Source organism: Sesamum indicum, linkage group LG6, assembly GCF_000512975.1.
Source record: "Sesamum indicum cultivar Zhongzhi No. 13 linkage group LG6, S_indicum_v1.0, whole genome shotgun sequence".
Classification (NCBI taxonomy): domain Eukaryota; kingdom Viridiplantae; phylum Streptophyta; class Magnoliopsida; order Lamiales; family Pedaliaceae; genus Sesamum; species Sesamum indicum.
In genome coordinates this window covers 21051632-21121441 of record NC_026150.1, presented here as the reverse complement: position 1 = coordinate 21121441, position 69810 = coordinate 21051632, and the positions used below count along the sequence as shown (strand labels likewise).

The 69810-nt window shown below is 32.9% G+C and overlaps 4 protein-coding genes and 1 long non-coding RNA gene across 6 annotated transcripts; 1 reads left to right on the top strand and 4 right to left on the bottom strand.

The window, feature by feature from the left end:
- LOC105165313 lies at positions 3549-7735 on the top strand. Of its 2 annotated transcripts, XR_848081.2 has the most exons (4): positions 3549-4201; positions 4312-4382; positions 5328-6775; positions 7182-7735. It is a non-coding gene; the product is annotated as an uncharacterized LOC105165313 (long non-coding RNA). The 2 variants fall into 2 exon arrangements; XR_002287266.1 differs by having other exon boundaries at positions 4312-6775.
- Positions 9158-12574, bottom strand: LOC105165311 (protein indeterminate-domain 12). Its single transcript, XM_011084284.2, has 4 exons — positions 12176-12574; positions 11803-12021; positions 11302-11698; positions 9158-9982 (listed from the first exon to the last, which is right to left on the bottom strand). Exons 2-4 carry the CDS (start codon positions 11978-11980, stop codon positions 9292-9294), a joined length of 1266 nt encoding a protein of 421 aa, XP_011082586.1. The 5' UTR covers positions 11981-12021; positions 12176-12574; the 3' UTR covers positions 9158-9291.
- Positions 26029-28066, bottom strand: LOC105165310 (heat stress transcription factor A-7a-like). Its single transcript, XM_011084282.2, has 2 exons — positions 27481-28066; positions 26029-27131 (listed from the first exon to the last, which is right to left on the bottom strand). Exons 1-2 carry the CDS (start codon positions 27814-27816, stop codon positions 26361-26363), a joined length of 1107 nt encoding a protein of 368 aa, XP_011082584.2. The 5' UTR covers positions 27817-28066; the 3' UTR covers positions 26029-26360.
- LOC105165309 (sulfate transporter 3.1-like) lies at positions 35169-43576 on the bottom strand. The gene is made up of 12 exons (XM_011084281.2): positions 43109-43576; positions 42795-43002; positions 42362-42533; positions 40667-40732; positions 39631-39744; positions 38468-38584; positions 37029-37155; positions 36451-36737; positions 36138-36328; positions 35933-36018; positions 35771-35847; positions 35169-35650 (listed from the first exon to the last, which is right to left on the bottom strand). Exons 1-12 carry the CDS (start codon positions 43458-43460, stop codon positions 35456-35458), a joined length of 1992 nt encoding a protein of 663 aa, XP_011082583.1. The 5' UTR covers positions 43461-43576; the 3' UTR covers positions 35169-35455.
- Positions 63995-66422, bottom strand: LOC105165308 (BI1-like protein). Its single transcript, XM_011084280.2, has 4 exons — positions 66007-66422; positions 65754-65867; positions 64514-64671; positions 63995-64399 (listed from the first exon to the last, which is right to left on the bottom strand). The coding sequence occupies exons 1-4, from the start codon at positions 66254-66256 to the stop codon at positions 64193-64195; spliced, it is 729 nt and encodes a 242-aa protein (XP_011082582.1). The 5' UTR covers positions 66257-66422; the 3' UTR covers positions 63995-64192.

Sequence of the window (69810 nt, the reverse complement as noted above, 5' to 3'; positions counted from 1 at the left end):
TTTGTTTCCCTTAACGGTGTTAATATTTTTAGGTGTTTACCTGTTGGACCTTTGTTTTAATAGCCATTGGTCTTAGTGATCTAAAATAAAGAATCTAAATTATATTAATATATAAATATATTTTTTATTTATATATACATAATTATATATGTATGATATATACTGTATATATATACATTCCAAACAGTGACAAATAACCACCACTATAGTATGTCGCCGTAGCCCAATCGCAGAAAAAATGTGTCATCTTCACCATGTTCAGCGGGAGAACAGGGAAAAGGGAGAGTCTCTGCAAATTCGGGTATAGCCTGTCGAAGAATTCGATGGGTAACGTAATTATTTCATCTCATTGCTCCCGCGTCGCACTAATTCACCCACCCACCTGCATTTTTACTGTAAATGTAGATATATTTGTTTAATTGCAGAGTGTTTATGTTTTCATAATATCTTCCATTTGGAAGACGCTTAGCAGTTAGGATGCTTACGTGATTGCAAATAAATCACTTTCCAGATGGAATGGATCGAATCGCGACCTTCACTAGTAGTTGCTCTGGTCACTCCAAGTTTTGCTTCTGTTTTTGTTCATGTCTAGTAGGTGGAAATTGTAATTTTAGTCCGGTAACTCAGGGGATGTGGCATTTTTAGTCCTTTATAAATTGATTTTTGCAAATTTAGTTCTATAATTTATAATTTTGACAATTTTAATCATTTTTTGGTCAATTTGATTGAAAATTACAATTTACTTGCAATTTTAGTGAGTTAAATAAATTCATGAAGGACCAAAAATGCCAACTCTCTTAAGTCATAGGATTAAAAATGCCAACGTCTCACAACTTACAGGACTAAAAGATTGTAATTTAATTAGATCATGTGCAAGTCCATGCAATATTTCTGCCGAACTGACCGGATAATGATGAAAATTGAAAATTTTTAAAATTATAAGACTAAATTGCAAAAATTAATTTGTGTAGAACCAAAATTACCACCTCATAAATTATAGGACTAAAATTACATTGTTCTCTATCTATTAGCGTACGTACCTAGTGTCATAGGAATGAATACAAAGTAAAGAAATCACTAGGAGACCCTTTATACTTATTCGAAACTTAATCTACTTTAGTTAGTGTATAAGCTAACCCATTGACTAGGTGCATGATATCAATTAATTTCCAGAGCTATCCCTTCTTGGCACGTATAGCAGGTTAAGCGGTAACTTTCGGGACAAAGTCTTTTTTAAGTTTCATCTTCTCCAACTTTTCTGGCAGCATCAGAATCGGACATCAATTGTCACTCAATTGATGATGCTATTTTTTAAATTATGAAGTTCAATTGTGATTAGAATTGGACATCATTATCTGAGTTGGTAAACTGATTTTGGGTTAATTAGTTTTGAGGTTGATGGTTCTACTTCCCTGCTGAATGTTGGTTGCGTGATTCAGTTAGTTTGTTCTGCTTAAGATGAATTAACCATGAGATGTGGATAAATCTAGTGGGGAAAAAATTGAGGCATACTTAAGAGTAATATGTGGGGGGTGAATTGAGGTATCACGACAATCGGTTTTAGAATGCCCTGATTTGAGGATAGTGCGCCTGCTTTTGGGGAGTACAACATCTGCGGAGAAAATTTCATTTTTATGTACGTACTATATAGTAATTGCAAAACTGGTACTATTCCTTTTCGGAAGTAGCACCATTGGTACCATATAAATAGCCCCGTCTGTAACATTAGTGCTCTTGTCAACTTTTGGACAAAAAAACTGTTAAGGCTGTGCCTTTAGGCGCTAAAATGTAGTTGGCTGCTAATTTTGGAGAAAAAATTGAGCCACATAGCTCAATTGTAGTCATTTCCCACTACTTTTCACCATTTTGCAACCTTTTCTTTTTCTGCAATTGATTGGAGAAAGAAAACTTCATGTCTTCTTCAACAAATTCAAAACTCAATTGCTTTTGTGGGAAGGCTGTTCGTCTAAGAACTTTGTGGATCAAAGAAAATCCAGATAGAAGGTTCCATTGTTGTGAATGGACAATAAAAAATTTAGGTAGAAGGTTTAGTTGTCTTGAGTTCTCAAATGAGCAGTCTTCCTATAAAAGCAAGTGATGCTGATGAAGACATGGATTTTCCTTTCTCTAATAAATTGCAGAAAATGAAAAGTTGTAAAATGGCTAAAATGGAGGGGAAATGGCTGTATTAAGGTATGGGGCTAAATTTTGCCTAAAAAATTGGCAACTAGCTACATTTTTAGCACCAAAGACTCAACCTTAATGGCTGCATGCTCTGCACATGGATTTTTCGTCCAAAAGTTTACAGAAGTACTAACTTTATAAACAGGGCCGTTTATATTGTACCAATTGTGTTATTTCGGAAAAAATGGAACCAATTTTCCAACACCCGCTATAGCATGGTACAAAAGAAGAATTTTTCTCAGCATCTGTGTTATTGTTTGGGAGCTGCCTTGTTCTTGTCAGAGGTAGTGAATACTGATGCAGGTTGGCATATTAGCTTGAAGCATTAACTACTATGTAATTGGTTGTCAATTGATTGGGCACTATCCTAATATAGAAGCTGAAGGAAAGAACTGATAGTCTGATATCCAGTTCTTGAAGGAAAGAATGTGTTTTCACCTGCGAAGTAGAACTTAATTGTTTGAACCTCTGTTCCTTTTTGTTATAATCAGAAGGTTGTAATAAGAAAAATGAATCCAGTTCCTCTCATCAGAACAGTACCGAATGCGTGTATACCTTAAACTACTTTGGATAAAGAAGTAAGCAGTGCAAGTTGCAAATAGTGATGAGAATGCAGGTCACATTTAAACTCTTTTGACTTCTTTCAGTTTGATATTAATTTTTCTTTAGATTATACTTCACTTTTTGGGAAAATAACAATGTTAATCTATAATGGATGCATGTAATAATTTAAATTCTTTTTATTTCTTTCAGTTTGATAGTCATTTTTCCTATTATGATTCACTTTATAGGTAAATATTTTTGCCTTAGAATATAATGGGTTTTTACTCGGAACACAGTTCATGCACATGAGATTACCATAGCCAGGATTTGGATCCTAACTATCGGAGAGTCAGCATGAACTGGAACCATGCGTGCTTCAGTCTCTTCATGAACTTGTTTCATTTATCCATGGTTGTGTCAGTTGGGGTAACTAGTAGGCAAAAGTGCTGCAGCTTTTTCATCAGTGGAGAGGAAGGTGAAGTCGAGAAAACTATTACAAAAAAATTATTTTGACTTGGAAGAAGATCCAAATGCTATATCATTGGCGTTTCTGACACGTTCTCTCGAAGCATCTCATCGTTGCACTTTGTTCTTGCTCTCTTCCTAATTTTTCCGTTTCCATCATCTTTTCCACAAAGATCAAACAATGGAAGAAAAAGAAAAGAAATATCTTCTTCCCTCGACTTGCTTTACTTTGTTATATGGTCCTGCTCTCCTTTCTTTCCTCATTTCTTTCAACAACTAGCAATGTGGATGTTTTCCTCCACATGGAGACACATGTCTTAGTTATGCCTGAATATAAAATGTATGCCTTATTGAAATTTAGAAGAAAAGTATAGAGCTGAATTATCAGTTTGGTATCAGACCTTAATGCTTCTCAGGTAAAAGTTACTGTTAGACTAACTAACTCAAAATGGAGAAAGACCTGTATACCCTCAACTATTCTTTCCTCTGGGAAGTTCTGTTACTGGATGACTCCTGCATGCTGGTGATGATACGGATTAATAACAATAGGAGCAATAATCAGGTCTTTTGTCACAGACAGGATATCCGTTGGTAATAATATATAAAAATGAGACAATAAATCAGTTAAATGCTTCAGCTGCTGGAATGTTGACAGAACTGAAGGAGATTGCTCTTTTGTTTTCTTCTATTCTGTATTCATTAGCCTAACTTTTTGGCCCAGAACAGTTTTGTTTGCTTGCTCAACTCTCACTTTCTGTATGTATAAGATGGTTGTTAGGATAGGCCATCTTTCTCTATATAGAAGTGGCAGCGTATCGTATCCAAATTCTATCAATTTACGAAGATTAGAACTTTACCATCTCCATTATCAATTATTACCTCTACATTTTCCAGTACATCTTTAGGAGGAAATATCGAGGCTTATCATGTTCACGCACTCTCACCCCTGTGGGTAGAAAAGTCCTTACGAGGAAGTTTGAGGGGATGATCAAATGAGTGTGGGCAAAAGGTTGGTACATATTGATTTTATTTTATGATGGTTATTGTTTTCGATGAAAATTAAAATATCTACTTCACTCTTAATTTATTAATTTTTTGAATTCTTTTCTGGAGTCCCAGAAATTTTACTGCCTGTTTGATAACCTTGCCATGGATGCTCGTCTTGTGGGAAAGAGGCATTTGTGTGCCAGGTATCTTATCGTTCTTTTGTTTGTGCAATCATTGCCCCTGCAAACCCCTGTCCCCTTTAGGATGGCTGATGAAGTTTCTGACGTTTGTTCTTCTTCTCCTATATTCCATCTTTCTCTCACACTTAACCTAAGCTTTCCACACTAACCTGGGGATTGAGTTAAGGATATTTGGATCCTACAGTTGTACACAGTTAATGTGCTTGCATGAATTGTAAAGGGTTGGCAAACGCTGTGTTTGATGTCTATAGGGTCTCATGCTTTATTGTTACTAAATACTATCTATGAACTTAGAATGCTCACATGCACAGTGTACTATATTGCGGAAAATATGCTGTTGTCAAGGATACAAAAATAATTGTTTGGCTCAAATCCTGAACAGTTTCCGCCATTGATTTTAAGATAGTCGGTTTGTCGCTCAACCCCTTTATGCTAAAGGCAATGAGGTGATTTTTCTGGGTGGTCCTCTCCCATTTTGTAATAATGGAAGCTGAAATACCACAATGGAGAAATGGAGGTTTTTGTTTTTTAATTAAAAACGTAATCCTTTTGTTTTTCACCCATGTTTCCAGGGGGCAATTTTGTATAATGTTTTAACAAATGAATGTTCTTCATGATTTATCCTTGTCAACTTGTAACCTATATATGTGTACTTTACTGGGAATTAGATGACATATACTCACACCTCATCCTGGATACTTGTTCTTTTTGCTTCTTTTCTACTTCTCCTTTCTGTGCTTTATGCTGATGCAGGTTCGTTTAGGTCCCATCAAACTTCAGATTCATCTTTTATATAATTCTCAGTTTCATACATGAAGATCCTTGCGTTGGCGTCCTTATACATCGAATTAAAATTAATTTTTACTTTTAAAAAACATGTACATAGTCTGAATTTTTATGTTTTATGATATCAGAGGAACAGATTAATTCGGTTTCCCCTTGCTACAGGCATCCAATGATGTCCTTGTTCAGGTCTGAGGAGTTTAATCTTGATGGGACAAATATCAGTGGCATTGGAGATGAATTGATACTGATAATTTGCTGACAATGATGGTTCATACTCTTACTAGTGTCATTTTACGAATCGGTGCAAATTTGAGATGGAGGCTTTTTCTTGGTTCATCATAAATATATATAGCCTGTTCTTTGCTGCAACCTAGAAACAAGTCCTATTTATGTTTTTAAGTGATCTTGACTAATGTGCTACTTCAATTTCAGCACAGCCGAAGTGTATGCAGTGAAATACTTTATATTTGAATCAGCTAATTGCACGATATACAAGTAATTGACATGCCTTAGCTCTGTAAGAATTTCCACATATAAGCTTAAAGGTTCCAGCGTTACACTTTCTTGTGATCATCAAGACACCTCTGAAACCTTTTATTGCGTCTGAGACTTTCAATGGAGATGTAAAAATTGATTATATAGAGCTATTATTATGAATTCAAAGATAACATCAGGAAGACTTTAAAGCTTATTATTTGATGCAGATATACAGATGAGAGAGCTGAAAGTTTATCAATTATTAGGTCAATAATGTGTTCATGTAAGTGTTGATAAACAGTTGTACTGTATTCTGAAGTTTTTGTTGTCTGTGTTTGTATTTGCATTTTAAATCAAATAGTTTGGATATTAATGATATGACACAGCTGATCAACTCTTTAAGTAATCCATGTTATAACCTTTTAGAAAAACTGATTTTCATGTTCATTTAGTATTTTGAACTTGTATCATTCATTAATGTTGCTCCAATCTTTCAGCATGGTGTTTTATGTTTTTTTAGCTCATAACGTGTCCTCTTGATAAATTTCTTGTTTTCCATTGATTGCGTCAAGCTGCTGCATTGCACACAATGACTTCTTTTCATCTTTATTTTTTATTGACTATATTCTTCCTAGACGATTGCTTTGTAATTCTTATATATCATTATCAGCTTATTGATTCGAGAATCTGCTTTAGTCATTTGGCATTTTGAGAATTATGAAAAGCTATGGGAATATACCCGTGTCTTGAAGCAGTTCTTTTCTTGGAGTAGTGGAGCCAAAATTGATGATAACATCTTGTTGAAATTCACCATAGACCTCTTTATTCATTGCCGCCGTGACACTCAAGGGTTTTGTGGAAAGAAGGGAACTCTAACTTGCATGGGGATGTGCAGCAGAAGGGGAAAAGAGAAAAGCATAGGAAATGAAGGTTTGATAATCATGGCTTTTGGAAGAAAGAAGAAAGGGAATAAAGGGTACGCCTGTGGAGATGAGATTCCCTGATGAGATATGACATATGCAAGTGTTTTAGAGAGAAAGAAAGGAAGATTAAGAATAGAATAGAAGCTTTTGGTTTGTCTGGTTGTGCCCAGAGCAACATAGAAAGAAGGCGTCTTTTCTACTGTGCAAATGGTATGTATCGTACCTTAATCTGCAACTTACTCATGCTACTTTTCAAAAGCATGGATATACCGTGGCAGCCTAGTTTTTCTTTAATTTTGATTCTTTGGTCCATCTTAATTCCCATCTTTTCTTAATGGTTGAAAGCTGAATATACCTCAGTAAAGCTAGTGGGCTTGTTCATGCTCCGAATTTAACTTAATTCCTCGTCTTTTCTCAACTGTGGCATGCAGAATATACCATTTTAAAGCTCTTTACTCTGTTCTTGCTCCAAACATGATTCCGATAATTTCTTTAGACTAGTACTGATTACTATGATCATTGCATTGTCAAAGCTATAATTATCTAATCCACTTTAAACCGAGCATATATGTAGATACATCTTGCACTATGCATTACCAAATTTAATTTTGTGTAGACATGGACGTTCCAAGGGGCCGAGCCATGGGGACGTCCACAAAATTTGAGAAAGAGTCTAGCGGAAAAGAAGGCTGATCAGCAGAATGGTAATCCTCAACCCAGGCATCTTTTTGATAATTACCAGCGTTGACATTTTTCCACCATCTTTTATTTTCTTTTTGGGGTTCAAACTTTGTACCACCAATTCCCGGACCACCACTAACCCTTGCACAAAAACACATACAGCATCAACTTAAGTCACTTTTACACCCACGCTTACAGCAGGTTTTTACACCCTCTACTCTACTCCCTCTTTAGAAAAGGCTATACTGCTTTGAATGCACTGGTTCCTTTCAGTTTTCTTAGTAGTCCAGAACCAGAAATAAAGGAACCAAGGGGAAAATGCTTCAAAGGTTTAGGTTTTTGAAAACTGAGCAGCACGACAGCCGGGACGACATACCTTGATGGTTCCGTCTTGTGTTTTACTATTAGATTTTTGTTCCGATTTGAGGATTTATTTGCTGTACTATCTTGGATGACGAAAGAATTTAGAATAGCTTGAGAAATATACTTGTGGGGAATAATAAACATTAGGCAAAATTGCAAAATTATTCCTTTAAGTACAAGGGACGGCAAAATTAGTTCTGTAACTATTGAATTGGCAATTTTAGTCCCATACGTTTTAATCTAGTGACAATTTTGGTCTTTCTAGCCAAAATTACCCAAAAATTAGTCAGATAAATTGGGGCGTAGGGTTTTGACTGCAAATTGGTCTTAACTTATACGTGGCGTCTTGCGTGGCAAGGGGTAGGTAATTTTGGATTTGTTAATTTCCAGTCATTTTGATAGAAAGGACTAAAATTGCTAAAAGTTTAAAACATAAAAAACTAAAATTAGCAGTTCGGAGTTAGGGGACCAATTTTGCGAATCTCATATATTGAAGACCAATTGTTGATATCTGAGTGAGATGGAGATTCCAAAAGCGAAAGTATTGATGTTATGAGTCAGATTCAGAACAAGCAGCAATATTGAAGTGTACAAGTATGGTTTTAATTATCTGCAAAGAATCTTGTTCTTGTGATAGGTCAGAAGTAGTACTGAATGAAGGGTATATTCCGTACTTGTTAATTTACAACACTGCCCCGCCACCGACATTATGCTATCAACCAACCAACTTCCCCCATTCTCATCGCATTTAAGTTTACATACCAATATATTCCAATTAATCTAATTTCTCGCGCGTATATATGCACTGCAAGTACAATTTTACGTTATATCAATACCAGACCATCAAACCAAAAACGGAGAGGTCTAAATGGGGAAGATTTTATTTTGGAGCTTTTGTTCTTTCATTGGGGGTGAATAGTAATTTATTCCCCTGTGATATTGAAAATAGGTACATTACCCTCCTATGAAAAAATATAGCAATTTACTTTTCTGTATTTTTTAAAATAAAACAATTTATCCCCTTATACAGGGAGGTAAATTGCTTTATTTTGAAAAATCATAGGGGGATAAATTGTTGTATTTTAAAATATACAGGAAGGTAAATTGTTATTTATTTTTTTCATAAGGGGGTAATTTGCTCATTTGCAATATCACAAGGGGGTTGTTTGCATTTTTGCCCTTTCATTAGTCAGTTTAACGGATTGAGATTGAGATTGCAATAACAAATTGGTTTATGTTGGTAGAAATTGAATATTAATGGGAATAAAAGCTCCAAATTTAAAATATAAAAAAAAAGAACGTGTTGTATATATGCTTTCTTTCGATAATATTTACAAATTCAAGTGATTGAAGGATCAAAATTGCAAAAACATTACAAGTTGCAAGATTTATTTGCAATATAAAAAAGATAAAACAGTGAAATGCAAAAAGCACAGGTAGGAAATTACATTTAAGCCATAGTTTCACGAATGAATTAAGTCGAGGATAATTATTTGGAAAAGAAAAAAATAATAAAGAAATTCAGTCTCATAATTAGCCAAACCTAAATAATAAGCGTGCCAAAGAAGGACAAAAAGCGTTAATAGTAAAATGGTCTTGCAAACTCATACAAATAAAGAAAATCACGACTTCAGACTCCCGCATGCCTCCTCTAATTCAACAGTCCCGTTGCCGTTGTCCGTTCAGCAATTGCAATTGCCCCACGCGGTCTGCGTGCATGTCTCAGCATATCCAAAACCTTGATGCTTCAGCAACGATTGGTCATCATCATCATCATCATACGGAGTAAAATGCAGCAGCTCCCTCACATTCCCATTGCCGCCGCATTGTTCTCCCGCCAGCCCCAGGAAATCCCTGGTGAACCGGTCATTCTTCTGCCACCCGGCCGCCGCCGTCATCTGCATGTCCAACTGGGCCATGGTGGAGCTCACGTGGCCCACCGCAGCGGCCTTTTGGAGGAGCGCCGTGGCGGAGAGGGGCGGCAGCTGGGCGCCGCTGCTGACTTGGAGGGTGCCCAGTGCTGGCGAAGTCATGAGGCTCCTTTCTTGGTAGAGTGGTGGTGATGACGAGGAGAGGGGGATGTGGAGGGCCTCGTTCTTGATGTGTACTTGGTCTTGTGGATGGGAAGTAGGGTTAGGGCTTTGGGGTGGTGGTGGGTCCCAGGGGTTCGGAAAGTGGCGATTGTGGGAGGAGAAGGGAAGGAAAGATGGCGGCGGTGGTGGAGGAGGAGGGAGAGGGTATTGCGGGTTGAAGTGGAAGGAGTGGGGGTTGGCAATGTTATTGGCGAAGATTGAGTGTGTGGCTGCAGAGAGCCTGGCACTTTCTTCAGCTAGTGCATCACAAAATGCCCTGTGGGTGATGAAGCTGTCCTTCCTGTACATTTAACACACCATATATATAAACACATTAATTAATTTGTACCATTTCCAAAGCAATAATCTTGCTTGAATGTCATACACCTCAACAATATATATTATTTCATGACAAATTTTAACCAAATTGTGTTTGAGCAAATTTAAATCAATTATATAATAAGTACAATACATTTATCATACGAGTTATGTATGATTAAGATTAAACGATCAATAGCATCTCAAATTTGCTTGCCCGAGAAAACAAGAAATTAGAATAATGTTTTTGCATGTAAAAATGAGCAGAGAAACACAGACAGACACACAACTGCTTAAAAAGTTTCCCAATGACGAGAGCTTTTAGAAGATGGAGTGGAGCTCCCCACTATACACACAAAAACACACACAAAAGAGTGTTAGTGTGCATGTGCAACTCCCAAAATCTTATACTTACTGTTGTATACTTTTGGGTGAAGAGATAAAGAAAACAACCCAACACATATAGCAATGACTACTGTGCAGATTTATCAGTTTTGATGATGATTATAAGTTCAGAATTGAAGTACTGTGCTGTCAGACAACAATAATTAACTTCCACGAAAAATTTTCCATTTCTTTCTTTTAGGCGACGTACGGTAGACATATCCATCATTGTTTTCGGGACTCCTTTTATTCCCATAACCAAGTACTATAAAGAAAGAGGAAAAAGAAACAAGTGTAATTATGTATTATAAGTTGATTTTCAGTTCAAACTTAAAAATGTTGCTTAATTAATATGGGTAAACTATAATCTAACTACTTGTGTTATAATAAATAAACAAATAGTCTTTTTATAAAAAATAAAATAACAGTTTATTCTTTTATATTTTAAAAAATAAAACAATTTATCTTTTTAAGTAGTAATACATATACATACTGCAAATCCCTTCAACCCCATGTGCATATATATGTAGGAAATAGTAATTGAGATACTAGGACATCATCGGCGTTTTTAGGACAAATTAAATAGTTTTTGAAATATACGGTTGTCTGTGTGGTTTATATCCAAGAATTAATCTTGCTTATTGTTTTTGAATTAATGAATATTGGATGTTCAGATCTTTCGAATAGAGATCATTAAACAAATACTTGTGTGAATTATGTTGTATATATGATGTAAGAACAAAGGAAGCAGAAGAGAAAACAACGACTGATATGTAATATATATATATATATATATATATCGTAAGAGTGCATGAAATAGAGAAGAATAAACAAAGAGAAAACTGAGAGAGAGAGAGAGAAGAAGCAAGAAATGAATTAAAAAGAAAGAATGATATAAGAGAAAGAGAGATTGATTACCTTGAGAAAAGAGTTCCACAGTCACATCTGTATTCCCTGGTTCCACAGGTTTTAGAGTGAGCTTTCCAGTCTGATTGAACTGCATAGATCTTTGAGCATTTCTCACATTTCCATTTCTTCTCACCATGTTTTCTGCAGTAGTGCTTCTTGATCCCTGTTAAATCACCCAAAGCCCTTGATGGATGGTGATGAACGCATGTGGGCTCCGGGCAGACATACGCTCTCTTCTTGTTTTCTTTGCTGTTTCTCTGCTTCAGTTTCCATGGAAGGTTGTGCCCTCTTCTGTGAAGTTGAAGGTTTTGATCTCTCTGAAATCCTTTGTTGCAGATCTCACATATAAATCTGTTTGTAGCCAAAAGGGTCTTTGGAGATAAAGCAATCACTTCAGCATCAGGGTCTGTACGTGCGTGCGTATATATAAACATGGAATCAAAGATGTATAGGTTAGATTTAATTTATAATTTCTCAGAAGGAGTTGATGAAGTCAAGAATTAATAATACCTGGATTTCCAGGAAGGTTTCTTTTCTTCTTGGTTTTCAGTGGCTGATGATGATTTGAGGAAGTGGATTTGTGTAGGAGTTGATTCAAGCTACCAAAATCTTGAACCCTAGGGCCTGCAGAAGAGATGCTGGCTTCCTCGGAGACAGGGTTTGAATTAGACATAACTGCAGGAAACATGACTTGATCTTCTGAGGAGCAGAAGAGCTAGCAATCCCAGTCTACAGAGAACAAAACAACAAACAAATTTTTTGATTCTTGAGAAGGAGCGAGCTGGCTTTTTAAAAACCCTGTCGGTAACAAACCCTATTTAAAGCCCTTCAACTGAAACCAACAGGTGGAAGAAAACCCACCCGAAAATAAGCTAAATCCCACCTGTTCATACAACGAAGCAGGCCACCCCTTTCTACAACAGGTGGCAGTGAAGCTCAGACAAAAAACAATAAATCATTTAAACGGGTGGAAACTTGTCTTTCTTTTTCAAAATTCTCGTCTTTCTCCAAGAATTATGCTAATCAAGAAAGTAGAGCTAGCCTCACTGCGACAGGAAGAAATCTCGTGAGGAGATGGTAATGATGATGGGTGATTTTCAAAGTCACTGTCTTAATCTAACAATGGATTGCTTCAGCTCTGAACATCTCTGCAACGCAATTCAGACATCAGTTTCACAATTTCTCTCATGCAATCAGAAGCATGGAAGCAAGAATCGCAGTAGATGTTTTCTCCCTCCTCTCCCTCTCCTTTTGTAGCTATCAGTATCTATCCATCTACATATATATAGAGGAATAAAGGAGGGTTTGGAAATTATAGTAGCTACGTAGAAGTAGTGCACAGAACGTGATGATTACAGTGCCAGACGAGGGTGGCCCCTCCTTAACCCAACCCAACTATATGAAATTAGAAACAAAAAATTTAAAATCCCAGATAAGAAAATGACACCAAGAACCAGAAAAAAAGAAAGTAATGAAAACTCTGCAAAGTAGAGAGAGAGAGAGAAAGCAACTTAAGGAAAGATCAGGAAGAGTACTGTTAACTCAATAGTGGTAATGATTCATTACATAATTCTCAGTAATTGTTTCTTGGGAAAAAATAAAAAAGAAGAAAAACTTTGATGTTACTGACGTTGGAACTTTCTGTCTTTTCTTTTGTTCCTGTTATAAAACACCCAAATGCTAGAAAGGGCCTTGATTTGAATGGTATAATGTATTATTGAAAAGAGGAATTATTAACAAGAAACTTTAGAAGCTTAAAAAGCTACATACATATATGTTTATATATCAATACTATTATAAAAAAAAATATTTTATCGTATTAAATTTATTTTTTATTTTATTAATTTCTTAAAAAAAAGAATTAGAATAGCAATTTTGATATCTTTTAATAATATCATAATTATAAATTTGTTTTTCAATTAACTAATCCACGTTTCTCTCTCACTCTATTTATGCATATTTCTTGTTCTCATAATTTTTTATATTTTTAATAATTTTTAATCACTATTTATATTTTGATCTCATGTTATACTCTTTTTTTATACATACATGTGAGAATCACATGCAATAAGTTTCTGTATAAACATATAATGGAGGTAAGAAAGCGTAAAGGGTAATAGCAAAGTATGATCATCATCATGCTCTAATTAATGCTCACTTTTGTGCAGCCCCACGGCTATGATTATTGAATTATCAGATTGACTATATATATATATCATCAAACAGTTGCCTATCAATCAGAGACAAAAAGCTCCCCTGTTTAAGATTTCAATTTATGAAAAATTTCAATCTTACCCCCCCAAAGTTGTAATAATTCTGCTTTCCTCATCAGTCTTGTCGGGTGGAGATAAAAAGATTCGGCCAAGGCAGAGAGCAAATGTTTCTTCATTTCGATGACATTTTGCCTTTATCTAATATTTGTCAACCATTGGGTTTCAAATTTAACTTTGTTTTTATAATGGTGAATAGCAATTTACCCCTTTAATATTGAAAATAAGTACATTACTTTTTATGAAAAAAATATAATAATTTACTCCCTTGTATTATTTAAAATGAAACAATTTACCTTCTTATACAGAAGGTAAATTGTTTCATTTTAAAAATCATAAGGGGTAAATTTTTGTATTTTAAAAAATACAGGGAGGTGAATCACTATTTTTTTTTATAAGGGGATAATTTGCTCATTTGCGATATAATAAAGGAGTTGCTTGCATTCTTTTTGTTTTTATAAGCTCAACTACTATGTTTGTTTTTATTTTTTTGAGTGGAAACATGTTTAATATTTGAGTTCATTATAAAATATTTTATCTTGATGTTTTTCGATTATTTTGCTCATTCCCAAATACAAAGGCAAAACACTTAATAGTATAAAAAATAATTGGATCCACTTACGAGCTATAGAATATATATATATATATATAATTATAAATATATACAAAAAAATTTAATTTGATAATAAATACTATATTTTATCTCTTAAGATATAAAATTAAACATACGTACAACACCTATTTTATATTATTTTTAAAAATAAATTTAAACATACACACTATTTCTAACGCATAGTTATTTACCTTTGTTTTTCTCCATCTCCATAAAAACATGACAAAATACTTCAAAAATAAAAACAAATATAGTCGTTTTTGGAATTAAATATAAGGTTCCGTATGTTTACTAAAAAATGAGTCGTAATTCTTGATTTTGGGATTTGTTATAGGTGCACCATATAATAGTGTAATTTATTACTGATAATTCTTATTGATTAATAGAGGTAAATATAATTTTTTTGTATTTGATAGTTTAATTTTTTATCTTTATTGAGTAGTAAATAGATCTTGTAGTTTTTTAATTTTTACAATTTTAATTCATTAAATTGATCAGTTAGAATAAAAATCCCAAATTAAAAAAAAGCATGTAACGACACATACTTTTTTCCTGCAGCATTTACAAACTCTAACGACAAAAGTATTAAAATCGTAAAAAATTACAATCCCAATTTTTTTCTACAAAAATAACTTATCTACAAATACAAGCTTCGGATGTATCCTTAGGTTGTAATTTCAATTTTCGAAGTCCTACATTAGGAGTTGTAAAATAAAAAAAAACATATTATGTAGTTCCCAATTATAGCCTATCAATATTTTGTATAAATCAAATAAGTCGATTTGAGGATAGTAAGTATTATAATAAATACGTTATAGGAAACTTATATAACTAATAAGATACACTCATGCCAGTCATGATACGAATATGACATGAATAATTGAATTTCATAGATCGTAAAAACATTAATTGGATGGTCGAAGATTAATCGTTGCCGTACGTTATTTTTGTGTGTATATAATTAATGAATTGTATACAATATATTTTAAAATATATTGAAAATAATATATAAAATAAAATATATAAATCAATACATTATATTAAATATAAAAAAAAGAAAGAAAAAGAACTATTTTATCAATTAATTTAAATTTAAAAAATTAAATAAATTAGTTGTTTTATCAATTGAGGGCATTTTTGATTTTACAAAAAAATGATGCAGTCGGTGTCATTCACCACCGTTTATGGTGTGAAAGACCTTTTATTTTTATATAATATAGAATATAAATGATCTCATCGGATCGGGTCTGATTCGAGTAATAATGCTCAAATCCTTAAAATGTTTAATAATTTATGCAAATTAACCCTGACTGTGTCTTGATCATTTGAACAATGAATCTATACTATTATAAAAAAAATCCTTTTTATCATGCTAATTTTTTAATATTCTAATTTATTTTTAATTTATTTTTTAATTAAAAATAAATTAGTCAAAATAATAATTTTAATATTTTTTAATAATAATTTAATTATATATACTTTTTCCTCTTAACCCACTACTCCTTGTTTCTCCATCATATTCTCCATATTCTTTCTTCCTCATAAACTTTTATATTTTTAAGAAATTTATAATTACAACTTATTTTTTCTCTCACATTCTCCTTATTTTTTTATTCACAAATTTTTATATTTTTAATAAATCCCTACAATTTATCTTAATTTCTCAACGTATCCCACATTTTCTGATCTCACGCAATTTTAATAATTTCTCTTTATCTCACATAATAATATTTTTTTATATGCTCACGAGGAATACGTACAATAATAACTAGTATATATAAATATACGTGGTGTACGTATTTCTATCATCTCCTTCCATAAACATTCTCTACTTATTTCTAAAGTTGTAAAGCCAGAACCCCACCACGGGCACGGGGAATTTAGGTCTCTTCTTTATAACTTTTACAGCTACTTTTTCATATTCCAAATCCATATAATCTCTCTAATCCGCTTGTACTGCATGGATCATGTATACCATATAAAATATTATTTTATATACGATAAAATACAATTTCAATTCTATAAATTAGGAAGGATATCATTTTTGGTGCTATGCAAATTAATTTTCGCAATTTAATCTTGTGATTTTAAAATTTGGCAATTTTAGTCATTTTCGGCCAATATGGTCGAAAAATTTTATTTGACTTGGAAATAATCCGGTTAAATTGGGATTCTAATAAAGAAAAGAACTAAAATTATTAAAATTTTATAGTTACATGACCAATCGAATTGAGAAAATTAATTCGTACAGGACAAAAAATGTCACTCCACCTATCTTACAAGACTTAAAATATATCTTTTTTTTTTTCATATACTAATTATCGTGGCACGTGGTTCTTGCAAGCATATAGAAAAAACCTTGGTGTGAGATGATAAGAGAAAAAAATTATTAAAAGAGTAATTATAATTATAATAAATATGAAGAAGCGAGAGAGAAATGTGGTTAGTGGATAGTTAAGAGAAAAATAATTATAAAATTATTAAAAAATATTAAAAATACTAATATGACCAAATACTTTCAAAAAGAATAAATGAAATTTTTCGGTAAATTTGGACAATCTACAGTTGGTACGATCAAAGAATTTTCTTTTATAATAGTATATATATATATGAAGATAAATTGCCTTAATTTGGACCCTTGGAATCCTATGTTTCACGTACGCTTTTATTTAGGATTCATGTCCCTTTTTTTTTTCTTTTTCTTTATATGAGATAAGCTTATATATATATGATAGGTTTACGTATACTAGTAATTCATGACAAGGATCAGCCATGCCATCCACACGGACATCCTAAGTAGAGGGTTCTACTGATGATATATACACACACACATATAATCGAAGTACAAAAACATAATTTTTTTTATTATTTTTGTATTAGACTCCTACATTATGTTTCTCATAAAAGATAATATTTTTGTTTTTCTAATAATTATGTTTATAACATTATTTGCTACATTCTTATATATCAAAAGTTGATTAATTAAAGATATAAGTAAAATTTCAAATTGAAGAATACAATTATAGGAAATAAACAAGAAAATATTACAAAATTTGACATCGGTATACTTTTATCACTAGAACTCAAACCCACGATCTCGATGGTAAAGTCTCAATCTTAATGACGATGAACTAATCTTGCTATTTTGAACAACTCCTCATTTGAAAAACTAAGTTGATAAAAAATTAATCGTCGACGGATTACAATATATAAATTCATATTAAATGAAATAAAAATTCATATATTTGGTGGGATTTAAATCATGATTTTAAATTTATTCATGGGACGTTAACCTTAATCACTAGTTTGATCATACATATCTGCATGGACAATTACAAATTTGATTTAAGACAAAACATTACATTTTCGATCTTGTAACCACTACAAAAAAACAAGGCATATACTATGAATAATATTGTAATCAAATTAGTTCTGTAGCTAATGAAATGGACAAATAATGGATATTTCACAGTAAACCGTGTATTGAAAGAATCCCAAAAAAATATATATATTATAGGCAACAAAATGACTACAAATAATGCAACAAAGTGTACATTGGTTGAATTTTTATTGTTTATACCTCTGTTGACAATCTCCGTTGCTAGCGCAACTTCTCAGCTACAAAGATTTGCATAAGAAATAAATTTAAAAATAAAATTATAAAATATCTTATTTACAAAGTGAACTACGGAATTATCGTAATTTTAGAAACAAAACATACTACCAAATCTCATTTGCAATGAATATAAAGAAATTTCTAATGCTATAGTTGAATACAAATACAAAACTTCTATTTCTATAGTGATGACACTGCCATGCAATTTTGGTAGAAAAATTATTACATAATTTTTGTAATCATGGCATTGAAAATTAATTGTTACAAAATTTCCACTTTTATTGCAATAATAGTGGCTATAGATACTTTATTACTATACGTGACATCTCATCCTATATGGATTATAAACTAATAATATGAACAATATATAGGTATTTGCCAAAAACTCAAGTGTATTCATTAGATATCTTTTTCTGGTAAGTTGTTTATAACAAACTTCAAGATGCACTCGAGTGGGTTTGGCGGCGATTCTCGCATCCAACAGGCTCACAAGCCCCAACGTGACAAATGGTATCAGAGAGCTATAGAAATCTGTAGCCATAAGATAGCTACAGAAATTAAAATAACTGTAGACAAAATTAACTATAGATGTATAGGTTTCGGAGATAGCTGTAATCATTTATTCTTGTGGATGTTGTGTGATTTGCGTTTATATTATAAATTTTAATTTAATTATCACAATATATAAAGTGATAAAATAAAGGTTGAAATTAAAAAAAGTGTAACGATGGAGAGCCACGACACTTGTCGCTGACCTAAAGCCATCATTGCGTCCGCACGAGCAGGTTTTAGCGACTTATCATAACTCTAGGATAAAACTCATTAACCCTCAACAGTGTCTCATACCATATGTACAACTACGAAGAGATTAACAACCGATCCATAATAACATTGTCAAATAAACTCATAAACTATCAACACAAAATTCATTCTTTCAATATACCAAATGAAGAAAGCTAATGACCCTCTAAATAGTTGTAAAAATTTGACCGTTATAAAAGTGAAATAACGTAATTAAAACTCATAAAATATTATAATAAATTCAATTATAAATAAGCTACATAAATATATAAATATAACGATCAAATACGTATATAAATTAATTACTTATAAGTACCACTACGACCAGAAACGGAATGAATATATCCTTTTTCAATAATTTGAATAAATTTAAAATGAGTTGATGGTCGACAGAACATACATGCATAGAAGATTGATATGATGAGTGGGAAAGAATATGGAAAAGCGGGCGGGAGCAAGCACGCTTTTGTTCACGGGTCTCATTTCTATTGCCAGATTCTTTGATGCACAATCGCTTCTTTCCTTTTCTATATGCATCCAAACACAACCCATCCTATTATTACTTTTTACATGCATTACCATTACCACCTCTGCATCTTACATTCCTCATCTTTTCTCCTAACTTTTTGCTCTACCTCAAATTATTACATATATACACCTCAAAAAGAAAATCATTTTCCCTTGCACTATAAAATAATCAATATTTAAAAATTATAGTCTATTAATATTATTAATTAAGATTAAACAAAATTAATGCCAGAATTTAAATTTTTTTTACAATTAATCAATATTTGTAACGGTTTTTTGATGTGGCCAAAATATTTGTTATGATTTTAATTATGACTAGTGTTTCGATCTCACTTGCAAAAACAATGGTTGATGACCGTTACGAAATTGTGATTAATTTGTATTTATCATAATCTTTTTTTAACAATAGTAATTAGCCATACTAGGTTAAATTAAAATTTTCAACAACTTTCTTTTTTGAAAAAATCAGCCCAGTTATATGCAACATATTTCCTATGTTAAACTCCTCCTTCTCCAATTGCTGGGGTGGGATAGGATGACAGTTGAGATTTTTTACCACACTTTGATATCGTCGCACTCATGTATGAACGACACGTGTTTTTTTGTAAAAATTAAGATATATAATTAAATTATTAATAATTTAAATGTGGAATGCATATCATACACGGATTGACGTGACTTTATTATGTAACATTAAAATGAGATAGAAGATGCTTTACCGTGAGTAAAGATGGTATGTCGTTTACGTTGTCTATCTCGTGGTGAAATGGATTGGATTTTTTATTGTAATTTATGCTGCATATTATATTTTATTTTATATAAGGTAAGATTTTATAAATATGAGATACATATGAAATGAAAAAGATAATGTTGCAATAGAAAATTCAATGGGATGATAACTGGAGTAATTGGCTAAATAGAATTTCGGAGTATTGGTCACAGTCTATGTGGGATTGGCCTCTGTGATGAGGCCATGATACGGGCCTTGTTCACGAGCCTCTGTATTGGTTCTCCGTTGCTGAAGGCCCATTACATTATTAGCTGATTGGGCTGGGCTTACAAAGCCTGTTTCGGCTTCTTTGTTGGGTAATCAGGCCTGTCCAGAGGCCCAAATGTCCGAGCTGATATACAGCACCTTCACTCTTAATTACTTCATTGAGTCTGAGGTATTGCTGAAAAATGATGTATATAGCCACGGAATATTTTGGTTTAAATCGAGTATGATTGGATTCGAATTAATTAAATGGTGAGTATAATTAGTATGTAATTAAAAAAATTCGAATTAATTAAATGGTGAGTATAATTAGTATGTAATTAAAAAAATAATTGATTACATAACAAGTATATTATACTTGTCTGTAATTCGTTTGGTTAGATCAAATCTGATTTCGGTAAGAATTTTCCTAAAGCATACCTATAAAATTCCATTAAATTTATGTTATTATGCAGAGTTTCCTTTTTACACAGATTTAACGACTCAAATCACTAGCAAACATTGGTGTGGATATTGTGCAATTTGTGTTTATAGTATATTTTAAAATAATTTCACATAAAATATCAGTATAATATTCTATCATAATGCATATAGTAATGAAATAAATTAAATAAAATTTAATTAAGAAATTTAAAAGCTGTATAGATAGAGAGTTACGATGCTTATTGTTGTCCTATATTATCCATTGCCGCCTCTTTGCTTTAGGTGTTAACGGTTGACTATAATTTCAAAATAAAACTCCAATAGTTCTAAATAGAATATCATCTCATGTTCACGATTGATGCTTGCAAAAATAGCAGTTGGTCCAGTAGATACGAACTATCGTTCAAAGCTTGGGCCAAACCGTAGGTGCTGTAAAAAAAATATTAGCACTTCAATGCCCAAATAAGTATTGAAATTGTAATAAGATAAAGCCAAAAAGGTAAATGAATATAAAAATTGAGATATGGTGAACAAGATTGATAAAGGGTGCAAGAATAAGTAGTAGTATAATTGAAAATACTTGAAAGTTTGCTTGGAGAGCCATCCCCCGCATAGAGGGACTGAACCTGTATTATAGGGGGAGTGCCCCCTTTTCAGGGGTCTAACCTACTCAGAGAAACTCGTGACAGTTGGTTGGATAAGGGATAAATTCATCTTATATGTAGGTGGATGTGCTAGTCTCCTTCACTTTGGGAGACCCCACGCTTGCGAGGAGCCCTTTTTGTTAGGGAATCCTTTGCTCATGTGAGCTTCCTTGAGCTGATGTGGTTTGGGGTGACTGTTGACACCTAGGTCAACTTAGTGTCATGTTGGAGCGTGGGTTGCTACGTGTATAGGCATTTTGGGGCCGAACATCTCATTGGGCTTTACTTACGGTCTAGGTTGTGGGAGGTCCTGGACTGCCATCCTCCTTCTTGGGCTGCCTAGGCTGTTTGGTTAGGCAGTGAGTTGGGCTGCCCCAAGCACCCACATCAATCATCATGAGGAGATTAGGACCCAATCATCATGTAGGCAAAACTATCAAATAATCGTGGGAATGTAAGAAGTATTTTGAAAAACTCATATGAAAATTTCTTTTCTCAATGCCAATCTAGGAAAGGTACTAGTGACCCTTCAAACAATTGTAAAGAATTTAACTGTTTTAAAAAAAAATAATCTATTAAAAATTCATAATGTTGGAAAAATTTGTGGCCCAAGACCAAATGGTAGGCCCACTCACTTGGACGGCCCAAGTCCAGCCTAAGCCCATGGCCCACAACTCAACCCAATCCAGCTGCTGAAAAATAAAACCCTATCCCTAATCCACAAAATCTTACTCTCTTTCTTCCTCTCTTCAAGTCACCGTCTTCTCTGTTTTTCTTCTTCAATGCCTCGGTTTTCATGGTTTCTCCTTGGGACTTAACGCACCGCCTTCTTCCGCCTCTCTGCTACAACTAGAACCACCATTTAAAGTGGTTGGTTCTTTGGATGTGTAGAACCGAGTACAGGAAATAAATTTGTTTTCTTCCTCCCCACTCTCAGTCTGAAATTTATATGGCTCGTGTGAAAACTTTTGTGGTTTTAGTGAAAGGGGTGTTGTGTGGCCAAAGGGCTTAGTGCCAAGCTTGAGCAACCGTGGGTATTTTTAGGCTGCCGGTCTTTGTGACCGTGAGTAAAGTCAAAATAACAGATTGGCTCTCTAACCCTTATACGAAATGTCTCCCCTTATATATATTGCTGCAAAAATTACCGTGTCTAATTTTTGTATTGTTGGCTTGTAATTTATATTCAGTATCATTGGTCTATAATAGTAATTTTTTTTGGGCTCATCACTTTGGGGATGAAATCTCAACAGTGGTATCAGATCTTGGGCTCTGTCTCGAAGATCCTACGATAATATCTCTCATTTTTCTTGCTTAGTGCTATTTTTTGGTTTTGTGATATTTTTCTGTTTCGTGCTATTATTATTGGCTATCTTTTTGTTAGAATATCGCTTAACTGTTGAGACTAATTTGGTGCTATTTTCTTTGTTGATATTTTGCTGAAATATTCAACTGAAATTGCCACATTTTCTTAAACATTTTTCAATTTAAATTTGCTATTATCTCTGATATCGCTTTGTGCAAAATATTTTTGGAAACTATCCTTAAAAAAACAAAAGTTTGCGAAATATGTGTGATTTTTCGGATCTGTTGTGAACAATCTGCATTTTTTTTGTATACTTGGTATTCTTGCTATTATTGCTGAGAATAAGTATTGTATTCTTGCTGAAAGTTGATACATAACAAAAATTCATTTAATGTTTTACGGGGAAAAGCTTTCGAATTTTTAAGGATTTTTGGAAAACTGTTTTTTGAAGAAAAGCAAAATCTGAAACTGTTAATTTCTTATTATCTTTTTCTGCTTAGTGGTATTATTACCACTATTTTTGCTTTGTGATATTAATCTGCTTTGTGCACACCATAACTGTTGGTATTACTCTGTCAAAATTATTTATTCCCTTGATAATACTTGAACTGTGGTTTATTCCCAGCTAATCCTCACCAGGTCGGATCCTTGAGATCGCGGGTATTTGGCCTGGGAATCCTTGGTTTTCTTTCTTCGTGAATGCTATGTGCAATTTTACGATAAGTGCATTATTGCTGAAGAATATTTTTTGGCTTTGTGCATATGATCACTATGTGCATTCTTGCTGTGTGTAATATTAATGCTTAGTGCATTAAGGATGGTCCTTTGTGGATGTTGTATGCAAGTTCATATTTAGTGTATAATTAGTACTGCTAAGTATTTTTTGAGCCTGTGTGGTTGTATATCTTTGTGACTTAGCCTCAGTGGCTGATGGTCTTTGTGATTTTGAACCTATGTGGTTGTATATCTTTTGTGACTTTGCCTTGTTAGTGGTTTTAGCCTATGTGACTGTGTGATTTATGCTTAAGTGGCTTGTTGAGCCTGTGTGGCTGGGCGTGCCTAAGTGGCTGTATGAGTAAACTAGCCTATGTGGCTGTGTTATTAGCTTTAGTGGCTGTATGTGTGTGCCTAAGTGGCTAACTTAGTCTTCGTGAAATGTGTCTAAGTGGCTGGTTGAGTCTTTGTGAATGTGCCTCGGTGGCAATAAACTATAGCTTAGTTATTATTAACTTAGTGTTAATTGTTGCGTGCAAAAGTTAATGAGCTGTGTGCTATGCCTTGTGCTTAAGATATCCTGTTACTAACGACTCTGTTTTGCAGGTATAAATGGCAATGATGAAAATGCCAGATCCGTTTGTTTTCCCCTTGGGCCTGGTTCTTTATTTTAGGTACTGGTCTAAGGGGGAATATATTGGAAAAATTTGTGGCCCAAAATCAAATGGTAGGCTCACTCACTTGGACGACCCAAGTCCAGCCCAAGCTCATGGCCTACAAACCGACCTGACCCGATTCAGCTGCTGAAAAATAAAACCTATCCCTAAACCCACAAAATCTGACTCTCTCTATTCCTCTCTTCAAGTCGCTGTCTTCTCTGTTTCTCTTCTTCAATGCCTCGGTTTCCATGGTTTCTCCTTGGGACTTCAACCACTGCCTTCTTCTGCCTCTCTTCTACAACCAGAACCACCATTTAAAGTGGTCGGTTCTTTGGATGTGTAGAACCGAGTGCAAGAAGGAAATCTATCTTCTTCCTCCCCCACTTCTCAATCCGAAATTTATATGGCTCGTGTGAAAATCTTTGTGGTTTTAGTGAAAGGGATGTCGTGTGGCCAAAGGGCTAAGTGCCAAGCTTGAGCAACTATGAATGCTTTTAGGCTGTCGGTCTGTGTGACCATGAGTAAAGCCAAAATAACGGATCTGACTCTCTGAGCCTTATATGGATTGTCTCCCCTGATATATATTGCTGTAAAATTACTGTGTGTAATTTTTGTATTGTTGGCTTGTAATTTATATTCAGTATCATTGGTATGTAATAGTAATTTTTTTTAAGCTCATCACGTTAGGGATGAAATCCCAATACATAATCATCATAATAAATTCAATAATAACCGGGCAGCATAAATATAAAACATAACGGGCAAAATACTTGTCAAGTCTTGTAAAATTATAACTAAATCATTCCTATAATGAATCAGAAACCTTAAATAAATATTAAATTAAATTGACATAATTAAAGGTTTTTTGCGACCAACATCACAAAGCAAACTATAATTGTAATTAGAATTTAATAAAAGATGCAAATTAGATTATGCATACGGGAATCTACTGTTTCGTTTATAATTATAGAATTTTTTTGTTGGACTTAATTTATACTTAAAAGAATTACGTACACGAAAACTACATACAACAACATTTAGTGTATATATATGAAAAGTTGGAAAATATCTGTCGCAATTCCATCATCTCTGAAAACAAAATATTCACCAGTTGTTTGACTAGTGGAGGAAATCCCTAGACCGACCTGATTTTATTTTATGACGACCCTCCCACCCACCCTCCCTTTTCTCTCAATCAATTAAAGCACAAAAATAAAGCCAAAACCAACCAAAAAATCTAACCGACCAACCTCCTAGGTTTGCACCTCTGTTCCTGTCCTCCTCCACCCCCCATCTTCTTAAATACCAAGAAAACAACAAATGCCACTTTTTATTAAAAGAAAAAAACATTTCCTTTTAACACGATGGCATTCAAAATATCAATCATACCGGAAAATAAAAGGGTATGTGAGGCCAAAATTAAATAATTTTGTTCCTGGACATGTTAGTTGAATGATTTTGACCCCGGAACTCTAATTGCTATTTGTCACGACAAAATGAGAAAATAGACAAGGAGTAGGACAAAGAAATCTAATAATACAAACACAACGGTAAAAAACAGATTGAGTTTTATATTTCAAATTATATTTAATATTGAATTCTCATATAAAATTATAAAAGTATCATTCGACTTAATTCAAAAAGATATGGAATATCAATATTGACCTGATCCGGCTAGATCATGATGTTATCCTTGCATTTGGTCATTTGGTCTATTATGAATTTAAGACGATCAACAAAACATGTTATTTGATGTGATAGGTCCACATATATAAACACAAGTTATAAATAATTCATCAGTTTAGACGTCGGTAAGTAAGTGAGAACTGCTGTAGCTAATTATCCTAGCTTCATATCGAATTACTGACCTACTGACTTAAGAATCGAATAGCTGTAATTAGGATCTTCTCAATATATCGTGACTGTGCTTAGTGAACGCAAGGCCTGGAATTGAAGCTCGGGTTCTTGCGTGATTTGGACCATGGGTGCAGCTTTGGAGCTTTAACAAAGTCTATCGGATCGTGACTTATATGAACATAAATGTATCTTTTATTTCATTTAACATATACACATTATATATACAAAATCTTTCTATAAAAAATTAGATAACTCAATCTTTATACAATATGTCAAATAAAATAAATGATATGATAAAATTTGAGTAGAACATATCCAATCCGAATAAAAGCTCCATTCTTCAATAAAGTACCTCTCCTATCAATAAGAATCAACAGTCCATAATACTAAGACAGACAATCCCCAAGTGAAACATAGTATTATAACATCATCCACATAATCCTACCTGAACCAACACCGAACTATAGCAAATATTCAAGATTCCAACTATCATAAACTAGCAAATGAGGTCACTAAACGATAAAGTACTTATTGTCCATAGCATGAATAGCAAATGGAGAATGATACCCGAAATCTTCTCCCAAAGAGCCTGGTCTTAGGCTGTCCTAATATAATACCACTGTCGATTATTCCCTGTAAGAAAGAGCTAGCTTAATTTCTTAGGACTTGAACCCAAGAACCCAAACCTGTCAGCCAACACATTCACATCTTCCTCTTCACCTTCTTCGTCATTCTTGGACACCCCTTCTCTTTCATCAAATCCCTCATTCAGCAGCTCTTCCCAGAACCCCTGGTCGAGTTCTTTATCATGATAACTCTCTAGTTGTTCGACTTCATCGTCCTCAGACTCTTCCTCCGGCTCCTGTTTTGCCCGCCCAAACCCCTGCATTTCTAGAGCAAGCGCCTCAAGTTCAGACACTTGGGGTCCATAAAGACCGCCAAACTCCAAGGGCTCGACCTTGATTCGGCTAGACTCCCCGGCCTCAATAGGTCTCCTCCTCTTCTTGGTCATAGCCTCTTCTAGCTCTTTGTTCTTCTGCTTCTGCTGGACTAACTGGTGGATTAGGTCAGGATTCTGCATTGCTCTTGCCAAGAATCTCATCATCTGCTGCTGTTTCTTCTCTGTCCCTTGCAGCCTTAACTCCATTTGCTGAATGTAAGCTCTAGTGCTCTGTTGCTGCTGCCTGAGCTTCACGAGCTCCATCAGCATCACCTGCTTGTCCCGCCTAAGGCGTTCGACTTCCGAGTCTTGCCCGAATCTTCCTAGCTCGAGACATGGACCGGCAATGGCTTGCTGGTGAGGAAGAGGCTGAGAGGGCGCCTTTCTTCTCCTAATGTTCCTTAGGAGATGCTTTTGGCCTCTGATGAATGACTCATTTGTAAATTCCCATTTGTCTGCGTCAATCTTTCTGAATCCCTGCAGCAACCAAATTTCCACTCCTTTGAGTGATCTTTGTTCATGGGCATTTTTTCATAATATTCATACTCAAAAGGGCCTCATCATCATCATCATCATCATCATCATCTTGTACAACTGATCAGTAAATCTTCAGAAGAATCTTTCCACATTCAGCAAAACCTTTACGAGGAGGAACAAAGTTTGTGTAAAAGAACTAACAGTCCAGGTTAAGTTGCATATATACTCAAACATCAAAAGTGAAACCCGCAGATATTACACACACATTATTCTCAATCTTAACTGAAAACCAGAGAATTTAAGGATTTAGCAGTTTTAGGACTGGGGGGTGTGGGGGGTGGATACTTACATAAGTGTTCAGCTGACGGACAAAGCTTGAGAAATTGTTGTGTTTGAAGTATCTTGGGAGAACGCTGGTGGAGAGGGCATGGGGATCCCAGACAACGAAGCTATGACCTCCTCTGCTCCAAGAAACTATTTGAGCGGTGGTCAAGTCATCCACCATGTCAAAAGTCTTCATCAAGAACGGCGGCGGCCCCACCTCATGCAGCCCCTCCATTGGCCGTGGCGGCGGCGCCACCCAATATTCCGCCGCCTCCGGCCGTCGCTGATCACTTGACAGTTGCCATACACTCGAAGATGACCCTCCAGGATACTCTTCCTTAATTCGAAATATTGGGTTCATTATTTGCAAGATTTCCAAAATTGGAAACTACTTGTATGCCTTAACACGACCAAATTGTGCAAAAATGACAAGTAGTTGGAGCAAAGCAGACAAGGGAAGAATTGTAGCCGTGTGCATGAAACTGTAGTAGTCTGAAAGAGTTTTGTTTTTTTGAAGAAAAAGGAGAGAGAGAGAGAGAGAGAGAGGGCTTTAAGGTAAGGTTTTGCTCAGTTAGGAAAGCAGATTTTTATACAAAGGGAGGAAGGCGATGAAGCTGTACTAGGAAGCAGACATCAAAGATTCTAAACATAGCTAGAAAATGGTAATTTATTTATTTTCTGCAAGATTTTTACCGCAGAACGTTCTAGAATTATGGATAATTAGGTTGGAATCTTCCAATTAATATTTTATTCTTACATTACAATTTGCGCTTTCTTGTTTCGGCTGTGAATTGAGATTTGAGCGGGTGGCAGCTTCTATATATGTAAAGTTCTAGAACAACTTGCAATCTTCTATATTTAAAATAATAATAATAATCTATCTTTGCTATATATATATATACATATTATTTTAAATGTTCAATATTGTAATTATGGGTAATTAGGTATAATTACACTTTGTTCATTCAAAAAGCTAATTAACGTCTAGAGGCTGATGTGGGTGATGATTATGACCCTCATAATTTTTAAATATAGTTTCTTTTTATCATGAAATAAATATAGGAGCTCTGATTGGTGGATTGCTGTTGTCCCACTTACTGCTGAGCGTGATATTTATAGCCATGATCACCACTGGCTTTTGTATTTTTAATTCTCTTTTATTATAAGCTAATGGGTAAATTACACTCAACATTCTTAAGATGTGGCATCATTATAAATATTCTTTTATTATTTAAAAAATTATCAATATCTCTCCTGATTTTAATGTTCGTTCGAACAATTTGTCAATTCCTTTATTATGATATAATTTTACTTTTTTTTTTTGAATTTTCTAAACCCTTTTAATATGGACTGGAGGTGTAAGAAGGAAATTTCACCTCATCGATTCCTTTTATAATTTTTTAATAAAAGAAATGGTAAGGGTAAAGCGGACATTTCCAAGCATCTGTACAAGAATTACATAATCTCATCAAATATTAGTAGGTATTGATAATTTTTTCAAACAATGAGTGTGTATTTTGTAATTATACCTAATCTAGGAGTATACTGCTAAATCAATTAATATCGTGTTTTATTTTTACTTTAGAGATATATGTACTACATACATAAAAAATTATATACTTAAAAACCATATATATATATAAGATGTTCTTATCAAATAAAATATAAAGTTCAACATTAATTTATAAAAAAATAAAATAAAATTATAAAAAAGTTTCATAGGTGAAAGGTAATAATGTAGGGAGTAAGTTTGACAGAGGAGAGAAATTAGAGAAGTGAATCTCCACAATGGAAAAATCTTGGAGGCTATAATTAAGAATGTGTGAATATTAGTTGTTTGAGGTTGTGTGGTCTATGACATGTTTCATGTCACATTCTTATAGAGTCGTTAATTAGTTAGCAGTTAGTTGTAGATAGAATCTGCACTTGCTAGCCATATGGAGAGAATATCTGTATACCATTTGCTAACATCTCTGTATACTTTCAGGCTAAATTATAAAATACTGTTTTTGATATAATTATAAATATTTTTAATTTTAATTTAAAATCTGCCCATTTTGTTAGCTTCCATTGGTCAATTTTTGTGATGAATTATCTAAAATATCCATTTAGATTATGAGTTATAATTTTAAATATTTTTTTTAGATTTTTTTGAAATGCTCTATGGATTATATACTTTACCTACCGTCAAATCTTTCTTACACTTCTCATATATTTTTCTTAAAGTAGTAATTTCCACCCACTGTTTAGATGCTATATAATTATTTTCAATTTAAGGACTCATTTGTAATTTTTTAAATAACATGAAAGCGTTTGTAATTATGTCAAATTTTAGAAAATGTAGCTGTAATATACTCTTTCTCTTATTATCATTGCATCCTTTCATATTTTTATTCTCCAGCTGTCTTAAAATTATGAAAAAACATAATGTATTTTCATCAAATACGTGGTGTATACAAGTCGAAGAAAGCATAGAAAGTAACCAAAAACAAAAAAAAATCGAGAATTTTACTACATAGATGAAGACATCTTGTGAATATTGCACAAAACTAACAATCCTAAAACCTCCAAGAATTAGTATGTAGAATGCAACATGCACCCGTACTACAATTAACAGACAAATATGATCTTCATGATATACATCAAAGAAACAGACATACGTATGTACATTGTCTTTATGAATAATACAAGAAAAATAAGGTGCAAATCGAAATAATTAAATCCGGCAGGACCACGGAAAAGACGTGTCTACGATCACCAGATGTTCCACAGATTTTTTGTATCAACGTTTTCAAAAAGCGGCAAACAGTATGGTATTTTATTTATGATCAACTCCACACCATTTGATTGCAACACTAAATATCAGTTTCATGAATTAAACCTAACCTACCTCAGGTGTATCGAACCCTCAAAATCGAGTGGTTTTTGGTCCAGGCACTATGTTGTTCCAACAAATTTATCTATTTTTCATAATAATTGATTATATATATATATATATATAATTTAAGGATAATTACACTCTCCTTTCTTGAACTTTGATGTAATATTATGCAAGCCCATGTGATTTGAAAATTATATTTAGTATACTTAAGATTTGCTTCAGTCTAACAAATAAGTTTCTCATTTAAGTCACTAAATTTATTTATTAACAAAAAAAATCAGATGACAAAAGTACCTCCGTCCCTTGCAGCCTTAAATATCGATTTTGTTCAGATTTTTTCTAATACCAACAAATTCAACGAATTTTGATAACAAAGAGACTTATTATTAAGTAAAAATAAATTTCACGGGTATTAAATATAATTTTTCAAACTATAAGAGAGAAAAGAAGAATGTTCCTATAATTTATGATGTATGTATGAGGCTGAAAAGAGGCCTCTTTTGAATAAATTAACTGAGTTAGACATGCATATCGAAACGTATTTATTTAGGACATATCATTAAATATAATTTTATCATCATTAGAATACTTAAATTGTATAGTTCCACAGTCTTTAAAACAATATGTATGGTCCTTACTAATTAAAAAATTCTAAAAGTTTTACGACAACAATTTATTGAAAAATATTAGATAAGAATTTACTTATCTATTGCAAGAATATTCATTAATTTTCATATTTTCCTATATTACTATAATTCATATCTGATGTAATTATGTATGTCTTTTTTTTTTTTTTTTGGGACAAATTTACTGAAAAAAATTGAAAAAGAACAAACATTAATATAATGAAAAATAGAAGTAGGTGCGAGAAGGGGACAAAGCAGGGGCAGCCCAGCCTTCGATAAAAGTTCTGGTCCTTTCTCAACAGTAAAAACATTAATTAATGTAAAGAATTCACGGGGCCTGTAAGAGGAGACAATTATTAGGACAGAGTGGCATCAGATTTGAGTATAAAATCTATTGTCTCATGCACTTTTGGTGGAATAGGATAATATTGTTATGACATGCACTACAATCAATTAATTTATAAACAAAAGCCAAATTGTACACAAACAATTGTTTAATATAGATCGCCTTGTTCTGGAATGTACTAGAAGTGGTGACATAATATTTATATATTCTAAGGATAGTCTATTAGTGGAATGTGTTAGAATATACTCCATCTCCTTTGGCCCTCTATCTTAATTTTATAATCTCTGTTTGACTCTGAAAGAATATTGTGGAAATTAGCAAAAAGAAACTGCAATGGGAGAGAGGAAGTCATGGATTTTTAATAAAATATATTCTGTTATTGATCTCAAATACCAAGCTTTTTTTAGTAGCAACTATTCTTGTCTAACTCCATTACTAATGTAAAAATCTATAAGCTGACGTGTACCAAGACGATCTATGAAAGGAAGAATAAAATGAATAATTATACGAACAAAAGCGTGTAAGCAAAAACGTAAGACCAACAAGCACAATTTCAGCTTCAGCTGGATTTGTATTAACTTTGCAACAACCATCACCATTCTAACCCCCCACCCCCAACCCAAGTTGGATTAGGGAAGAAGCTCACCAAGCCCAACTTGCCAACTGTGGAAGCAAACACAGCGCCAGAAAGAACCTTTGGGAACATATCGACGAGCTGATCCGCACAACGAATCTGGGGATGGATCAATGAACCCATGCTCAAAGACATCATATGTAATATGACAATCTATTTCCAAGTGTTTGGTATGTTCGTGGAACATGGGGTTGGCCGTAATGTGAAGGGTCGCCTTGTTATCACAAAATAATGGAATCAACAACTAAACATCCACCCCAAAATCTTAAAGTAAGTGTGAGATCCACTTTCATTCACAAATTAGAGCACCCATGCTCCGACATTTGGCTTTCGCTGTTGAATGGGAAACACTGGACTGCTTCTTGGTCTTCCAAGAGATAAGAGAGGATTCGAGAAATACACAATACCTTGTGACTGATCTCCTAATATTGTACAAGTTGCCCAATCAGCGTTGTAGAAGCCAATGAGCTGGAATGTGTTACTGGAAGGAAACAAAAGTCCTTTAGAGGGATAACCCTTCAAGTAACAGATGACATGGAAAGCAACAAACCAATGTAGCTCACACGGATGCTGCAAATATTGACTCAACTGCTGAAGAAAATGAGAAGTGTCAGACGAGTAAAATTGAGATAGAGTAAACTAACTATCAAGCATATAATGGAATCCGGATTAAGGAGTAAAGCCCCACAGTCAATGCCTAACTTAACACCCTATGGTAGAGGGGTAGTAATGGACTTTACTCATGTCAAACCTATATTGTCCACAATGTCTTTAACATACTTGGTTTAGATACATAAGTGGTTATTTCACGTTGAACTGCAGGTGGATGAGGGGTTTTGATTTGGAATCTGTAGTAAGAGGGATTGAGGGTAGAGGACATGAAGAAGACGTGGGAGATATAGGAATACTGGACTGATAGGGAAAACTTTGTTCTTGGAAAGTTATATTCCTAGATATATGAGTGGAATGTCACTGTAAATCGTAGAGTTTATAGGCTTTTTGATTTGGAGCATGGCCAATTAAGATACATTGTTTGGAGATCAAACAATATTTATTTGGACCAACAACCGTGGAATAGCGAAGACATCCAAACACCCTAAGGTGATCATATGTAGGCTGGTAACCATGAAGAAGCTCAAAAGGAGTTTTCTAGTTGAGTTAATGAGATGTAATTCAATTTATTAGGTAAGTTGCTGTAAGAATAGAGTCACTCCAAAATTATCTGGAAGTGAAACTTGGAACATCAAAGCTCCAGTGACATCAAGAAGGTGCCTATGTTTTCTCTCCACCTTACTATTTTGTTCGGGTATATATGTCTAGGTCTTTTGATGGTGATAAGATCGCATTTTGTGCCTATTTCATGTGATATTTTGACCTCTTTTGTTACCAAAATACTCCAAATTAAATATTATTTTGCAACATTAGTCTACTAAGAAAAAATGGAACGGAAAATGAAAAAAAGAATCAAAATGAAAATTTGGACAAGACTCAAACTCGATTTCTGGCAAGAATTTAGAGCTGCTTGGACTACCTTTTGATGAATGAGGAGTTTAACTAGGATAATAATTTTATTTCCATTAGTTTTTTAGTTCAAATACGAATCTACCTTTTAATCCCAATAGAATTAAGAATCTAGTTAGTATATATATGTGATGTAATTCACTTTAAGAGTCTCTTTTGAACTCTTGAGAATTTCAGATCTTGAATTCTCGTCTCTCTATTTCTCTACGTTTTTATAATATTTTCTTACTTTGCTTTTCATGCGCTCTTTCATGAGCATATCTTCTACTTTTATTCATATTGGTATATGTGTTGTTTTATGTGCTTTTATTATAAATAATCTAATTTATTAATGATAGGTACCGTTATTCATTGTCAAGAATATTTGCCTAGCCAATTAAACTTGTAAATTTGTAATTGTTTTTCTAGTTCAATAACTAGTAGTAACATACATAATTGATTATGTAGAAGTTTTCGATTATGTTGTGGGGAATGCACAATCTAACTTAAATAAATCCTCGTAGGAATTTATTGGTTAGAATTGTGCATTTTTGGTTCTTACTGCTGTCGGTAAATTAAATATTAAGGACGTTCGCAAGGTTGTTTACTGATTAGGAATTTAGTCAATGGACGTTCCTTGACTATCCACAAGATAAGAAAAGGTGAAGTCGTACCAATGGCCATAACCAATTTATCTATCATGAATAATTGTTATCTTTGCATTTATGATCAACCGTGAAATTAAGCATGATTTTGTCTTTAACTGGAATACTTTTCTCTTCTATTTACCTCTTCTAATTTTATTAGCTCTTTCGTTTAATTTAGTTTTTATTTTTATTCTTCTTCACAATCAAAAACCCCCTAATTATTTTTATTTTGAAGGAATTAATTTAAAACTAATCCCTGTGAATTCGACCCTACTCACACTTCTATAAAAGTCTTCGTAATAATTATTTTTGGTGGATTTGACACTCATAAGATGGATTATCCCAAGTATATGAAACATAGATTGCATTTGATGGCTTAAAAAGTTGAGAGCCCATTGTCTAAAGGAACATTTTTAACTTTGACATTAAATTGAGTGAAGACCATAATAAAGAAACTAGATAGAAAGTTACAAGCTTGGGATTGATGTTTCATCAAGTAGATCCAAGTGGCCTTGCTAAAGTCATCAACGATAGTAAGAACATAGGAAAATCCAGAGATAATGTTGTTGGTAAGGTCTCCAAATATCAATATGAATGAGTTCAAATATAGTTGAGGCATGAGATGTCACTTAAGGGAAAAATGTTGTCTTGTTTGTTTAGCTAGTGGACAAACAATACAAGCAATATGATCAGCTTCAGATGATAAAGGAATAGAAGAGACATGTTTTACTGCTTGCATAGAGAGTGTCCAAGGCGCATGTGCCACACTTTATTATGACATAAAGTATTGGAGGAAACAACAAAAGATAAATCTACTAAAGATGCCTTAGAAATGATAGATTCAGTAAAAGATGAAGGATTCAAAATGTATAAGCTTGAAGAGGTCTCCCTATAGCAATAGATCTTTTAGTCACTTGATCCTAACAAAATGGAGTGTGACTCATCAAACTTCAATAAATGAGGTTTATTGTAATTTCGATATCTATATTGTATAAAACAAAATATCTTTTTTCTCATATAAATGGGCATTATGACGCCGCAACACCAATTTTATTATTATGCTAATAATACTCCTAAGTTGTGGAGCAATAACAAAAGCTAATTGCTATAACAAACCCGAATGTTCAAATGATGAAGCAATCCATTTTTCTTGTTGACTTTTGAAGCCAGAGGATACACAAAAATACGCAAGTACCAAACATTAATTCTACGTAGTTATATTATTTTGGACTTTGGAGCTAGGTATGTTAATAGTTACCTCCGAGCTTTTAGTCTCATGACCCCATCGACTCGCTGTAATAAATATATAGTACATGCACGAATGCCGTAAACACTCTAATGGTAACTGCCTAAATATATATATAGCTCAAACAATGTTGTTCGAATACTTTTCTGATTGATCGTCAGCCGTGCTCTTTGGCTTGCAAGAATGAAGCATGTAGTTGCATGCTCCGACAGCCTCTCCCACTGTCAAAAAGAGCCATTCTTGGCCGAGTGTTTCTAGGAACTTCGACTTGTTTAGCTTCTTCATCACCTCAGCACCCGGATTGGCCAACGCTAGCTGCTCGTTGGAGACGAAAAAACGGATGATCAGTAACCTTGTGAAGCCCATCAAGACTATATATATATGGTTTAGTTTCTGAATTTAGACAGTGAATCATAGAAGTGAACAATAACAAACCTTAAACCCTCTTCGGTCAACGATCTTCTTAACCTCGTCAAGCATGCTGATCCCACTTGTATCAATGTTTCCAACCGCTGCATGCAGTTGATTGATTAATCAGCATATGTAATAGTTTTGATCAAAATTGTATGCTTTTTCGGTTGTTCGTTGATCACTCACCGCTCATGTCAAGTATAACATACTGCAGACCCGTGTCTCCTGATGCTTTTAACTTGTCTTCCTCATCATCAATCCATCTTGAGATCCTGAATTGAATGATAAGGGTAAGAAAATTGACAACAACTGTATTTCGATTATTAATGATAAGAGAACAAAGGAATTTATGATCCTACATTTTAGCATGTAATTGACTGTTCGAGGTTACCTTTCTCTCAAGTAGTTTGAATTAGCAAAGTAAATGGGAGCGTCAATCTCAAGAATCAGAAGTCCAGGAACATTGTTCGCGTTCTGATACTGATCAACGCTTCTGTAAACCTTGGAGTCAGGGATGTTGCCAAGAACCAGTGTCCTTGGCCTTGCAACAAAGAGTAGTACCCTCATAATAGATAATCCGATCTGCATACGATAGTTTTCAATTTCAAATCATGTTGTATTTTTTCTTTTTTATTTACCTTGTGCACGTCACGTGTATAGAATCTTGAATGAGAAATTATATTTGTGGTTAATTAGGTACTCACCGCCAAGACTAGGCCAACTTCGATGTTGGCAAAGACGACGCCGATGTAGGCACTCATGCAGACGACAAAGTCGAATTTGTCGACGTGCCAGAGATGGATGGCTGCTTCATAGTCTATGAGGCTGAGCATCGCAGCTATAATGATGGAGGAGAGCACCACGAGGGGCGTGTAATAAAACAATGGAGTTAGAAACAACAACGTTATCATCACTGCAAATGCCATCACTATGTTAGAAACTGCCGTTTTGCACCCTGCGTTGAAGTTCACCGCTGATCGCGAAAATGGCCCTGATCACAAATTACAATCATCAATTGTAATATTCTACACAAATAAATAAATATACACGGGATATGTGATATAAGCAACCATCCCACAATATTGATTGTAGGGTAGAAGTTTGAGCGGCTTATAAGTCCCAAATACTCTTCTCCCTAGTAAGATGACTTTTCAGGGCAAAATTATGAGACACATACGAAATTAGAGTGAATAATATTTCACGGAACGAGACCTCAATCGAATCGCAATCCACATTAGTAAAGGAATGAAATTTTGAAGAGCAATATGTAAGTAGTAGGCACCTGCAGTGAGGTAACAAGAAGTGCAAGAACCAGCAATGTTCATCATTCCAAAAGCGATCATCTCTTTGTTGCCATCAATGTGGTAATTCTTGAACATCGCAAAGCTTCTGCCTACAGCTATTCCTTCCTGTCCACACATGTACACATCAATCACTAATGATATTGCGTTCGTTTATGCTTATAATTTTTTTAAATAAAATAAATAATACAATTTTTATACACGTAATGTTTATATATTAAGTGAAAGAGAAAGTGTAATAAGCCCTCGTCAGAAACAAGATTATGCAGCTTGGAAGCAAAACCAACCTATTATCACTAAAAGAAATAACTATTGTCTACAATTTTAATATCAATGAGCACTGTTAAATAAAATCCATGCAAAAATATAGATTTTTCATCAAGAAAAAGTTATTTACCATGACAAATGTTTTAGCCACCCTCACAGATACCACAACCAACAATCGTTGTATGGTCATTGTCAATGACTATTTACTATGACTATTTTATTTTTAACTATGACAATTAACCACAATTAAGTTTATATTTTTTTTGTGTTGTATTGAACAATAATGTGTCATCGTGGGAGGACGATTTTGCTGTTCTTAGTTGATGAAAATAAGATACTTTGGATTTTGGATATTGCTAATTAAGAAAATTTTGAAAAAGAACATTTAGGGGTCTTTATTCTAATTTGAAGTGAATATTTGTACAGAATATCAATATCATCATATGGCTAGTCTCTTAAACTTCTTTGGTTAAATATTTATTGATTTTAGTTTAGTTCAGGAATAATAAAATTTAATAATAATGACAAAAATAAATTACAATGAATTTGTTTGAAATTTATCATACTTATAAATATTTTTAATAAAATTATGTAATTTTTGAATAAAAATTTAAAAATGTCCACTTTGCCTTTACCTTTCTTTATAATTTGAAAGTCTGTAAAAAAAAAAGCTGATAGGTGAAATTTCCTCCTTATCCTTTTAGTCCATTAAACTCTTTTAAGAAAAATAAAAAATATGTAAAATTATAATTAGTCAGTTCACTCAAGAAATTGTTGAAAATCCAATATAGACTAACAGAATGAGATAGTTGTTGGATGCACGCACATTAAAGTCATGGGGTAATGATAATTTTCTAAACTATGAGGAGTATCTATAATAATGTCAAATTACATGAAAGCTCGTTGTAATTTACTATAAAAATCATGTATTTGAATTTAATTATGGTGTGGGGCTCTTGTAAATAATATTAATGATTAATTAATCTATTCATTAATATAATTATTAATGTTTGAAATTTATGATATTATACAAATATATATATACATAGAGAGAGAGAGAAAGGGATTGGTCCCAAAAGAAACTATATGATGAGACCATAAACTTTGAAAATTTGGAAATTTGGAAGAGGAGAAAGGACAGAAAAATACTTACAGCCAGAGCAATAATGCCGGTGACAATGCCAGTTTTGATTGCTGCTGTCAGATAGCGCGAATCAAAGTTGAGATCCATTATTGATGCTGGATTTATCCCTTTCTTTAGCTCTCCGATCTGCAAAGCTTTTTACTTTTAGGCCTCATCGGTTAATGTTCCAACCACAATAGCATCATGTAAGAACAACAACCACCTGTCGGAGCATAACGCCAAATCCACAACCCATCCCTACCTTCTTTTCCCTCTCTCTTCTTTGTCAGTTCAAGATTGAAAATTTTGAATTTTTTCAATCCACTTTACAACTTCACTTAATTTACACAACGTTCCGGGTTTTGAGAGTCCCGGAGAGAAGTTATTTTTTGTTAACATATAATGGGATAAGTTACATTTACCCGTAATTTATATAAATTATGTTGTTTTATAGAAATTAACCGTAATAGTAAAAAAAAAATAGGGATTGTTTGTGTAATTATGCTGTTATTTTTCAAGAGTGTATCTGTAATTTTCTAAAAAAATAGGGATGATTTGTGTAAATAATTTTGACGTTTCTGATGGTTGTATGTATAATTTTTCAAAAGATATTAACGATTTGGTGTAAATAGACAATATACAGGAGGATGTAGACTTAATTATTCCAAAAGTAATTCTACTCACATGAGCCAAATTTCTTATCAAGTCTAGCTACAACTCGAAAAATTCCAAGAAACATTCAATCTATTTTTATTTTTTTTTATGATGTAGGTTTTTACGACCAACAATTACAATAGTTGCTAAGAAAAGTACACATCTAATGATCCAAGAGTGAAATGGATTTATTAACCTGGAATAGCCTCAGAAATGAAGACACCGTTGGAAAAGGGCAGAAATGTTCAATCAGAAAAATGATCCATTCATTTTTATTCTTAGCCTGATCTATACCCCAAAATATCGATTACCCATTATCATGAAAACCTCTTAGGATACAGACCAAGGAACATGGATCTGTACATTTTCCGACATATAAGACCAATCATAAATGTCCCGAAATATCATTTTCTAGTGTGAACAAAAGGGTATATATAGCAATGTATTTACCTTCCCTAGTACATTATTAATGGTGGTGCATTTGAAAACAAACAAAAAGGGTAGAAACAGAAGAGTAGGTAGAGGGGGATATGACTGACCACTTGGACACCATGCTTTTCAGCATGTGTGAAGTAAACCAGAAGACTTCCCAGTATCACTGATGTCAATGGCGCCATTGCTGATATCCAGAACAGCTTTGCCTTCTTTTTGCTCTGTATACCAATAACAATAAATAAATATATAATTATTTAATTACGAATAATTAAACTCAAATACGAATTTCAAATGTTGCAATTGGAATATATATATATATATATATATACTTATGGTCTTACATTTTATTAGTAATTTGTGGGGATTTATTATTTATAATGGACTAATTATTATAAATAATTTTATTAATTAATTAATACATTAGTATATATAATAATATCTAGCACCTCTATTGTTAAAAAAATGGGTTTTGATGAATTAAGTTTTGTTTGTAGGGCCTTTCAGAAGTCGTGGATTCTCAGAAAAGCGTGCTTAATTAACTTGTAGCCTGTTGCCTTTCTGTGGTAAAATTGAGGACAGGCGCTCATATCTCTCAATGGTACGCCTTCCAACACATACATATACATATAACAGTCCACATATATATATATATATATATATTGAAGTAGTTCTAGCAGATTTAATTAAATTTAATTTTTAATTTATCTATAAAAGAAAATACTTCTTGAAAAATGAAACAAAAAAACTTAAAATATGAAAAAAAATTCAATTTACCCCAATGATATGATAAATGAGCAAAAGAACCACTGTGAAAAACAAAATAGCGAATCACTCTTGAAAAATTAAGCAAATTACCCTTCATTTTTTGAAACAGAGGGAGAATTTGCTATTTGTTTTTTACAGAGTATTTGCTCATTTCACATATCATATCATAAGACATTTAACCCCTTGTAATATATAAGTAGTACTCAAAATATATTTATAGTAAAGTAATATTATAGTGTGAAAATTTTTATTCAAATCAGATTTTGTCGAATCAAATCAATTACATAATAAATTGCACTTAACCTGTAATTAATTGTTTTTCTTAAACTGTACTATCAAACTCCATTGGAATGAAAATTTACTGTGATGACTTACAAAGTATCTGGCGAGCAGGAGGTAGAAAAGGAAAACACATCCCAGCACAGCACTCTCCCATCTCCACTGCGCATATCATCAATACACTAAGTAAACGCCATTACAAAATGTTATATCCACAGCCGTAGGCAAAAATGCGACAAAGGGTTAATTTAATCCCCCCAAGTAACGATTTTGGACCACCTACGTACTATTAATTTATACTTATAGAGGAGCAGTATCAACCTTAATTAATGCTTGGTGAATACGTATTTAATTAAATTTTAACAGTCGTCGATCGTTTTCAAGGATATGACGTCCAAATTGGGAGTCAGTGTGGGCCAAATTGTAAATATTGGAGCAATAGTACGTAAAAGTAGGGCCACTTGCACGAGCTTCCAAGTTCTATGGCACTAGAAAAAATTTAATTATTTCATACATTATAAATCAATCACTACAATTTAAAAATTAGGGAAAATTATAACGACATCCCCTGAGATATATTATAATTACGAATACATTTTCATTATTTGAAAAATTACTAATACCCCTTGATTTTGACGGTTATCTAATAATTGACCCAATCCATTAGTTTTTTTTATCTATTTTTATGATGAACTAACTAAAATATCCTTGTGTATTAAAAATTATAATTTTATTTATTTTTTTAAAAAATATATTTTTATTGACTAAGTTGATTATTTTTTTAAAATTTTTCCATCTATCCCATTTGATTTTTTTATAATTAAGTTTTTAATTTTTTTTAAAAAAATAAAAAAATACAACAAGGTCAAAGTTGATAATTTCATAACTCCATCCAATTAGGGGATATTTATAATTTTCCAAACAATGAGGAGGTATTTGTAATTATGTCAAACATCAGGAAGGGTCGTTGTAATTTAACCTAAAAATTATAATAAATCAATACTATCAACCATGGGTAAATAAGATTGGTATGGAAACTTAAATTTTTAACCATGGTTAATCAACATTCGCTATGATTTTTGTCTGTGGCCGAAATATTTACTATAGCAAATATTTTGGCCTCGTTTACAGAAACAACGGTTAATAGTCGTTGAACAACCATGATTAATTAGTATTCACCATGATTTTTTACTTTAACAATGATAATTAACCATAACAAAAAGTCATATTTCATTGGTATCATCTCATGTGTTTTATGTTAATTAATTGAAATTAGGAAGTAGTTAATTAAGATTTAAGAATTGAATGGTTGATAATATATAGTAGCAAGGATGAGATAATTAGGACACTGACCTCCCAAATTTGGCTGCCAAATTAACATTTCGTTAACTCCTAATTAATTCCAGTTTCTTATTTCTAGAGCTTTTCTTGGAACCACGACATGTTTTAGTGGCTCAACTTCAATTCCCATTTTCTATTACTCTAAACTCATCTTATAATTTTTTTTATACATAAAAAATTATCTTATAATATATAAATTATATGAATTATACTGTTTCTCGATATTAATTAAAAAATAGAAGCAATATTAATTTTATTAAAGGATAAAATTGTCAAACTATGTGATTAATCAATTAAATCCGAGTATTTATATATAAATAAATAATCTTTATCCACTCATAGTCTTTTTCTAGACTTTAATTGTTCTCGTTCTGCAGTTACATTAATGGGAAATATTGCATGGGAAAATTAATTAAGGGGGACGAGCGAGAAATAATAATTAATAAATACCTGATGAATTTGAGTGAAAACAGAACGCATAAATAATATCATATCAGTTGCATGGGTAAAATGGTCAAGTCCAAATATGCCTTTGAGCTGTTGGAGGCACACCACCGTAGCTGCTCCCCCCATGAACCCTACTATCGTTGCATGCGACAGAAAATCCACGATAAACCCTAGCCTGCATTTTTATTTTTTTTAATAAATTTAAATTCAGGAATCATATATATATATATATATATCTTATTATTAAAAAATATTATTATTATTTTATTTTTAAATGAAATGGTTAATTATTTTTTCATTTAGCAAACTTAAATTGGTGCATCTATCGTGTGATTGGTGGACAGTTTAGATTAAATGATCAATTACATTATAAGTATATCACGCTTATTTTTAGATTAATTTGATTTAATCAAACTTAATCCAGGTAAGAATGAACCTGAAAATACCCAACGCAGCTTCGAAAAGCCCCGCAAAGAGTGTAGCCGTGAAAGCCAGATGGAGATAGAGTTTAGGGTCGTCGTTCGCATTCACCACCTGGCCTAACATGGAACCCGTCAGCAACGATCCAACCGCCACCGTCCCCACTGCCAAATCTCTCGAGCTCCCCATCAAGGCGTAAACCAACGGAGGAACAAAGCTCGAATCTAATAAATCAATTAAACAAAATAAGAATTTATATATATAAATAATAATTAATAAAATATTAATTATCGGAAATTTAAGTATATATATATATGTATTTGTACTCACAAAGGCCAAGAATTGGCGGCAAGTTTGCGAGCTTGGCATAACTAATCCCCTGTGGGATGGCCAAGCTGGCTATGGTGATCCCGGCAATGAGGTCGGCTTTAAAGAACTGCAGCGTGTAACGAGGGCCCCACTCCAGGATGGGAAAAAGGTACTGCAACCCGAGTACGAGCTTCTTCCTCGGCGACTGGTTCTTGAATTGCCGGAGTGGGTCGTCCGGGAAGAACGTCTCCTTCAGCGTGTTCTTCAGCGACTTCACGAACGGCTGCGGCGGAGGGATGGCCACGCGGTGGCTCGCGGCGGCGTGCGAGTTGTAATCGTTGGACCATGGATACGTATAATCGGCGTTGCCCATTTCCAGGCAGTTCAATATATATATATATATATGTCTGGGCTAGGAAATATATATAATTAGTTGTATATATGTTGATGAAATGCGAGTAATTAACAAGGTTATGTGGGTAATGTAAGAATGTGTTAGGTGCGGTGCGCCTGTCGCTGTGCCTGTGGGGCCAACACACAACACACACACACATGTATATTGTGGTTATTACCTCCTTTTGTTTCCAGTTTCGGGGAATTATCTCTTAGGTTTCAGTATAAGAAGAATTTGGAGGTGAAAATAGACCTGTCCATGTGCCGACAATATCCATACTCATAATTATTACAATAGCTAATTCTTGGATTCGGACCTAAGACTAATTTTTATATTAGATTTTAAAATATGCAGAATTGCATTAATTCATTTTAAGAAACTTTATTATTTGATTTCGATGTAAACTTTTTAGAGGATTTATTTTTTCAAACTTATTATAAAAAAACAACACAAAAATTAATAAGTAACACTCAGATTGAACTTAATTATTTTGGGTATAATACAGCCTAAACGATATTTTACACATAAGTTCTAAATATGGTATATATATAATAACTATAATTATTTATTAGATATGAATCGAAATAGAATAATACTGACCCAGTAACAAAAAAGTATAAATACATTTAGTAAAAGACCACCGTAGAGCATGGGGCACATATCTTGGCACATTGTGGAATTTATATGTACTATTTGGCGCATAGTGCCATTTAAGTTTAATAAAAATTCGACACATTTAAATTGATGAAAATTGTAGTTCAGATCAATTTTTGCCACGTTTAATTATTAATATTTTATTAACTTCATAATATTTGTAAAATATATATATATTTATATTTTAAATAAGATTAGCCAAAACACCATTTAAAAAAAAAATCTTACGACAATGTTTTATTTTTATCAAAGTTGAAGAAATATTCACTTTTAAGAGTCCAATTAATATACTAAACAAAAAGGGTAAACTAGAGTTAACTTCAATGAGATTTAATATAATTATGAATATTTCTTATTATTTAAAAAATTATAAATATCACCTTAAATCGAAAATAATTATGTATCCCTATAGGGGTGAGGTGAAACTACTACTTTATCCTTACTCAAAATTTCTTTTCTTTTCTTTTAAAAAAATAACATTTGAAAAAATATAAAAAAAAATTGAGTGTGGTGTAAAATAAACTATTCATAGGGAATATTTATTCAAAAGAACATTTTGTCTAGTTCATTAAAAAAATTGCATGAAAAATTAATTGGCTTATTGTTAAATGAACGTAAAAATCAAAGGGTATTTATTATTTTCTAACAATCATGTATACAATCAAATGTGATTGTAAATTAAAAAGAAAAAAGATAGAAAAAAAGAGAGAGAGAGAGAGAGAGAGAGAGAGAGAGAGAAGGTAAAAAGAACCCTCCCCCCACTTTACAAGAAGGTGGTGGTGGTGGTCGGATATTACAGGGATACTACATTGCGGTCGGTTCCATTTCTGTTGTACATGGGATTGGGACTGCCTATCAACATGGTGGGCTTCTGGTTTGCACAGTTCCACTTTCAACTGTACTACACACGTGTCGGTTTGTCCGTGAGCGGGCAGGGATAATCAATTTGCTCCACATACTATTTTAAGCTTGGTAATTATAGGCACAATGATAGCTGATTAATTAAGGTTAATGATTGAAATGGAGTAATTAGATTAGTGGATCTTTGATTGGTATTATCCCAAACCTAACACTGCCAACCACTTGATACTTCGAAAGAGGAAACCTAACACATATTCAGAAATTCGACCAAACATTTCCGTATTTAGCTTCTCCCATTTTTTCTTTTTTCTTTTTTCTTTTAATAGAAATGGTGATACATAATTATATTTTATGCGTTTTGAGTTTCAACTACACCACAATGATCGAAGTACTTTCGCGAAAAGTTTAAGATTATCAAGGGGACTAACCCTACAAAATATAAGTTAGCACTTCGATACTTAACTTAATAACGTTCTAATTAAAGAAATAAATGAAAAACTCGAATTAAAGTGAGAATAATAGTTTAATAGTATGAAGGTGAAGAAAATTATGTGGAGTGTCAAAAGTATACTGAAATAATTTAGAAAATGAGAGATTGAATGTGACAGTTTGAGCTACCAAAAAATTGCACTATACCTAAAAATTTATGAGCATCCATAGAGCAAGCTCAATGGGTTAGTTGAAGGGAATCTGATGCTCTTAGATAGTTGCCTGTGTTAGTGTTGTAACAAAATATAACAAAAAAAAAAAAAAAGAATCATGGGATTTGGAGTTCTCAAGATGAAGATAAGAGCGTTTGATCAAGTATTAAATCATCTAATCCAATCTGGATATATAAGGATGTAGTTATTTGCTGACTAAAGAGTCAATTCCAACTGGACCTCTTGGAGATTGATGCATATCGCCCAAGTTAAGTCTGATCCAATGAACAAAAGGGTGCAGAACCCTGCATATACAATCCAACAGCCTATGGAGGGGGTGATCACCCAAAATATTCGAGAATCTAGCCCAAGAATGTGGCCCAACCAATGGTGACTTATCGAAAAGACCTATGTTTAAATGTCCCCACGTGCCACACGTGGCATACACCTAGACCTCCAAATGTACCTCCCAGCCAAAATGTAAGACACGTGTCAAGGACGATTCCCTCTAAGTTTCAGACTCTTAGATAAGGATGATTCCCTACGGATTAGGAGTCCTCATTGGTGAAGGATCCCCTCAACGTGGAAACTGACTTGCATTGACTAGATTAACAAAGAATAAAAATGTATTGTAACTTATCCTAACAACTTCTATGCATCCCGCCCCAAAATAGGGCACACGTGCAGACTCCTACCGATAGAAAATACCCCCACTATAAATACATGTTTGATCTTTAGGAAGGGGATATCTTCCAGACCTGTACTCTTGCTATCAATTCTCACTTTACATTCTCTTTGCACTCTGAATACAATATTCTCTCACGTTCATTCATCATACTTCGATTTCTAACTATAGTTTTTACCTTTTACGCTTATTATCTCTTAAATTCAATACTAACTTGAGCGTCGGAGTGCTAACGTATTTTTTTGCAAGTTTCGTCTTTCAAGTTCTTTTATTCGTTGGCCCAAGTCTAGCACCAGAGTCAAACTTGTTGGACCCTTGCTATTTTCGCATGCATTAGAGATATCTGGAGATTTTTTACTATGACATGTTTTAGCATGTCAAACACTTGTATGATGTGGCGACCCTATTGTATGATGACTAGGCTCAATGAAATGGGCTTGCTTTTTATGCCTATCAAATTAGTAGAGATATTGTGGCTTTGAGAGATAAAGAATTTGGCTCACGAGTTGATCGGACTATGTCAGCGGGGCGGAGGCCCCACTCGTCGATCTTTGGCTTCTAAAGTAGACATTTGAGAGAACGTCAATATTAATATTAATACATTGAGAAGTGTAACATTAATTTGATTAATAACTTTATATTATAATACTAGCAGTTCATGGGGCACCGTTTCTACGTGATTATAATAAATAATATTTTATATTTTAAAATTATGAATAAAAAAATATATAAATCAATATATCATGTTTCTAAAAAAGAAAAAAAAGAAAGAAAGAAAGCAAAAAAAATAAAATAAAATTAGGAGTATTATTAGCATAACAATAAAATTGGTATTGCGGTCTAACCGCAATTTATAAGAGAAAAAAATATCTTTTCTTTTTATATAGTATAGATATAATAAATAATATTTTGCTTTTTAAAATTATGAATACAAAAAAATATATATAAATCAATATATCATATTTTTAGAAAAGTAAAAAAAGAAAGCAAAAAAAAAAAAATTGAGGAGTATTATTAGCATAATAATAAAATTGGTGTTGCGGCGTCATAATGCACATTTATGAGAGAAAAAAGACATTTTGTTTTATACAATATAGATATTGAAATTACAATAAACTCATATGAAGTGAGAGAAATACCTACTCATGTAAAATGACACGAATCCTTGATTTTAAACTTACTAAAAAATATCAACATTAATAGTTAAGCTGAAATATCATTAATTAGTTTATTTCATTTTAATGGGTATAAATTATTAATTGAAGTCGCTAGATACTCATTTATTGACATCATTTAATGGATTGATTTTTTTTCTACTTGATACGGTTGTTGCTGCGTTAGTATACTCAAATTTAAATACTAATTCAATACATTAATATTTTAAAATTAATTTACACATTCAAAATAAATAAAAAAAATATTATTATTAAAAATAAATACCAATCCACGTCCAGAAAAACTCAAACTCAAACTCAAACTGAGGATCTCGTGGTTGCGAAACCTCATACCTTTCAACTACTCAAGATCAATTAATGGATGGAACAAGCGGAAGTCCTAGGATTGTTTTGCGTGCTGAAATTGATAAAAAGGGAACTTAAATTATGTGGGCATATCTGAATTTATACAAGCCGACAGACTGGCCAGACATTAAATTGAATTAGAAAAAGTGGAGGTTAGGTTTCTTTAATTGGATAATAATCACAAGAATTTAATTCAACCTAATTTTTTTAATCATCAAAAGATTGATATAAAAAAGAGGGGTGCGGTCTGTTATGGTTAGAAATGCTTTTGGAGAAACGACGTAAGACATTTTAGTATCAACATGAAAATTATGTATTAAAAAAGGAGTTGGACTATTAATTATTGTTATTCGTTAATTAATAATGTCTCTTGGGCATGCATGCTTGTCTGATTTAATTATGTTGACCTTCAAAAGGTGGGCAAAGGCGATAATTGATCATGCAAACAAAACCCTCGTGTTCAATGGGCTGCTGATTGTGATATGCTCCTTTCATGCGTTTCAAACAGGAGCTTAAATTTGAAACGGAATCGAATTTTAGATAAGAGTTTAAATTAATTAAAATGAAGTCTTTCTTTGTGTCTTAGAAGGTGGTGATATTATATTATTATAGTAAATTAAGAAATAATTTTGAAAACAAAAGTTATATTGAGGAAATATTTGAATTTTATTTTAAAATATGTGGACATCCAAAGTTTGTGTGGAGCCTCCAGGAAAATGATATCTAAAGCAATTAAATCGACAAATTTGTATTGGGATAGAATTTTGATTTGCAATCAGGATCATTGTACTCGTTTTTGTTTGGTGATATGTACCAAATTTTTGGCCATACTATAAGTTTGAAGGATTTTAAAAAAAAAAAATTAAGATCAACGGGGACTAACCCTGAAAAATAAAGGTTAGCACTCCAATACTTAAGTTAGTAATGATTTTACTGAAAAAGAGTAAAGAAAACTTGAATTAAAGGGAGAATAATGGTATAGAATAATGATAAAGTGTATATATTTGTGTGGAGTGCAAAATATAAGCTCAAAATAGCCTAAAAATCGAGGGAGAAATGAGAGAATAAGTGAGAGTTTGAGAGTTAAGTTGATGTTCCCAAAGACTGCACAAGACTGATATTTATAGGCATGTACAGAGGGTGGTTGCAGAGTGACCTACGCCGTTGGAAATCCCTTTGAGTTGGATGAAAAAATGTTCATGATTCAGATAAATATGAAAAAGATATGATTGTTTTACCAAGTCATGCCAGGTCTATCGAGATTTTTGAAAAGCAGTTATTAGTGGCTTATCAGCTCAATTCCCGTCTAATATGTGCTAATCTGAGTGAGATCTTTTAGTATGACAAGTCTTGATGTGTTGACAAGTTATATGATGTGTCCGTCCAGTTATATGATGATGTGTCTAACTTGAATGAGCTTATTTTTGGGTCTGCCAATTTAATAAAATAAGAGGTAAGCCTGCAGGCTTTATCTCCCTGTTGATGGACTAGCTAGGCTTGTAGCCAGCTGGGCTGAAGTGCTTGCTTGTGGGCTTAGTCTATAAAAGATTTAGGAGACATCATTAGGATTTAGAAAATAAATATTAATATAAAAATATATAAATTTATAATTTTACGCCTTTTTTAACATTTCATATATATAGATTATTTATTGATTAGTCTTTTCATTCCTCAATATCAACTTTTTATCAAATGACGGAGAATTAGAACAATATTATATTATAATCATACCCTTTTGAATTTAATATATTATATGTGCCCCATTCAGGTATAAAAATATTACTATGGTATTTTTGTTAATAAATTATTTATATGAAATGTTGAATGAGGGGTAAAATTGAAAGTTTATGTTCATTATTTGTTGGAGCCAACATTTTATGTTCAAACACTAATTGAAGGGGTACAGTTGTACACAGAACATTCTCGGAGGGGGAACAAGTGTAATTTCAAAGTTTGTTTGTAGAAAAAATATAATTTTTCATTTTTAAAGGAGGTCTAAATATAATTCACCCTAAATAATATATGTGAAGGCACAATTCAGACTTCTTGAATTATACAGTAATTATATGATGAGTTTGATGCGAGCAAAAAGTTGCTTGTATGACGACGTTCAACTTGGATCATTGGGCCGAGCTTTTGAACAAGTCCTAGAGAGGGACCTGCAAAAATCACGTACTACGATACTCATGTCAGAAAATAATGGAGAAAAAAAATAAGAATTGTAGCTGTAAAAATGTAATGTAAAATGATAATTTAGTTCGAGAGTGTTTGGCAGGAATTAAGTTCTTAGTTCTTGCAAGAGTTGAAAATCATTCCCCTATTTCGACCTTTTGGGCCTTATCCTTTAGGGGGATAAACTTCCTGACTTTCTTGGGGGAGGTTGAAATAGATCCCATAATCACCTTAGATCCTTGGAGCATCCTTTGTGGTGGGATAGTTGTCATCATCCTTCCTATTTGCGCAACTGCGATTCAATCATGTGTAAGCGAGAATGCGTTAACATATAGGTGGCCACCAAGTCATCCCCTTGTCTAGGCCTTTCGCGGTCTTTCTTGGGTCTTCTTCAAGGTTCTTCGTTTAGCATGCCCATTGGGAAATTCAGGCCTGATTTTTTTTCCCTCCTTCATGTGTACTCTTAGGCTCTTGGGTTTCTACCAGGCTGGGGTTTCTTTTGGGCCACATGTGCTTTTGGGGTATTATTCAGTCCTCTCACTCTAGTGAGGTGAGAGCCCATCATCACTTCATTAGAGTAGTGAATTTCCTTAGAGTTCCAGACTTACTTATTCCTGGGGGTTCATTAGATGTTTTTACTTGATCCAAAAGTCTCCTACCCAAAAAGGGGTGGTTTTCTTCATGCAAAGTATACTTTAGCTCAACACAGTTGATGAGGCAAGTATCTTTCTCGAAATAAACACATATTTTAAAAAAAAAACATTTTGACGACTGGTCTAGTTATAGCTTGTAATGCCATTATGGTGCCTGGTTACAGGCTTTTAAGCTAAATGGACAACGGTTACAAGTAACTGTTCATGCATAACAACCTATGAGTTGCGATTTTCTTGGCTAAGGGGGTGAGGATGTTTACAGCCTTAACCCCCCTCTTCATTCATATTGTTTATATTCTTCTTCGTCTTCTTTTGTCCCCACGTCTAGCCAGACTAAAGCCTCTGCAACCTTTTCTTTTCTTACCTTAAGTAACTTTGATTCTTCTTCCTTTTCGCCTTGGTTTTGTCTTCTTAGAACTCTACTTCTACTTTGTTCTTGGGTTTTTCTTTTTTTCTAGTTATTTTAAGTTTTTCTGAGAATGGCTTCCTCTGATGAATCAATGCAATTCATGAGAGAGATTCCTATTAGCAATGATCCCTCCAAGGTGACTTGGTGGGTGCGGGTCCCAGCTCATCCTCTATTCATGGGCCTTGAGGGTGGAGCTTTGGTAGACGGCGGTGCAACGCTGGCTAATAGATGAGCTTTTTGAGGGAGAGAAATACCTCGAAGAAAATGAGGGGGTGACCACCTAAGAGTGGTTGAAGGAGGCAGAGGAAGAGTCGCTTGGGCTTGGTGCCATTGGGATAGGTAGTTAAGGAAAGACATACATGTTGCACCTTACTGGTTTAAATCAGCTTTTCAATATGAGCAAGCATCATTTTGCCGAAAACCAGATATCATGAAGGGCGTTCTAGAAGTAATCACCACCAAAGGAATAGGTAGCAAGTAAAAGTTGTTACATGAGACTAGCTTGTTTCGAGATCGACTAGAGAGTTTTGGACAAGAACTTGCTCTTCAGACTAGCCACAATACTCAACCTGGTAATTTATCTTTTTTCCAATCTATTTAAGCTAATTATTTTTTCTCTATTTTGATTGATTATTTATACATTATGTTTTTTTCACATTGACAAATGGTGGAAATTATTTGGTGCAAGTGCACCCAGTCTTCAACAATTGACAATTCAAAATTTTGACCAAACAAGTACCTCATCAGGATGTGAGAGGAATTGGAGTATTTTTTAAATGCATACACACAAAAAGGAGGAACGGGTTGGAGCATCAAAGGCTAAATGATTTGGTTTATGTTCACTATAACTTGAAGTTGAAGAATAGGTAACAATTAGATCATTAAATTTTTATGATGCTTCTTCTTCTTTCATTATATAATTGCCAAATTGATATTCTAACTTTATAAAAATTTTAGGTGGTTTATGAAAGTTGAAAGTTATCATCCTAACGATTATGAAAGTATTGATAAAATCGATTTTTGGATTGTTGATGATGAGGAAGAGCCATTTCTCAATTATGATGACATTGACAATATGCTTTATGAACAGTTAGATCTTCTGAGAATGAAAAGGCAACATCGTCGTTGTGGAGAAGGTTTGCATGCATTATATATAAGAAAATGAGTATTAAAAGTATAAGATATATCTTAACATATAAATGCTTAGAGTTGATTGTGTTGAAGATATTGAGGATGTAGAGGACCTGGATATTGATGATGATATAGATTTTTTAGCTTTGGACCAGTTTAACCTTAGGGATAAATTGCACGATGTCTCCGTTGGAGTTGGAGAGGGTAGTAGCAATTCTTGGGCGCCTTTTTAGGAGATGATGCATGGTAAAGGAGCAATTAAAGAAAATCTATCATGTGACACTGTGATATTAAAATTTTATGTGCAATTTGAATTAGACAATGTTGATTGGGCTATCTTTTTATGATTCGGATAATTAAAATAATTAGTGTTTTAAGTCATTAGTGTTGAACGCTTATTAGCTTTTTGATGTTTTGGAACTTGTATTTTGGGTGTGGCTTGACTTTTATTATTTAATTTTTTTGTATTTTTATGTTACATTTGTTGTATTAGGCTTTTACATATCTATTTTATGTTACTTAATTATAAGCATATATTATTAAAAATATTAATTGCAAAGAGAAGAATATTTAAAAGACAAAATTTTTAAGTATATTTTTATTATTTAATTTTTGAAGTTATTATTTATTTGTTTTAAATTATTTATTACATATATATGACGCCATAAGTTCGACCTTTGGACCAACGGTTGAACCAGTAGCTCGTAACCCACTGAATTTTTTGATTTGATGACCGGTGTGGATTTTAAAACATCGATATGAATAAATCCTTTCCATAAGGGACTAGATTTTTCAAGGCTCCCTTGCGCTGAGGGCTTATGTCTTTCTTCTCGTCAGGGTTCAGGATTGGAGTCCTCATATGACTTTCCCTTATGGGTGTTGCTCCTTTTGTAGGAATTCGTGCCTTGTGCCTTTTCTTTGCAGACGAACTCCTACATGTATCCATCTTGAAAGAATCTTTCTCTCGAGGTTTTCAAGTGACGACACTCCTTCGTGGTGTGTCAGTATTCATTGTGAAAATGACAATATTTGTCCAACTGTGGCCGAGTAGGTCCATCCTTCACTATCCTCGGCTAGGCTATAATTTCTTTGCCTTCTACTGAATCAACGCTTCAGTGCTGGGTACATTGAGTGGAGTTACTAGGGATACACCTTTTGGGAGGGGAGTTTCTTATCCCCAAAACTCCATTTTCGGCTTCTTGGAGGATTTTTTCTCCTTGTGATCTTTCATCTTCTCCTCCTGATATTTCTTTTTAGAAGTTTTGGCTTCCCATTGTTAATATATTTCTCTGCCTATGCCAAGAGATTGTCAAAGTCTAGAGTTGGCTTCTTTGCCAGATTTAAAGTATTCTTGTCTACCAATCTCTGGGAGAAGGTGCTGGCACGTACCTCCAAAATAACCTATGGGACCTCCAGGACTGCAGCATTGAAACGCTGAAGGCAGTCCCTTAGGCACTCCAACCCCTTTTGTTAGACCATGAAGAGGCTTAGGGATGTCTTCTTGTGTTGCTTGCTGCTAGAAAATTTGATGTAAGAAAATAGACCAGAATTTCTAAACGGTTTTTGATCGAACTAGTAGATAGTTGGTTGAACTATTGATGAGTTTCCTAGGTAAACGTAGTGATTAATACTCAACATTTGATTCCATCTGTAACAGTGAAGGAGAGTCGTGTTCTCGAACTGAGATAGATGCTTCTAAGTATCTGTGGTCCTACTATACTCAGCTATAACCCAAGAGTCTGACAATTAGGAGGGAGCTCATCCACCATGACCTACTTGGATGGTGAGAATAGACTTAGATGATATGAAATCATGACAAAACAATATAGTTAGCACCCCACTTGATGCGAGCAAAAGTTGCTCATATTGACACGTTATGCTGGGTTCTTTTGCCCGAGCTTTTGAACAAGACCTAGAAGGGGAACCTGCAAAAGGACGTTAATACTCCAACTTTTAGTCAGTAAATACTGGAGAAAAAAATAAGAATTGAAAGTATAAAAGTATAGTGTAAGATAATAATGTAGTGCAAGAGTGTTTTCTAGGAACAATAGTTTTGGCTCGTGCAAGTTTCGAAAAACAGTCTCCTGTTCCGAGGGGGTAAGTCCCCTTTTTATAGCATTTTAGCTCCTACTTGCTAAGAAGAGTGTAGTCCCCCAAGACCTGGGGTGTAGTTCCAAAGGATTGGCTATAGCGATTTGGGGGTGGGTGGATCTTCAAGTTATCGACTTTTGGGGGATTATCCTTCAAGGGAATAAGCTTTCCTATGGGATAAGCCTCTCGACTACCTGAAAGGAGGTTGAAACAGATCCCATACTCTACCTAGATCCTTGGGGCATCCTTTTTGGGGTTCAACCACGTGTAAGTGGAAATGCGTTTATGTCCAGCTGGCAGCCAAGTCATCCACTTGTCTGGGCTTTTTGTGGTATTTCTTGGGCCTTCTTCAAGGTACTTCATTTAGCAAGTTCCCTTGGGAATCTAGACTTGAGGTTTCTTCCTCCTTTGGTAGCATGTACTCTGGGCCTTTCTTGGGCTTCGCATAGGCTGGGCTCTCTTTTGGGCCGCATGTATGTTTGGTGCATTATTCAAGTATAACAAATATACTGATTGTATAATTAATTCTAATTTGATTCAGTCCAGTGTGGATTATAATAAATTTCAACTTTGATTGAATCTATACGTCCCGGGCTTTATTTGTTGTATACTTTACTTTTCTTGATTAGAATTTCTTAATCAATCATAACAAGTTTGAAATAAATTCAATGGTGACTATAAAACGGACAATATTTTCTCCATTCTAATGATGTTTCCCCACGCAAAAGTCAAGCAAAATTGGATAGCCCTTCATGTCATCCTCATTCCAAAAGATAGGATATATATATATATATATATATATATATGGATATAAAATTCATTTTTATCAGTAAAAGAAATAGGGGAAGGATGTTTTGCATAATATCAATCAGCTTTCAATAGAATCAAATGAGTCATTTGCTGCTTTGAAATGTTCTTATCATTCAGTCAATTCGACTACAGACCTACTTCACAATAAATAGGAACGATTGCATTTACACCTTCTAATTTAAAGATTATTTATACAAACCACTCCTGTTTTTGTATAATTACAGAATCACCCCTAACAACAAAAATTTAAGGATAGTTTGTGTAATGATGTTTATGTTTCTAGGAGGTGTATATGTACAAATTCCCAAAAAACAACAGTGATTTGTGTGAATGACATTGATATTTCTGATGAATGTATGTATAAATTTTTAATATATAAAGATAATTTATATAAATAAATTATAAATTAGAAACGTATACGTAATTGTCCTTAAGAAATAAGGTACAACCCTATTCTGATTGGACTACTACTTTGATGACAGGGATTTTATGCTCAGCTAGAGCAATTAATTCCCCCAAAGGGCACATCAGAATTTCAGTTGTAGGCACATAGCTAAGTTTTTAGTGCATGATATGGTGAGAGAGTAAACTTGAATGGCATGAGGACATGAGTAACAGTATAGTTACTTGAATTGATTGTTGTCCAGAACAAATGTAATGTGACAACATGGATGGTAGTTGACTTGGGTTCAATTATTGGTTGTGTGGTCAGAAAAAGGGGTTTTCAGTGTTTAATTGGGGGGCAGCAAAAGTGAGTTGCACATTTGTGCGGAAAATGAAGAAAGGAGACGGGGCAGAGGGGAATCATCTGTTCCCATGGTCGGCGTTGGTGGCTACAGACGATGTATCTCCATCGCCCAATCGCCTGCTCACACCTCTTCCAGTATGTACAAGAATATTCTGTATCGCAAAAGTCGTAGCTCTTCATCTTTGCCTTGTTAATTGCTAAAAGGCGTGTGAGAAATGTGAACTTATTTGAATTCGATTTATTATATAAGCATTTTTTAGATATTATATTTTGATATTATAAGAAAATATAATATTTATTGGTATGACTAATTAATAATAAATAGGCGTATCAAATCACATACATGCAAAGATTGTTAACCCATCATTTTTACGAGGGTGGCTATAACATTTGTCGTGTCTCTCTATCCTGACTCTTAATTGTGGCAAATATTTTTTTTTTTTTTTTGTGAAAAAACTAATTTTTTACATCGTTTTTATTTAACTTTTGGATAATAAACGTTATTTACCATAATTTTAGTCATAACCATTAATATTGTAATTAATAATTTGTTTAATGTGAATACACAATATAATTTTATTTATTAAGAAATCAACATGACATGACATCGGGGTTAATAATCATTATTTACTATAGTTTTAGCCATAATCATTAATATTAATGCAATAATTCTTTTTAATGTACATACACAGCATAATTTTATTTATTAAAAAGTCAACATGACATGACAAAATTATGGTTCACCGAAATAAATCTTTTAATATGATTGGACTAAACAAACAAGTTTTAAAAATATTAAAATAGTGTAAAATTATATTTTGACTTTTAAAAATAAAATCAGACACTTGGTTGACGATTTGACAAGATCTTTTGCATGCTAATACGTAACGCAAATTTAAGCATGAATTGTGATGAAATTAAGTCAGAAAATGCCTATATGTTTATTTTAAAATATTAAATTATAAGATTTAGGCAACTTTAACAGGCAGGATTTGTATTGTATTGACGTGGTGTGATTGATAATTTTAGAAGAAACTTCCTGTTAGAATATCAGACAACAAATGTCAAGAATTATGTCACGTTAACTGTTAACCATATACTATGTTCCAATGATGTGATTTATTTTCTTGAAAGCCTCCACTACGTACCGATTGGATATGGCGTAGACTATTCAATTACATGGGGAAAAGATTATAATTCATTGACAGTACGAAACTATTAATTATACGACCATCATTCATGACATCATATATCTATATGTTTGAAAAAGCATACTTCTACAACCATAAATCACATTGGCATTTACGTCCAATCAACAGGTTATTGACACTGTAGGATATGAATAGACTACAAATAATTCACACAAAAATATACTTTTTCTTTTTTAGTGTTATAGAACAGAAGTTGAACACTTTTTATTCTTTAATTTATGAAAAATTTAAAATAGTTTCAAAAGTAAGAATATTCGTTGCATTTAGTCCTCTGCTTCATGGGATTTTAAAATAGTATGAAAATTTGAAAGTACTCGACATATTTGATCATCTGTTTTATGGAATTTTTAAAATAATTTCAAAATTAAAAATGCTTGACAAATTTAATCCAATGTCCGCGTTTCTATCAAAAACTAAAGGCATTGTGCGTCTCCTTGTTGTGTATCATTTTACGGAAACTTGGAATTTATGGGACTAAAGTGTCGAGTTTATCAATTTTAAGTTCATTCTAAAAATTTCAAAAAACATAGAACCAAATATGTCTAATTTTTTCAATTTTGAATCCGTTTTGAAAATCATGTAAAGCACACGACAACCTTTAAAACCATAAAAATCCTGTAAACAAGAGGATTAATTATATTGACCTCCTACCCTATAAAATTAAAAATATAATTTCGTCAATAACTCAACTGAAAAATAAAAAGTCCGATATATGAATACCCATTTTATAACACTATTATACCAACTTAATTAATTTTTTTATGATTCGTTTTAAATATCTGTCTATATTTTTATGAAACATATAAAATAGAACCAAACGAGCCTTTACTGATTACATGCACAAAGAATTAACATCATTGCATGTTTTTGGTGATGGCATCAAAGTAATTAAAGGGGAATTTGACATGACATGGATGATAGTAATAATAATAATAATAAGTTGGTCTTAAGATGTGATAAGGCGTATGGAGGGTGAGAGGGTGGCCGAGAAAGGGACTCGTCCGCGCATGGGAAGGGAGAGAGTTTGCAACATAACCACTTACTTTGGAAAGGACCTCAGAACCACATTGAATGAGAATCTAAAGTACTTGGAAACAAGTGGTAGATATAAGAGGAAAACGAAACATTGGTCCCTCCCACTACTATGGACTGTACGCCTTCCACCACAACTCATTATACAATCATCTACCCTTCATATGGGCCCCAATTTGGATTAAACAAAAATTGCACTGTTAGTCCCATACAATATGATATATTGTACTTTTATTCCAACAGATTTAGCATATTTAGTCCAATAGGATAGATACTGTAGCATTGCTATGTGTGATAACTTTTATCCTATGAAACCAAAAATGCTATAATGATTATCCTACAGGACTAAATGTGCTAAGCTCGTAAGTTGTGGACCAAAAGTGTAACACACGATTTTTCCTTGGGTTAAATATGAAAAAATACAAGCAACTTACTCCATGTATTTTTTAGAATGAAGCAATTTACCTCCTTGGAGATAAATTACTTTATTTTAGAAAACGGGATAAATTGCGATTTCTCTTATCATAGGGGAGTAATTTATTCATTTACAAGATTACAGGGGGATAAATTACATCAAACCCGTTAAATATAACAACAGGTCTTTTAAGTCCAAATATTCAGAGTAATTTGCAACCGGAAGCTCGGTATCAGGGTGATCCTGATTACACCCCTTCAATGTTTAAATCGATAACATTGGTTAGAGAATAAGGTCTAAAAGTAGATAAGGCAACAAATACTTGTGCTTGGCATCTGCAAGGTTTATATTTAGCATCACGTCAGAAAAATTGTAATTTACGTCCCACAACTTATATTATATATGATTTTGGTCCCATTGTTTCACCCCTCACCACATTTAGTCCCATAAGTATCAAAAAAATTGTAATTTTATGTCCCACTATATTTTTCGTTAGATTTTTTACGGAAGCACGTGCTAAGTTAACTTAACCAATATTTTGACTGCACTAGTATGAAAAATTACAATTTATATCCTACAACTTATACCGTTTCAGATTTTAGTCCCAAAAAGTGTAAGTTGTGGGACGTATATTGCAATTTTCCACACTATTGCAATCAGACATTGATTAAGTAAGCATGTGCTCCTTCCATAAAAAACCTAACGGAAAATGCGACTGGAACATAAATTGCAATTTTTTTGACACTTATGGTACTAAATGTGGTGAGGGGTGAAAATGTGACTAAAGCACATACTCCGTTAACTTAACCAACGTCAAGAATCTCACGAAAAATATGAGTGGGACGTAAATTACAATTTTCTTTAAACATTTATAGGACTAAATATAGTGAGGGATAAAACAATGGAATCAAAATCACAAACAATAAAAGTTGTATAATTTCATATCAACCATTCATTCAATTTTAATTCAATGGCTGTGGGGATTCTTTGAATCAGGTCAGGTTCTAATTAGAACGAGGAGTGCCAGATCTGAAGCCAAGTATGTGGCGTTAATCATTTTAGATACAAAAGTGTGATTTCATATCAACCCGATTGAAATTCTATTCTCCCATTTTACTTGTATCCAATTAATATCTTGGCCCTAGTTGGGTTGAATTACAGTGTTTGAATTCGAGAAAACTTAGATCCAACCCCCATAAATGCATATTTGAGACATCTATGGGGTTTACGGAAAGTATTTATACCTAAGTCCTTAATCTAAAAAAAGTGCATTGATTCATTGGCTTATTGTATTTTTTTGGTCACGTAATCATCAAAGTGTTTGTGCAAAGTTCAAAAAAGTAATTTTCAACTTATACTAAAAAAAATATATTTTTGAGTATTTCAAATACGATCTTCTGTTTTGAAATTGCTAAGAAAAATACTTTTAGATAAATAAATTCAACTTTTTTTTGACTATTTTACCCTTGTTATAATAATCCTAATTTCAACTTTACCATCTTTAACTTATTTTTAAAATTGCATAACTAAAGTTGATATTAAAATTTTCAAATAATTTGAATAATGTAACAATAATCAAATTTATTCTTTTTCCTATTAAATATTTTATAGTTTTTATACTTTATTTGCTATATTGTCTAAAATATTATTCTTATATCATTATAAAAAATATAAATTAAATAGCTATGGTTAATTAATAAATAATATTCTTTTTGGCAATCAGCAAGTTTAATTATTGTGTACGAATTAACAATTATATTACTTAATAAGAGTATTATTAAATTAAACATTCACTTTTTCTATTATTATATAAAAAATAAATATGAATATACTAATCAAAATAAATTTTTATTATTTTTTGAGAAAATAATTATTATTGACAAACAACAAGTGCAAATATAAGCAAAAATAATATATTTTTAACAAATAGGAACAAAATGGTCTTTAATCAATAAAGTTTGCTTTAGAAGTAATTTTTTTTCACACATTATTCAATTTAGCTTTTGTATGTTATTTACTGTTTTTTTTTTACAAAAACTACCTACTTTTTATTCTATTACAACTTCCAACTTTTTTAAGAAAATCATGTCTTTAAAAGTAGAAATTTTCACAAAACACCCTATATTTTATTAGAATTACTCTTTTATCTTTTTTAAGATAGCAAAATAATGCAGTAAATTTTTAAAAATCATTGGAAAACCTCACATGCAAAATACGTGCCAATGAAAAATTCGGAATTTCATCTTGATTGGTTGTTATATGGCTAATGTGGGATAGGTATATTGATGCTAAAAATTTAAAAAAAAAAAAAAAAAAGTTACGTAGCTTAAAGATATCCACGGCAGAGGAGTTGAGATAAAGTTATTTAGAAAAAATAAAATAATTAAATTAATCCCTAAAATTAATATTTATAAAATGAATCCCCCACTAAACACCTCCCCGCCGCGCACCCCAACAGTTGCCTCCACCATAAGAGGCCGTCGCGTAGGTCTACCCTAGGTGACCGCCACCATCGGCCATGACTGTTTTGGGCAACCATGGCCACAGTCGCCCGTATCTCCTCTGACAGCGACGGTGATTGTGGTGAGCAGCAGAGGGGATTGGTGTGGGCGGCGGGGGGAAGGGTCTAGTGGCAATGGAGGGGGGTTAAAAAATTAAACTGTTATTTAAGTTTGAAAATTTAAAACAAATATATTTATAGTGTTTCGGTTCGTTTTCTAAATGTTTTGTTGTGTTATGTGAAGATAAAAAGAAAAAAATTAAGATAAATAAGTATGTGTTAGAAATAATACGTATGTTTGGATTTATTTTTTTAGATAATTTAAAATAAGTATTTTATATTTAATGTTGTGTTTTGGGAGACAAAATATACTTGTTAATGACAAATCATGTCTTTTTTATATGTGTGTGTATATATATTTATATATTTATACTAAAATAGTTAAAAACACCCAATAAGGTGTTTCTATATGATGACAAATATTGGGTATGTTTTTTGCCAAAATTGTTTTAAGTTTTTAAAAATTAAAAATAATTTAAAAGTATTAAATTCTTATTTTATACAATTATAATGATAATGATAATGTAAATTTAAGTACTTATTTAAATACTTAAATTTGTAAAATGAATTTTAGTATATTAATTTTTCAATTTAAAGTAGAATTTATATATATATACTTTTTTGGTACTTCTATTTTTAAATAAATATATTTAACAACAAAAGTATTTATTTTTTTAGTAGAACACTTGTTCCCTATTTTTCGTTAGTTCATAGTAGAATAGTAGTTTTGTGTAGGGTTTAAAAAAATAAAAACAGGTTGTTTTGCCTATTTTTAAAATATACAATGAATTTAGCTATTTCGTAAAAATACACCTGAGTAACATGGAGTCTAGCCAGTTTTACGCCACATCTGAGTTAGCATATCTGATGATGGCTCTCAAGTGTTATGCTGGCAAAAATGGACTAATAAGAACAACATAAACGAATAATGTATAATATCACATGAAATTACTTGTATTTTTTACTAATATATTCCTCGTTCCAAAAAAGAAAATGCCATGAAAACGTACATGTAAACTGTCCTTTCTTGCATCCATATATGATGATCAAAACATATGTGGGCGACTCTATCCAGCGGGTCAGGGTCAGGGTCAGGGTCAATGTTTCCACTGTTCCTTGTGCATTGTCATCTTCTCTCCCACTTTTGTCACTCGACAATTATAGCTTCAAGTGGCTCTCAACATCATAGTTTATTTTCTCTTTATTCTTTCTTGATTGTTCATTCTCCCTCTCCATCTCTCATCCCTACTCAAATCTTTTTTCTCTTTAGAAAAATTCTTTTAATTCGGATCTGATTATGTCGAACTTGAATCAATTATACAACAAGTACAGTATACTTATTATGTAATTGATGTACAGTTCAGGAACACATTTGCTCTGTGATTGATTTTGGTCAAATTTACACTGCAAAAATGTTTTACTTGCTTTCAAATTATTTGCATTTTTTTTTTTAAAAAAATATTCTTCTTTTTATCCCAATTGAAATCTAGAATATCACATAATTATCATCGTACATGCCCGATAGTTACAGAAAAAGGCCGGCCCACTTAGATAGGAATCAAAGAAGCACGGGCCTCCAAATACGATGTCTGAATGGGCTCGGCCCATTACATATAATGAAGAAGATGGGAGTCCAAGAAGCATAGCTCTCCAAATAAAGTTGAAGCCCATTAGCCCGTTATGGGAATGTAAACTATCAATCCACTAATTAACCAATCATCATCGACTATGATGCCTTCTTTAATATTTTTTTCTAAAGCCCAAAAATAATGTAGCGGGCCCCTGTCAGCAACTCAAGCCGAAACTGATGGCAGGGACTAAAAATAGAACTGACTCAGCAGGATTATAGTAAGAACGGCAAGTTATCAAAATTCTACACGTTATAGGCTATGCCATCCTAAGAAATCTCTGACTAGCTCTCCCTATATTAGTAAGATTGATTAAAACAAATAACTCATAACTATCACACATATTTTTAGGTTGACTAGACAACGATAATTCAAATAATCATAACTCTTCAAAAATTAGTCCAAATTAGGTTCAGAGACTCTTGTTGGTTAGTTAACATCCATACGTTTCTACTTATATGTAAATTACTCTAACCACCCTCGATTGTCGCTCTAAATCTCTCTGTAGATAGAGGACATATCGTAATTCTCAAGTGGTTTAAATTATTCACACTCAACATACTTTTGTTTTACAAAACAACACGAATTCTGCTTTCCTGCTCATTATTTTGCACCGCACGAGCTTACTTTTGCCTCCATTTTCATACCCTCAAAGTGGAAGATCATCATTATTTTGTGATATTTCAAGTATTTTTTTAAGTTTTTTTTTTTCAGTAATTTCGTTACTAATTTAAACATTGATATTTTAACCTCTATTTTGCATGTTAGTCTTCAAGTGTTTTTAAAATTTTTACAAATATTTTTCAACATTGTGGTTTATTTGATTGTAGTACGTAACAATCTACAATATACAAATTTTAAAACTTCGGATGTGTGATTAAATTTATTTTACATTAAATTTAAAATACTTATTCATTTTATGCAAATAAATATTTATTTCTCAATAAGAAAAGTTAAAAAGAAAAAGTAGAATAGGAAGAAGAGAACAAAAAAATAAAGAAAAACACCACATAAAAGAGAGAAAGGGAGGAAAAGCTTGGCAAAATTCCATTTTTACTTTTAAATGTGAATAATTTAGCCAATAAATTAAGATGCACACGAAAATTAATTACTCATACTATAGTAATTAGTCTAGCTCATTGCTATCACAATACAGAGTAATTAGCCAATAAACATGATTTATCTTCTTACCTCTGAATCTGAGATGAAGATTTGAAAATCACTAATGTTAGAACATCATGTTTCTGTCTACAGATGAAAGTAAATATTTTGGGCAGAGAGAGAGAGAGAGAGAGAGTAAAAAATCCAGTATATCATTGATTCAGGGCAGCGTTGAAATGAAACTGACAACCAAATTACTGTGCAAGTGCTTTACATATGAACTGAGGGGATCCACTTTCCACACTCAGCAACAATTATCCAACGAGAGTACATACATTTAAAAAAAATAAAAGGGGCCAAGTGAATTAACACAAACCAATATCAAGGTTCTAATTATCTGCAGCTCTAAAAAGGGTCAACAGAGAAAGAAAGAGGTTGATGATGTCTAAATACAGCGCAATAGCAGCCCATATGAACTCGTCGTAGGTGTATCGCTTGATCAGATTATCAGTGTCGTATACGATGTATCCACAGAATATTATAGATGCCAGGCCACCGTATATCATTACACTTACCTTACCCAGAGGGAAGAAAATCTGCAATTCAACAAGTTGTAAAATCAGCATATTGTTATTAACCAGATAGCGATCGATCTGGTCATAGTTAGGCGTCAAGATTGGAACATAACAAACAATTTCAACTCCACAAACCTGAATAATGGAGAAGAACATCAGCACGACAACAGCTCCGAACAAAAAAGGCCCAAGGAAATTGAAATCTTGACCTCTCTTTGCAGCCCAGAAAGTGTATAAAGTGAGACTGACAACCACAACAGCAGTCAAGAGAGCAGCCTCCAGAATAACTTTCCCTGCAACCATTCGCAACACGCAGATGTTAAAAAGCCAGCACCTCGGAATCAAAGTGGAAAAAGGTAGAGATACGTTAATTACATTGTCCGAGATTAAGAAAATTTAGGCTGTTTGATATTTACATAATTTGAAAAGATGATCACATAATTAGAGCACTGATTGAGCTTTCCAATTTTCCTTTTCCTTTCTGAGTACCTGATCCAAGCTTTGGGGCATTAGTAGCGCAGAATCTTATACTAAGAGTGCTGGAATTTTCTGCCAACCTGGACTGCCAAGCTTAAAATAAGCATCTAGGTGTTTCACTTGATGTTACAAACAAATTCACGAGATTATTGGTTTGTAGCTTTCTCACAGGACCCTATATCTCTTCTCCGATTAATCTTCCATGGATAGTACCCTTTCGATCGAAAAATTCTTTCCTCTAGGACACTACTTACATTATCTCAACATGCTATGCAAATCAATAGCTCGTATATTAAAAATTAAATAAACCATTTGCAGACCGAATATCACCCCCATAGCTAGTAAGCTAGATGTATGTGAATCGCAGCTATTATTGTTAGCTTGCATGAAGAAACAGATATATCCTGAGCTCTTCGTATCCATGCTCGTTAGCATTATGTTGAGATTTGAGTGCCTATCTTTCCTCCCTCCCTCATCCTCCCATCAAAAGAGGAACAGAGGCACTTCAAGAACTAAGCCAGAAATATATCACGGTCAACTACGTGAATTGAAGACAAAGATATACTACCATTTTAACACAAGAAATGGTGGGCCACGTCAACACAAGGTAACCTTATCATAGTAATCCCAGTTCCATCTCACGAGAAGCTAAGCTCTGACCTTCTTAATCCCATAGATAGTTCTCCTTTTAATTTTTCTCCCAATCAAGGGCAAAAGTACAGTTAACCAACACAGTTGAGGGCCTGGAATATTAAGTAATGTTACCTTACAAATTTCATAGCCCCAACAAAATTAAATGACAACTAAAAGAACAACGCAGAAATCCCCCAAATTCAATCATGATTCAGAAGCACAAAAGAAAAGCTAAAAACTACAAGTGAAGACCAGCATCACTCACCACTGGTGTAGGAACAAGTCAACCCGACAGCAAATGCAAGCGACACCGTGAACAGCCCAAGCAGGAAATAATTCAAAGGATGCCTCTGATAATAGTAATACAGTGGGCACAAGACTACGATCCAAGGAAGGAGACAAAACTCAACAATTAGCACAATCCACCAAACAAAATTTAAAATCACATTACGACGAACACAAAGAAGCAATCAACCAATCAACAAAATAAAAGGGGGGAAAAGGAACCCTAAACCTACCAATAAAAGGGGTGATGATCAGAAGAATGTAAAGCGCCAAACCAGCCGAGGTAGTGGCAAAGAAATGAGATATGGGGTGGACGGTAACAACAAGAGCAGCCACAGCAACAGTGAGAAGCAACTGAATACTGATTATCGTATATATCTTGCGAATAAACGACCACCGGAGTTCCGGGCTCTCCAGCATCATCGGATACAGTGGCTGGCGGCCAGATTCCACGTCATACTTCCCGTAAGCCTGACCCCACATCTTCTACAAACAAATCCAAGAACTTCACAATATTAACGATATTGATTCAAGAAAACTGTTCAAGAATTAGGATTGATTTTCCGTGATTTTGTCGTCGCCAGGGAAAATAGATATAGATCAGGTGAAGGAGAACGAAACCTCTTGATGTCTGACGTGGTGTGAGGGATTTGACTGTGACCCCACGTTCTAATGTTACCTAACATTCAAAGGCTTCACCGGATTGGTCTGTTTCCTCAGAAATTTGTTTCACATGTTACAATTTGAGGAGTCAGAACTGAGAACTATATCACGGAAGTTTTTATTCAAGTTTAGTCAAATCAAAATTAATTACTAAATAAATGTAATATATTTCTTATATAATTAATTATTTTTTTAAATTATATATAAATAAATATATTATATTTTTAATATAATTGATTCAAATTCGAACAAATTAAATTTAGATTAAAATTTTCTTATTTTTTAGGGATAATTACACTCTCATTTCTTAAAATTTGGTGTAATTATACTAAACTTCTCATGATTTGAAAAATTATATATAGCACATCTAGAATCTGCTTTCGTCTAACGACTAAGTTTCTCATTAGTCAAAATTCACTGAATTTGCTGATATTAATTTAAAAATAATTGAATAAAAATTGATTTGCATGTCAATCAATTTTTTTCGAACTAAACTATTATTAGAATTGTGAAGATAGACCCTCCTCATATGCATTAACGCATGAAGATGTATAAAGGTAATTTAGTCATAAGAATTTTTATATGGCCTGTTATAAATCATTAATAAGTCAATTGAGAGTAAATATAGATTTTTTTTTCTGATTATTTTATTAATATTAACAAAATTCGATAAATTTTAATTAATAAAAAAACTAAATTATTAAACAAAATTAAAAGTAAAAAATGATAGATATAATTTATAATGAACTTAGGTCCAACAGGCCTCTAGTAAAATGTCATGGGATTTTGTCTTTGTCCGAAAGAACGTCCAAGCTTTGGACATGGTGGTGTAACGGTGTTAATCAACATTATCCGGAGCAAAGGAGTTCGGGCACAATATAAAGCTGACGAAATTACAAAACTCTTTAAAATATCTTATAAAATATTTAAACATTAATAGAGCATTATAATTTTTTTATTTAAAGTGGAAAAGATAAAATTATTTAAAATAAAATATTGACATAATTTTTATTAGTCAAAGTTAATATATATATATATATATTGATGGAAATAGCTTGTAAATAAAAATATCTAGTAAAAATACCTCCTATATTGAAACATCAAATAAATTTAAAAAAATTTGAACAAGATAAAAATAAATAAATCTATATATATACACTCGGGGCTTGGCGCTTGGCATGTGCTCGTTCTTGAAATGAAATAAATAATTTTATTTATTTATTTTTTAAATTAATTTTTATGTAACTTGTAAAAATTGAATTATAAATTTTCCATCAGAAAATGAAAGAAATATGGCTGTAACTTTTCTTTTATAAAGTTATGCATCTTTTCTGCATAATGTCAACCATTGCAATGGTTGAAAGAAGAAAGCAGCTTTTCTGCAAAACATTGCAATGATTGTGAATCAATTTGCAATTTAAGCATTGCAATGATTTCAAAAAAGGTTCAAAATACCTATAAATACTAAGTGTCAAATGCATATATTATCCATGAACTGTGTTTTCACATATACAAATTTTATGTTTATTCTTGATAGAAGTGTTCGGAATTACTATCCGCAAACTTTGGGGTTTATTGTATCCTAGAATTGAATTATCATATCAATCCAGTAGCAATTTATAGTGGGGCAATTATCACTTTAAAAAAGAACGTGTCTTGTTCACGCCTCAAATCTAAATTAGTGAAAACCCCCCATATATTTTAAAAATAAGCTAAAAGGTCCTTGTGATTTAAAAAATCTGGCATAAAGCCCTCCTTTCATTAGAAACTAAAAGAAGGTGGATTTCACGCCCCCTTAATGCGAAATGGATTGATTTTTGGAAGATTTTGACCCCTTTTTGAATTTAAAATGACTAATATACCCTTCTTGACTTATAAAATCACACATGTTTATTTTTTTGTTTTGAGATTGTTTTTGTGGTTTTCTTTTTTATGCTTCTAAAAAATAAATAATTTTATCCTTAATATATTTATTTAAATTAAAATACAAAAAATATAAAAAAATTAATATTTATAATTTAAATAAAAAAGTTAAATTAAATATCACAATACAAAAATTTATACACAATGTTAATTATTTATAATAATGATATACTATTAACTAAATTAAATTATTAATTAATTTAAATATACTTAAATAAATTATATTATTTACTAGAAATAGTATATAGATGTAAATTATAATTTTACGTATTTAAATGAAATATATACTTTCTTTCAATTACATTTAAATTCAAAAAATATAAATTTATTTTCTTAAATTTTTTAATTAAAATCAAAATATAAAAATATAAATTTATTTTCTTAAATTTTTTAATTAAAATCAAAAAATAAAATTTAAGGGAAAAAAACTGCGGCAGACGCTCAAATCCACCCATGCGCGATCGTGATTGTTGGTGGAGGATCGCCCAGAGGAAATACCATCATGGTCTCCCAGATTGTTGTCGCTCCCCCTATAAGGTGACCGACGGGTAAGGGCAGGGGTTTAATTTTATTATTTTGTAAATAATTATTTTATATTTTATAATTTATAAATATATTTATCATATGTATTTATTATGTATATTTAAAATCGAGCAGGTAGCTTAGAACCCTAAAAAAGACAATGCTTGGACTTCTCTAAGTGTGAATGACTTCAGAATAAGTATATAAGAGAATAACAGAAGTGGAGGGAGTAATGACAAGTGGAGGGAGTAATGACAGGGTTCTAGTGTGAGGGGATTTCAAAAGGACAAGACGTAAAACAACGCCCAAACAAAATATTAAGGATCCCCCCATTTTTAAATTGGATGGAGTCGCACTTAATCCGATCCGATCAGGCAATCTGAAACCACAACTGTTGATAACAAATGCTCGAAAAGCTGAGATCAAGATATGTCTATCCATACAAATGTAGACATTTGGACATATATATATCCTATAACTATTTTGGTTAAGGTACGTTATTTTTCAAAGAGAATATTTACACCATTTTTCTCTTGATTTCACATCCCACTAATTCAAGTATTCTGATGATCTTAATTGGATAATTCCCACTAAACTTAACGATCTGTTTGTTTTCTTAAATTTCAAACACCTCTAAATTAAACGATCCAAATATCACCATAATCTTCCAACCCAAATCAATAATATACGTGTCTTGATTATCAATGAAAAGAATATAGAAAGAGAATAATCATTGTTGTCTTTTGTATTCAGTACATGTTTAGATTGTAATTCTCTTGCATCCCCTCAGACGAAAAAATAAGGCAAAGTTCACATCGTGTTAATCGACCGAGTATCTATTATATATGAGTCGAACAAAATAATATTAATGTAATGAAATTGTACTTTTCATTTGATAGCTCCCAATTATTTCAATAAATTAATATGTC

Bases quoted from the DNA above. Each gene is read 5' to 3' on its own strand.
- LOC105165311 (XM_011084284.2), bottom strand. From the start codon at position 11,980: ATGTTTCCTGCAGTTATGTCTAATTCAAACCCTGTCTCCGAGGAAGCC. The intron at 11,699-11,802 runs GTATTATTAATT...ACGCACGTACAG, and splicing joins AAACCTTCCTGGAAATCCAG to ACCCTGATGCTGAAGTGATT. The intron at 9,983-11,301 runs GTAATCAATCTC...TTAAATGTACAG, and splicing joins TGTGGAACTCTTTTCTCAAG to GAAGGACAGCTTCATCACCC.
- LOC105165310 (XM_011084282.2), bottom strand. From the start codon at position 27,816: ATGAACCCAATATTTCGAATTAAGGAAGAGTATCCTGGAGGGTCATCT. The intron at 27,132-27,480 runs GTAAGTATCCAC...TGGTTGCTGCAG, and splicing joins TCCGTCAGCTGAACACTTAT to GGATTCAGAAAGATTGACGC.
- LOC105165309 (XM_011084281.2), bottom strand. From the start codon at position 43,460: ATGGGCAACGCCGATTATACGTATCCATGGTCCAACGATTACAACTCG. The intron at 38,585-39,630 runs GTCAGTCATATC...AAAGCTTTGCAG, and splicing joins AAAAGCATGGTGTCCAAGTG to ATCGGAGAGCTAAAGAAAGG. The intron at 35,848-35,932 runs GTGAGTGATCAA...AACTGCATGCAG, and splicing joins TGTTATACTTGACATGAGCG to CGGTTGGAAACATTGATACA.
- LOC105165308 (XM_011084280.2), bottom strand. From the start codon at position 66,256: ATGTGGGGTCAGGCTTACGGGAAGTATGACGTGGAATCTGGCCGCCAG. The intron at 65,868-66,006 runs GTAGGTTTAGGG...CTTGGATCGTAG, and splicing joins GATCATCACCCCTTTTATTG to TCTTGTGCCCACTGTATTAC. The intron at 64,672-65,753 runs GTGAGTGATGCT...GAATGGTTGCAG, and splicing joins GACTTGTTCCTACACCAGTG to GGAAAGTTATTCTGGAGGCT.